General features: G+C 33.5%; 2 protein-coding genes across 2 annotated transcripts; one reads left to right on the forward strand and one right to left on the reverse strand.

Moving 5' to 3' along the window:
* Window positions 1–6,540: 6,540 nt before the first annotated feature.
* On the forward strand, window positions 6,541–19,516 carry sb:cb288 (uncharacterized). Its single transcript, XM_056463372.1, has 5 exons — window positions 6,541–6,689; window positions 10,769–10,817; window positions 10,898–10,966; window positions 14,993–15,077; window positions 18,214–19,516. The coding sequence occupies exons 1-5, from the start codon at window positions 6,624–6,626 to the stop codon at window positions 18,266–18,268; spliced, it is 324 nt and encodes a 107-aa protein (XP_056319347.1). The 5' UTR covers window positions 6,541–6,623; the 3' UTR covers window positions 18,269–19,516.
* Window positions 19,517–20,998: 1,482 nt separating this feature from the next.
* On the reverse strand, window positions 20,999–58,643 carry npc1l1 (NPC1-like 1). Its single transcript, XM_056463371.1, is given in 20 exon segments — window positions 20,999–22,216; window positions 24,054–24,216; window positions 26,553–26,666; window positions 27,456–27,687; window positions 29,239–29,389; window positions 31,022–31,080; window positions 31,204–31,336; window positions 31,443–31,570; window positions 33,247–33,437; window positions 33,570–33,659; window positions 35,242–35,507; window positions 41,219–41,333; window positions 42,544–42,726; window positions 44,148–44,276; window positions 48,244–48,416; window positions 48,498–48,598; window positions 50,917–51,181; window positions 54,005–54,404; window positions 54,406–55,323; window positions 58,442–58,643. Coding segments are annotated over 20 exon segments (4,239 nt in total). The 5' UTR covers window positions 58,505–58,643; the 3' UTR covers window positions 20,999–21,851.
* Window positions 58,644–72,089: the final 13,446 nt, after the last annotated feature.

Genomic DNA, 72,089 nt, shown 5'->3' on the forward strand with positions numbered 1-72,089 from the left:
TGATAACTGATCTCTGGCTAATTTTAGTACCTGCACGACCTGGCACTCGGTTTTACCCAATAATATCCGGTGCACTCCCTGGAGCGAGGCGATCGAAAGAGGCGAGGCAAGAGAAAGAACGAGCAAGAGGAAAGAGCGGCAATGAAGGAACACATATGGTAAAACTTTACAATAACAGTACATGAATAATAATAATATATACTAAGTGAATTAAACGTTACTTCATTATGAACTAATGAGAAGTTGTCATGAGCTAACTTGAACTACAACATGAGTCTCATGATGGCTAGCTTAATTACTTAGTTCGTGTTTGTTAATTAACACTTAGGTTTTAGCTAAATGTAATTAACATGAACTCATGACCTGTTAATGTATCTTTAAGTCATCACTTTACTTGAAGGGGCACATTATCATTAGCTCATTCTTAACTGCTCATGAAAGTTCATCATAAAGTAGTGTTTAGCTAGTTTACATGTTAATGCGTCATTATTCATAGTCTGTTTTTGTAGTGTTACCCATGTAGGCCAAATGCATTAAATAGTTTACATGAAGAGTATAGGACGGCTAGAAGGTCGCTGGTTCCTGGTTGGGCTAAAGGGCCTTTCTGTGTGATTTTTTTTTGAGTGTGGGTGCTCCGCTTTCTCCAACAGTCCAACGACATGCCGTGTGTGTGTGTGTGTGTGTGTGTGTGTGTGTGTGCGTGTGTTTGTGTGTGTGCGTGTGTGTTGGAGAGAGTGTATTTGCAATCGCTGGTAAAACATATGCCAGAGTAATTAGGGGTCCATTCGCTGTGGCGACCCTGCTCAGGGTCTAAAACCGAAGGAAAGTGGGTGAGAATAGAGCATCCCTCAAAGACACCATGTCAGGCTATGCAGGGTTTCAAACAAAAATACATAATACATATTCGATTGTCAGAAATATGCACTCAATTCGGCCACACTTTTTATTAAATGCAGATAGAGTTCAACTATCGTCAACTGTCAATCAATCAACTACAATTTGGTAATATTTGTAAAATTTCATAATAATAATAACAATAATATTACAAATAATAATTATAATAGGGGATGGGGTGTCCAGACTTTGTAATTCAGTCATATTTAAATTTCATATCAGCGCTTCACCACCATGTCATTTATTTAATCAACATAACCTACAAATTTTGTGTTATCTGAGCAATATTAGTGAATGAAGTTTATTTGACAAAAGAAAAAGTGTGATAACGCAGTGACCTAATTGTAAAACATATTAGTGACCTCTTGTGGCGTCCAAGCTGAAATGCATTTTTTGTATATACGTATTTTTTTAATAAACCTCCCACTACAAGAATAGATTCGAGAACTATATTTAGAGAAATTACAACAAAGTAATTATGTTTGGTAAACATGTTTTAGTTAAAACAAATGTATAAATGAATCCCTTTATTAGTTAACAATATCCAGCTGTATGAGATCCAAAAGTTTACATTCTTAATCACCTGTTTCTAAATGGTCTGTTTCTAAAAGTGAGGGGGTTGCTATGCCCCTGACAATATCTTTACATGGCACACATCAAAAATATACACAAAAACATGCCAACTACACGTTTCATAACATCGGATGTCATAAATACTTTACATTTTGTTTTTTGAATGTAACTAATGTTTGTGAATAACAGCCGAAAGATGTAAACATTAGTTGCTAACATAATAAATGTCAGAGAAACACTATTCATCCTAAAATTGCTGCCAAACAACACTACGAAAGCAATGCATTAAATAAAACAAATTTTATACACGCTGTGAATGTTAACTACATTTAGAAAAGGAAAAACCTTACGTTCAATAGAACAAATGTTCTTGATGACTCTCCTAAATGAGATGAAAAGAAAAACATATCTAAAACATAAAGTGAGACTGTTACAAACGGTCATTTGTGATGTCCAATCTGTGTGTGCAGTAGCTAATGGGAAATTTTTGAATATCTTTTTTTTTAACAATATCATTCATTCATTTTCCTTTGGTTTAGTCCCTTATATATCAGGGGTCACCACAGCGGAATGAACCGTCAACTATTCTGGCATATGTTTTATACAGCGAATGCCCTTCCAGCCACAACCCATACTGGGAAACACCCATACACTCTTGCATTTACACACACACACTCCTACATTTTTAATTTATAAAAAGCACAAATGTTTTTTAGGTATTCATGTACACATTCACACATTCTGTTTAGTCTTTCAAGTTGTATGAGGAAACCTTTGTTATATATATTAATGTGAGATTTATTTACAAATATTTGCTCATGCAAACTTATTAACAAAATAAAGATGAATAAATTTTGTACTTGTGTTGAAGTGTATTTTTTTTTGGTGGTTATCATTTCTAAATTTCAATCAAAATTGTAATTTACAATTTATCAGTTAAACAAAACGGCATACTACTTTTATATTTTAATTAAATCAGTTAAAAGTTTTACAATTTATTTATTTTAAAAATACATAAAAAGGTATTTAAATAAAAAAATTCAAATTCAAAAATATTTTTTACCGTACACAATTTACTAAATTCTGCCTTGCGCAATCTTTTCAAAATGTTTAAGTATTTTTTCACCAGTTGCATATTAAAATTAATCAACATATTTATTCTGACCCTACTTATTAAAACTCATTATATCAAAGAATAAGGAATTGTTACAGTGACCAAGAGAGCTTAACGTGCTGCAGTTTAAGAAAATGTGCAATTACAAAAACGTCAGCAAATTAATTAAAGATCTTCATCCATTTGACAGCACACGTGCTGCAAATCCACACAACGCAAACACATTAAAAACATGCTGCATTTTCTCACAAGGTAAACAAATTAATAAAACGAGCTGCATTTTCTCACAACACTTGCAAAAACAATGGAACACAATGGAAATGTTTTAAGTAGACCCAAAAATGTGACGGACACTGCTGTGCCGTGACTATTGCTCAGTGAAGTTGTAGGTGATCTTTGAAAGGTGTTTTTTTTTATTTTTACATCCTGATTCCTTTGTCTTCAGTATTTCCCTACTGAAAAAACAGCTTAAACCAGCCTAGGCTGGTTGGCTGGTTTTAGCTGGTTGACCAGCCTGGTTTTAGAGGGGTTTTGGCCATTTCCAGGCTGGTTTTTCAGGCTGGAAAATGACCAGCTAAAACCAGCTTGACCAGCTTAGCCAGGCTGGGAGCCCAGCCAAAACCAGCTATGTCCAGCTTAAACCAGGCTGGTCAAGTTGGTTTTAGCTGGATTTAGCTGGTCATTTTCCAGACTGACCAGGCTGGAAATGGCTGGAAACCAGTCTGGAAATGGCCAAAACTCCTCTAAAACCAGGCTGGTCAACCAGCTAAAACCAGCCAACCAGCCAGGTAAAAAATAGGTCTAGAAGCGTCCATACTCTAACCGCTGATATCGCCCACAACACATTGTGCGTTGAACGTGAATTTGATTATAACTACTAACGCTGGTGAAAAATGTAAATAAACTACAAACATGGTGGACGCGCAAGACCAAGAGAGGCTTCAGTAAAGATGTTTGTTTTCCGTGTTTCATTTCATCTGCAACATGAATGTGAACTTATATAAAGACGTGTTTGGACATTAATGTCTGAATGCAAAATTATTAATCAAAGACCTGAGATTTCTAACACGATGTATTAACGGGGAAGCAGTGTGTCCCAAAGCTTGCATACTCTTCTGTTACACACTCAAAATTACATACATTTCCTTCACAAAAAGTACATACTTTTAGGGCGTAGTATAAGTATGCTTATTGGGACGCAGCAAACAACCTAAATAGCCAAGTCCGTCACATTTTAGGGTCCCCTTAAAACATTTCCAATGTGTTCCGAGTTATTTGAAAGTGTTGAGAAATTTTTTGAGTTGTGAGAAAATTGCAGTGTGTTTTATGAATTGGTTTACGTTGTGAGAAAATGCAGCAAGTTTTAATAACTTGTCGGAAAATGCAGCACTTTTTTTTTTTTTAAATGTGTTTGCGTTGTGAGGATTTGCAGGATCTTGGCGTTTTTTTGTAGTTGCATGTATTTTCTTAAATTGCAGCATGTTTAGCTCTCTTGGCCACCGAACAATTGTGCTAAATTGTATTATTCATTTTTAAATTCCTTTATCTTATTGCTCACAACATATAATAGTATAGTGCTTTGAAAGATTTCGACAAATTATAACAATTAAAAATGACAACAAATTATTATCTTGTGGCTGCATGCTTTAAACAAGCTTTAAATTCTATCATTAGAAGATTTGCTGGTGTATTTTGAGCCATATACAGGACATATCTTCATCTCTTTATAGCATGCCTGTTATGTGGTCACAGAAAGCTTGTATTCATAACGGATGTGGCTCTAACCTGAAAGTAAAAAAAGATCTTCATGAATCATGAGACATTTGAATTGTTTAGTGCTTGTGCATTTGGGTAAAGTGAAGCTAATTAACACTTATGTCATTTTATTTCCCTCATTTATTTTATCATCTTTTCCTTTAGCCTGCTGCTGACAATTGTTGCGATTCTCCAGTAGTTCTGTTCAAGTTTCACTGGTCAAATTTTAAATATTCACCTCAGAAAAATGACTCTGGCTCAAACCATTTCCAACCCAATATGCTAACGTTGCTAACCCTTCTTTCAATTGTACGATGCATTGTTTAACATCTGAAGAGCTGGGGAAATAAGCTTGTATGTTTACATGCTTAAGTACAGGGAAGTACTAGTAAGTACACTGTTCTACAATTAGAAATGCAAACTGCAATCTTAACTGGCAGAACCGGTAATTTTGGCTTTACATATTGCAGCTGTTTGTGCAGGATTACGTCACCGAGATGTGTGTTATCTAAAGAACAAAACTTTTATATTTATTAAGTGTAAATGGAATAATATACACTCACCGGACACTTTATTAGGTACACCCTACTAGTACCGGGTTGGACCCCCCTTTGCCTTCAGAACTGCCTTAATCCTTTGTGGCATAGATTAGAAGGTACTGGAAATATTTCTCAGAGATTTTGGTCCATATTGACATGATAGCCTCACGCAGTTCCTGCAGATTTGTCAGCTGCATGATGCGAATCTCCCAGTCCACTACATCCCAAAGGTACTCTATTGGATTGAGATCTGGTAACTGTGGAGGCCATTTGAATCCAGTGAACTCATTGTCATGTTCAAGTAACCAGTTTGAGATGATTCATGCTTTATGACATGGCGCGTTATCCTGCTGGAAGTAGCCATTAGATGCTAGCAGCTAGCATCAAAAGTCATGGTCAGCAACAATACTCAGGCTGTGGTGTTGACACGATGCTCAATTGGTACTAATGGGCCCAAAGTGTGCCAAGAAAATATCCCCTGGCCCACACCATTACACAACCACCATTAGCTTGAACTGTTGATACAAGGCAGAATGGATCAATACTTTCGTGTTGTTCATGCCAAATTCTGACCCCACCATCCGAATGTCACAGCAGAAATCCAGACTCATCAGACTAGACAACGTTTTTTCAATTTTATACTGTCCAATTTTGGTGAGCCTCTGCGAATTATAGCCTCAGTTTCCTGTTCTTAGCTGACAGGAGTGGCACCTAGTGTGGTCTTCTGCTGCTGTAGTACATCTGCCTCAAGGTTGGACGTGTTGTGCGTTCAGAGATGCTCTTCTGCATACCTCTTTTGTAACGAGTGGTTATTTGTGATTATGCTTAAATGTATTGAGTTGCTGCCATGTCATTGGCTGATTAGAAATTTGCATTAACGAGCAGTTGGACAGTTGTACCTAATAAAGTGGTAATAAAAAATTATTAATTAAAAAGTCTTAAATTATTTATTAGTAAGTAATATTAATATTGTATTAATAATATATTTAAACTCACACATGGTAAGATATGGGCGACACAGTGGCGCCGTAGGTAGTGCTGTCACCTCACTGCAAGAAGGTTGCTGGTTCGAGCCTCGGCTGGGTCAGTTGGCGTTTCTGTGTGGAGTTTGCATGTTCTCCCTGCGTTCATGTGGGTTTCCTCAGGGTGCTTCGGTTTCCCCTACAGTCCAAAGACATGCGGTACAGGTGAATTGGGTAGGCTAAATTGTCAGTAGTGTATGTGTGTGAATGAATGAGTGTGTGTGTGGATGTTTCCCAGAGATGGGTTGCGGCTGGAAAGGCATCCGCTGCGTAAAAACGTGCTGGATAAATTGGCAGTTCATTCCGCTGTGGCGACCCCGGATTGATAAAGGGACTAAGCCAAAAAGAAAATGAATGAATGAACGGTAAGATATAGCCTACATAAAGAAACACTGAAATAACAATAAACTGTTTGTTTGCATGTTTCAAAACTTTTTCCCCTTTGTTATGAAATATGAACAGGGAACATATACATCTAACAGCAGTTTTTGAAAAATAAATACAGAAACAAATGAATAAATAAGTAAGAAATAACACATAACTCATAAACTCTGAGGTGAATGACAGTCGTTGTCCCGCCCACTATTTATTCTTGCTCCGCCCACTTGAGGTGAAAAAAAGGGGTTTGTCTGGAAGTCTCATTCGCTCTGTTCACAATGGGCGACTCATGATAATCACGGAACAACGCACACACACAAACAAACAAACAAACAAACACGAGGAAACATGTGGACGGAGATGAGAAACAGCAGCAGCTCTTCTGAAGAACCACAGGACCAGAACCTCACACAGGTACAAGCAAAGTTAAGCGAAGCAGTGCAATGGAAGAATAAGCTGTTCTGCAGTGCAGTTATACTAACCGCCTTTAATAACCCACCGCTCTTTAAATATCTTTTTAATTAGGGAAATACATTTTAATGCAGTATGTTTATGTTCAGATATTACACTTTAAAGGGAATGAAAATAAAAAAAAAATTTGCCACAAAAGTGAATTTTTGGAAGCTACAAACTAGCCTGCAGATAAATGCTAATTTTAATTAGAAAAAAAATTCAGATGACACTTTAAATGTCTAAACGAGGTCAGTTCATCACTGTGTTTTTAGTCATTTTATAATGAAAAGATACAAGACTCAGGACTGCATTTATAATCACAGATAAACCGTAAAACTTCTTGGGAAATGGTAAATCCCTCTTGCTCCCCTCTCTCTCTCTCATTTCCTGTCTTCCAGCTTGTTTTGGAAACTTTCAGTCATGGCATAGTTTCTTATCTTTGTTAACCAACAGTGTTTGGACATGCCCCCTCTCTTTCTGATTCCTTTAAAGGGATAGTTCACCCGAAAATGGGCATTTACTCACCTTTCAGTTGTTCCAAGCTCGCATGGGTTTGTTAAAAATGAGTTGCAGTTGTTGGTGTTTACTTCAGAGATGGCACTTATCACACTGTATTAGCCATTTAATCATTGAGTGGTTCTAATAAATGATCTGTCATTGATTATTTTTTAATACTACTAGCCTTTTATTAACAGTTAAAACAACTACAACGACATTTACTCTTGGCTTAGGATGTCATGTTCTGTCATGCTGGTGAAAATGTGCCACTGTAGATTGAGGTAAAGTTGGTTTTATAATCGCACATTCATTCAATTTTAAATAGTGTGACACTGAATATAACTATATTGTTTACAGCTACTTCGAATATTCAGTCTGAAATCACATGTATGACTTCAAAATAAGGCTAGGCTGATAAATGATATTATATCGAATTGCAATGAAATTTATGTCAATAACAATGGTAAGTTCTGGACTTTTTTTTTACTCTATATTGAATATAGAGTAATTATCTGCCACATGAAAGTAGGTTATGCTATTTAACGGACCCTCTAATTTGTGGCTTTAGTCATTGTTGGTGTACTCTTTTAAATCTGGAAGAATTAACAACTGATTTTGAAATGTACATCGTTATTGTTCAAACTGGAAAATAATTATTTCAGATTGCATTTTTGCCATATCGCCCAGCCCTACTTCAAAACGACATTTAATTGCCTGTGAACAATGGTGTACTTTGATAGTCATTGGCTGATAATATGATTTCCCTATTTAGAATTTGCAAACTAAGCTTTTCTGAAATTATATTATTAATGAGAATGTCTGAACACGCATATATAAAATCATCTTTAACCCAGTCCACTGTAGCAGGACCAACTTCCACTTATTAAGGTTAACATCAGTTAATTCATTAGTTAATCATTTAATCCGTTAGTTCATTCTAAATGAAGACTGATCATGGGAATTTGATATCCGCGCTAGGGCTGTGTGAAATTGGGGAAAATATCTAATTGCATTTTTTTGACAGATATTGCGATTTGTGATTTCATTTGCGTTTTTTTTTTTTTTTTTTTTTTTACATTTTTTTTAACATTTTTTTTTTATTTATTTTTTTTTACATTTTTTTAAATTTATTTATTTATTATTATTATTTTATTTATTTATTATTATTTTTTATTTATTTATTTATTTTTATTTATTTTTTTGTTAAGCTTCAGCTCAATAATTTGTATAGTAGCTTCTTACTGCTAACATGCAGTGAGTGGTAGTTAAAAAAAGGAACTGAAAAGACATTACTTCAACATTTATTCAAATTAGTTTTAAAATATTTAGAAATTAAACTCATTTTTCTCTAGAGCAAACAGTGAGCACACATAAAATTGCCTTACCTTTCTGTAAACAAGTTCAACTCAAATTAATGTAGCTTATTATACAAACAAACAAATAACTATAAAAATACAGAACACTAACAGTGGCTGATAAGAGGCAGATTGAAAAGTGTTCTAACTCAATTGGCTATTAAGACTTTCACACACAGATGGCAGTCACGCATTTGCTCTGGGTGGGGGAAATTAAATAATACATATCTATTTCATATCGCAGCCTCTTGCGATTTGCTAATCGCAACGTTTCAAATCACGATGGCGATTCGATTTTGATAGATTGCACAGCTCTAGTCCGCGGTTCACACACATACCTGTAGGTGGCAGCATAAAGTTTGCAGCCGTTCTTCAAAATAAAGCCATGTTTCTAAAAACAACATACTTTTTATGTAACATCAGTCTCCAGGATTTAGTTTTTTTAGAATATTTATAACTGACTAAGATCTAGACTAAATCTTTAATGACGTTTTATCAGTGTTGTCGTTATTTGTATGTTTATGTTTGTAGAATGCTTGTTTATTAACCCTCTACCGCATGGTGTTGCCATATGGCAGCATGATATTTGTGTTCATTTCCCTGCCACTGGTTATTTCCATGCCACTGTTTCTTTAAGACCTACATTAATTTTTAATTCTAATTATAATTAATTTGAGAAGACCTTAGTGTAGCCAATTATGTGCTTTGGTTAAGTCACATGACATGCAGTGTTTTTCTGTGACGTGATTTCTGACAGACGGGCATTTATTGTGAGTAGTTGCTGAATGCAAATGTAAACGCCAATAAAAACAAAGAATCACATTATGTCAGATCCACAAAAAAATCTGAAACATCACCTCCTGTAAGTTATGATGACATTTTCACAACTCCAAAAAAGTTTTTATCAAATTAGTTTTTTGTAAATCGATCAAATGTGTGTGTTGCCAAATGTAAACACTGTTCAATAATGGAACGTGCAATATTGTAATGGGTTAGGCAGCTAGCAAGGTCAGCTGTGAACTTTTAAATTGTAACAATATCAACATGAATGCTAGTAATATAATGTTGATTAGTCATATGATAATGGCATTTGCATTATGGATAAAATCTAGTTTTAATGGCAATACTACTTTTGAATAGATATAAATACAGGGAACAGTGTATTAGCGAGCACCACCATGTTCTATGGTAAGTGAAAGAAGAAAAGGACAGAACTGGCTCCTGCAGATGAAAGTGAGGAGGAGGTGGATTTTAGTGATCATGAGAATGATGCAGATTGGACATTTGATAAGAGCAGTGATGGAGACAGTTTAAGTAAGTTAGCTCTGAGGCAGATAAGACAGGAAAGTTCTAAATTAGAAAGTTCGATATACTGTTGGACGTTGCTGACATACAAATCATAAAGAACCTTAAAAAAAGAAAAAATTCCAAAATTTTCTTACAGCACTTAAAGTTAAGCCGTTCTAAGAAAAGAAAAACAGTCAAATATTTATTTATAGATCTATCATAATGCGTGCAGTAGATGGTTAAAGGGATAGTTCACGCAAAAACCTTTACTCATCCTCAAGTGGTTCCAAACCTTTATAAGATTCTTTTAATTTGTTTGAGAAAATCGGTAACCACTGATTTACATTAAAATAATATATTACAGGTCTTTTAGCTTTCTTAAAACTATCTTTCATGTTCAACAGAAGAAGAAAGAAGATAAGCAGGTTTGGAGCAAATGACGGACGAGTAAATGATGAAAGAATTTTCAGTTTTGATTGAACTATCCCTTTAAGTGTCTGTCTGTCTATCTATCTGTCTATCTATCTATCTATCTATCTATCTATCTATCTATCTATCTATCTATCTATCTATCTATCTATCTATCTATCTATCTATCTATCTATCTATCTATCTATCTATCTATCTATCTATCTATCTATCTATCTATCTATCTATCTATCTATCTATCTATCTATCTATCTATCTATCTATCTATCTATCTATCTATCTATCTATCTATCTATCTAAAATCTAAAATTTAAATTTAAATTAACAAACAACATATGTAACATCACCTTTATTTTTAATTTAACCCCTCTCTACTAATTAGTCTGTATTATGTTATTTACAGTAACAGTCAAGTTTTGCAATTGAATCAAGTCCATTGTCTTCTCATTGAGTGACTGTTTTTCTTTTCAGATAGTTTCTCCAGTCTCTTCATGGCTCCCTTCCAACTCCTATAGAAATGGTAATACATTAAGCAGGCTTGATGATGTCGTGTTAGTGGTGTTTATTTATATACATTTTCTAAAATCGTTGTCTTTAAAGGCTCAGTGACTGACAGTAAACCTCCTCTTGCTGAGACTCCAGTGAGCAAACAGAGTGGAATCATACCAGGTACTATTTTCTCACAGTCACCGTAAAGTGAAACACCATCATTTTAAAATATTACTTTTTTATTAACAGTTCAACACATTTGAATCTGTTTTGAATCATTTTTATTCTTTGATGTTTTTATTTTTCTTATACTTGTCTCTTTAATTCCTGTTTATGTAAAGCACTTGGAATTACTATTGTGTACGAAATGTGCTATATAAATAAAATGGTCTTGCCATTAATATTTTTAATGAATACTTTTGAGCATTAAAGAGATCAAAAAGACATTCATAAAGTTACAGAAATTTTATTTTCAAATTAATGTTTTAAATAATTGTTCTTTTAAACTTTCTTATGAAGAATCCTAAAAATATAATAAATAAATGGATACATTAAATAAATAAATAAATAAATAAATAAATAAATATATTCAAATAATTCATAAAAAAAACGTAGTTCCAGCACCTAAGCGAACTATTTTTGGATTTCAGATTATTATTATTATAATAATAATAATTATTATTATTATTATTATTATTATTGTTGTTATAATTATTATTGTTGTTGTTGTTGTTGTTGTTGTTATTATTATTATTATTATTATTATTATTATTATTATATAGTTTTTAGGGTTTGATTTTGGTCAGCCAAAGGTTTCCTTGCAGAAAACAGAATGCTATTTTTTTTGTTTGTCTCACGTTATTATAAAATTTCTTTAATGTACACCTAGAGCCCTGTCCACCAGGTGCAATAAGGCACAAGAAGTGTATGGCGTGATTTGTTGCTATTTTCAGACCAGCGCAATCCTTTTCACGTTTTGATGCTTTTTTCTGTTTATTCATAAAAATTTGCATTTGTATAATGTTGTTATTATTATTAGTAGTAGTTTTTTTATATGCATATATATTTAAATTTGTTTTAATAAAAACAAGTTTAGATTTGTCTACCTGTCGGGTTTTGAACAAGTATGCATCATGGGCCATTGTAATAGTAAGTGTGTGTTTGGATACAAGTTATATCCAAGAACTCTTTGGATATAAGTTTTTTAACCACACTTCGTTATTATTGTTCATTTATTCATTTGCTGGAAATTAGAACTGAATTTAGAAATAGTTTTGAAACAAATCTTTGCACTAAACAAATTAAATTAAATATGTAGGATAATGGATGTCTTCAGTGGACAACACCGTTTCCTTACTCCACCAAAGTAAAGGAGTAAAGTAAAGTGTAAAAGTAAAGTAAAGAATAAGTAAAGCTGCTGAATTGAGGAGGCTCGCAGTTGGTCTGTTTAGCGGTTTTCTTGCTAGTGAAGTGTTAAGTTTTTCCACTCACAAAGTATGCCATTGTAAAGAGCAAATGTGCCATGTCGCGAAGCAGCTGACTCTTAAAGGGAATGGGAGATGAGACTCTATTTGATTTAATGCATTTTATGCTCAAAACACAACCATAAGTCATTAAGAGAACAAGCATTACCCTGTTAGACCATGCGCCAGGGCTGTAATTTTCCATCCTTAGACAGCAAAAGTGGATTCGACCACTGCCTTAATGCTTTTGCCCCAGGCGCTTTAGACTTTGCGCCTATATCGTTAAAATAGAGCCCCTAATGTTTGTATAAAATTCCTTAAACCTAACCATTATAAAACATTTAGAATGATAGTTATTATTATTATTAATAATAAAACATTAATGTTTTACAGTCTTGTATGTTCTGGAATCATTATTTTAGTGTTAACCTTAAGGAGTAATAAACCTAAAAATCACATTCTGTGTAAGTTAGCATTTAGTAACTTAAACAATAACCTTATTTTAAAACTAACATTTTAGTAACCAATAAATCATATTTTAATAATCATTTTAGTTGTTTATTTTTGGTTGTAAAACAACTAAGACATGAACAAAAATGTTTCCAGAATGTTATTATTTGTTTCTCAAAAATTTAAAATAAATAATACAAATATTAATCATTTAAACTAACAAAACCTTAAGCTTGGACAACATTTTGTGTTTGCTGGATCAACAACATTTTCAACAATAATACAAACTGTTTATTGAGTATAAATTCAGCATATTGGAAAGATTTTGTTTAAAGAATCATTTAACACTGTCGATGTTTAGTATACTTTTTACAATATATTTAATTTCAAAACATTCATTCATTTCCTTTTCGGTTTAGTCCTGTTATTAATCAGGGTCAGCCACAGCAGAATGAACGTCCAATTTTTCCAGCACATGTTTTATGCAGCGGATGCCATTCCAGCCGCATCCCAGCACTGGGAAACACCCACAAACTCTTGCACACACTCTACGGCCAATTAAGCCTACCAAATTCACCTATAACACATGTCTCTGGACCGTGGGGGAAACCGGAGCACCCGGAGGAAACCCACGCGAACACGGGGAGAACATGCAAACTCCACAGAGATGCCAACTGACCCAGCTGGGGCTTGAACCAGCGACCTTCTTGCTGTGAGCCGATTGTCCTTCCCACTGCGCCACCGTGCTGCCCTAACTTGAAAACATTTACTGAGTATTATTATTTAACTTTTTTAAAGTATTTTGATCAACTGCAGCACTGATGATGATGATAATAAGACCCTTCTTTTAAAACCATCATATCATAGACAGCTCTACTCTTTCTGGTGGATTACCATTGTTTGCTAATTGAAGAACAAGTTTACTTTAGTTTAACAATCTCTTCCTTGTCAGTCAGACATTCATCAGGCTGACCAGTCTTTTCAGTCGCTCTACCTGGAGGTTAAATCTTTGTTTTTGTGTGACGGTCATGTGGCTTATGCCTTCAAAACATGTCCTGTCAAAACAAACGCTTCAGGAAGACGATTTATCTGCAACCTCTCGGCTCTCAGTGCTCTTTCTGCACTGGGTGATGTTTGTGTTTTTCCTGTGTGCGTTCTGAAAGGAGCAGAATTCAAGTGTGAAATGAATCATTTGATGTCACCACTTGTATCTTCCTTTGCCTGGTAGAGATGACGAGGTTGTTTTTGTCTAGAAATCTCACACTTAGAAACTACTGTGTTTATAGACGCAGCAAACATTGAAACAGTAAAGAAGTCCAAAATATTATTTAATAGAACAGTTCATATACAAAGAAAAGACTCCAGCATATTTAGATCAAGAATTATTTCATGATGTTAATTTAAAGGTCACCAAATAAATCTTTATACTTTGTTTCTATTCTTCTAACCACCAGGTTTTATTCAATTGTCCAATGAAATCTCACGGCAATTCTTAACTTTTTGATTTAGTGGCTAATTTGTATTTGTACGAACTCATGTGTAAATTTTAGTATGATTTGCTCATCCCCCCCAATGAGGGGTGAGGTTTGGGGACACGCCTCGTTTTAAAAATCACATGTCTTTATATATATGAAATCGTTTGAATTAGTACAAATAAGACACTTTTCTGACAGTAAATAAAAGTTATGTTTCCTTGTGATTTGTTTTTTTAGGCCTTAAAAAGTCTTAAATATATATAAAATACATTAAAAAAAATTCATATTTTACGTTCAAAGACGAACAAAGGTCTCAAGGGTATGTAGTTTAGCTCTACATAAATACTTGTTGCACCATTAGAGTTAAATAATTACGTAGTCTGATGTAGTAGTATGTTTCAAGCCATGCTTTTTATTAATTTCAAAGAAATACATGACATATCTGAACATCAGGGTGTTGTATGTGAATATGCAGCGTTAAAGCTTATTTTCCTCTCCTTCAGGCTCAGACTGGTTTCAATGTCATGTCTGGAATTCTACTTCTGTTCCCTCATTACAGCGCATGAATGTGTTTGTCAAAACATGCTAATTCTCAGGCTTCTCTCCCCCACCTCTGACCTTTCACAGACCTCAGATTAGTACATCTGATGTTTACTAACAGACCAAAAGTGTCCACTTTGGAGTTTTCACCGGAAAAACCAGTACATCTCTGAGAGAAATGGCAACTTGAGCTCTTCTCTGTGTGGATGAAACTATTATGAGACTTGATGGATGTTTTCAGACAGCAGTGTGACCGGGGCGTGTGTGTGTGTTTGCAGGTGCGATCGCTGCTGCAGTGTTCATAGCCTTTCTGTTAGCGCTCTACACTGTTCTGTGGAAATGCATGATTTCACAACCCAAACGGTATGAACCAAACAAACATTTTAATAAGTGATGCAATGCTGTGTTTTTGTGGTCTCTCTCTGTGTGTGTACAGGTTTATGTGATTTACAGGGACACCAAGTTTTATAATAACATGAACATGACTTGGCTGTGCTCTATTAAGGTGGTTTACAGTGATGCACCTCATGTCCCTGAAAATCAAAATGCTTAAAAGTCATACTTAACTTAAAGATTTGCCACAGGTTTTCAGTGAGGTTTGGGTTAGCGCCATATAATAAGTCGTTTATAATACATAACATCTATGCAGTGTCGCTGTAAACCATGTATTCAAGCAGGGGTGGATTTTGGGGGCGCTAAGCAATTCCAGCAATGGGGTCCCATACTTCATTTTTGATTGACTTATTTTGCTGTTTTTATTCTTACATCACTCAATCTTCTTTTCTACATTTTGTCCTAATGCAAAATAATTATAACAACATGTAAAGCATCTTGTAAAAATATATTTAAATGATTTGTTTTCTTAAAATGGATTCACAACTAAAACTGATATATGAACTATTTAGTTTTTAAAACAGAATCTTATTTTACTGCTGGACTGCTCCATGATTGAGGGTGGGGGACACATTTGCGCATTTGTGATTTAACGAACATTAAGACCCTCATCATATACATTTTTTTTTAGAAAATGCTGTTATATAATTTGTACTTCTATAGGTATTTATTTGGGGGCCCTCAGATTTCCTTGGGCCATAAGCAGCCGCTTACCTTGCTTATTGGTTATTTCTGACCCTGTATACAAGTATATACAGTCGAAATCAGAATTATTTGCCCCCCTGTTTATTTTTTTCCCCCAATTTCTGTTTAACGGAGAGAACATTTTTTCAACACATTTCTAAACATAATAGTTTTAATAACTCATTTCTAATAACTGATTTATTTTATCTTTGCCATGATGACAGTAAATAATATTTGACTAGATATTTTTCAAGACACTTCTAAACAGCTTAAAGTGACATTTAAAGGCTTAACTAGGTTAATTAGGTTAACTAGGCAGGTTAGGGTAATTAGCCAAGTTATTGTATAACGATGGTTTGTTCTGTAGACTATCGAAAAAATATAGCTTAAAGGGGCTTAAGACTTTCTCCAGAAGAAAAAATATTATCAGATATACTGTGAAAATTTCCTTGCTCTGTTAAACATCATTTGGGAAATATTTAAAAAAGAAAAAAAATTCAAAGGGGGGCTAATTCTGATTTCAACAATATGTGTCTGTGTGTATGTAAAAGTGACATTTAAAGAAATACTCCACTTTTTTTCCGAAAATTGGCTCATTTTACAACTCGGCAAAAATGAAACGGTTGAGTTTTATCTTATCTATTCAGCCTATTTACAGGTATAGTGAGAGCACTTTTAGTTTAGCTTCGCATAAACCATTGAATCCAATTAGACCACTAGCATCTCGCTCAAAGATAATTTCTCTATTTAAAGGTTAACTCTTCTGTGTTTTTATGGTGTACTATAGTTTCTTGCCATATCAGTCTAAAAAACAGCAACTTTTCATTATTTTTTATCTGAGAAACAACAGAAGAGTCCAGAGACCAGTTTTAAATGGTAATTTAAGGTTTTGTTTTTGTTGAATCATTCGTTCATACGGTAAATTAACTTTTTTTTGTTTTATTTATCATAAAAACATATAATGATATTATAATTATCAAATATATTGTAAATTATGTATTAAAAAAACTCCTGAAAGCAATAAGCCAACAAACCTTTCATGTATGCAAGCTTGGGGCTGTTTTTTTCTTAATAGAGGACCACAATAAATTAAGTATTGTGACAACAAATTAATATTACATATTCATCAAAAATTTCTCTTAAAGTGCAAGATGAACACCATTCTGAGGTATTTTTAAATTCATGAGCACTTTTAAAAAAATGTTATTAAGATTTTTCAAATGGTACAAACAACAAAGACACTCAGACAGACAAACAAACCAACCCCAAGCGTGCAAATAAAAAAATTACAAATGTATGTTTAAAAAATAATAATAAAAGAAGTCAGAACTCCCTTAAAAATATTCAGAGTTTATGTAGAAAGGATTGGAGAGGTTCCCAAAGTCTCCTGAATTTGTCCTGTTTGTGGTTGAGGCCATAGGTTTATTTTTCCAAAGGAAGAAAGACTGACAACTCACAAATCCTTATGGAAATTGTTGGAATTTGAGAAGTAGACCATTTTAATATGCAAGCGTTGTAAACAGAGGTTTGAACTCGGAGTCAAAAGGTCTTCAGGAATGTCATTCAACAACAACAACAAAAAAAAAAGTTTTCCAATTAACGCCTCTTAGAATGAAGCCCTCTCCAAAATGGTTGGATGTGAACACAGGACCAAAATACATGGATAAATTGTACCCTTACACTTAAAACAGAGGTCAGAACAAGCTGGGAACATTTTATGCAGACGAACAGGTGTAAAATTAAATTCTGTGAAAAAAAACTTAAAATTTTGTTCATGTATGGAAATTGAGGTACATTTTGGAAAAGCACCATTACAGATCTTGGACCAATCTTCAGGATTAAACAGAACTCCTAGGTCAATTTAAAAACTTTATTCAGAGTTTTATAGCCATCACGAAAGATATACAATGTCTGTGTAGATGTATGGTGCGTACACCCCTATTAGAACCCAAACAATGATTTCAAATGATGTGCATATGCATTTATTAAACAAATGAATGGTCTAATATCATACAAATATGATATTCATTCATTCACAAGACTTTTCTTTACCAAACAAATCTTTCACTAGGAGCAAGTGCACCATGTGTTTTTGTTTGAAAAATCATGTATGTTCAGTTGAAGACAAATTCATTAGCCATGTTAACAAATTATTTCTATGCCTTTTTTGTCTTTGTCATTATTTTCACTAATTATTTTGCAAGGCTAGGTTAACAAGACAAGCTAAGTTAATTAGACAAGCCATTGGACAACAGGGAGTATTGTCCAGGGAGTATTGTAAATAATATTTACCCATTTATTTATTTATTTATTTATTCATTCATTCATTCCAGCAAATACTGTGGAAAAAAGTCATTGCATAATCATGATGCATATAAACCATAGTGTTTACCTTTTGCTTTGTCTCCCTGTCTCTTGTTAGGAGGAAAAAAAGAGTGAGTTTGAAGGCTCACGAGCAGAGGTCTCTTACATGCTGACGCCCACCTGTCCAGAGGTACTGATCTTAGGTCAGATCCGTATCCGCAGCAGCTTCAATGACTGTTTAGCTGATCACTACGCATTATCCAGTATCCCATTTGGAAAATAGTTTTGATTCGGTCATTCAACTGAATATCTCTGTGAGTGTGTGACCAGATTAAGGGGATAGTTCACACACACAAAAAAAAAAACATTTACTCACTCTCATTTTGTTTCAAATATCAGTTTCTTTCTTGAAAATACAAGGGAAGGTATTTTGAAGAATGTTGGAAAACAGCAGCCATTGACTTCCACAGTATTTTCACCCATCCTTACAATGTCATTGGTGATTTCACACGCACATTCCTCAAAATATCTTCTTTTTTTTCAACAGAAAATAGGGGAAAAACATTTGATACAACTTGAGGGTTTGTAAAAGTAAATGACTTTTCAAAATGAACTGTACCATCCATTAAACGTGTTCTTGAAGTATGAGTAGTTTTACTTGGATAGTATTATAAGAGTGACCAACAGATAAATGCCCACTAGATGGCACTAGATGTCTTCACTTTTCACTTGACGAAACTAGGAAATCCGCCAAGAGTCCTTCATTATTTAGGCAATATATATTCTTATATCTTTGTAAACTTGCGTGTTTAGGACGTTTATTTGATTTTATTGTCGATAGATATGCTAATTAACACACAAAAGATAACACTTTTTATAAAACTAGACGTTTGTTTTTCTCCAAACGTCCCCTTTGGCCAGGTGAACTCTGCACCAGTGAATGAGTGCATGTGTGTGGGTGTGAGAGAGTGATCGAGTGTGTGAGAGATATTTGCCTTATACAGCAGTATTGGTTAGAGAACAGCACATTTCTGGGTTAAAGTCTTTGGGTACGTGTGTGTGTGTGTGTGTGTGTGTGAATGTAAGAAAAGGGAGTTACAGATTGCTCATTTTTATTGTAGATAATATGCTCCGTTTGCACAAGCTGTTCACGCTTATAGATATTTTGCTTATGTAATGATTTGTAATTAGTGGTTTTCACTGTGAATATCTTGACTTTTATTTTGGATTAGAATGTGTCGATATAACTCAGATTTAGTTGTGTGGTTGTTTAAAACTTGATATACAGATTAAAGACGAGTTTGTACAATTGTTTTAAACGAATATAGATCGCTTCAGGACGAAAATGTTGCTATCGTAGGCTGTGTAAATTCAAACCTGCCCTGTGTTAATCTTCAGAATAAAAATGGAGATATTTTTAATGAATTGTGAAAGATTACTGTCCCTCCACATACAAAAACACATTACAGCACTACAGTAATACAATTAATATTGATAATAATGAGTACAATTAATTATTATTAAAATTGTGGCTGCTGTGCTGACTGTAGCTACATTGAATTTGTATGAAGTGAAACTATCAGTGAAAAAAGAACATTTATTTATAACATTTAATCCACAGCCCCAAGTTGCTTTAATGACAGGTTTAAATATTTGAACAATAATTTACAGCACTCACCGGTCACTTTAGCAGGTACATCTGTCTAACTGCTTGTTAACGCGAAATTTCTAATCAGTCAATCACATTGCAGCAACTCAATGCATTTAGGCATGTATACATGGTCAAGACGATCTGCTGCAGTTCAAACAGAGCACACAATGTAGAAGAAAGGTGATTTAAGCGAGTCTGAATGTGGCATGGTTGTTGGTGCCAGACAGGCTGGTCTGAGTATTTCAGAAGCTGCTGATCTACTGGGATGTTCACGCACAACCATCTCTAGGGTTTACAGAGAATGGCCAGAAAAAGAGAAAATATCCAGTAAGCGGCAGTTGCCTTGTTGGTGCCAGAGGTAAGAGGAAAATGGCCAGACTGGTTCAAGCTGATAGAAAGGCAACAGTAACACACAAATAACGACTCGTTACAACTGAGATATGCAGAAGAGCATCTCTGAACACACAACACATCCAACCTTGAGGCAGATGTGCTACAGCAGCAGAAGATCACTCTGAGTGCCACTCCTGTCAGCTAAGAACAGGAAACTGAGGCTCACCAAAATTGGACAATAGAAGATTGGGAAAACTCTGCCTGGTCTGATGAGTCTCGATTTCTGCTGCGACATTTGGATGGTAGGGTCAGAATGTGCCGTCAACAACATGAAAGCATGGATTCATCCTGCCTTGTATCAATGGTTCAGATTGGTGGTGGTGGTGTAGTGGTATGGGAAATATTTTCTTGGTACACTTTAGGGCCATTAGTACCAATTGAGCATCGTGTCAACACCACAGCCTACCTGAGTATTGTTGCTGACTATGTTCATTCCTTTATACCCACAGTGTACCCGTCTTCTGATGGCCAGTTCCAGCAGGATAAAGCGCCATGTCATGAAGCGCGAATCATCTCAGACTGTTTTTTGAACATGACAATGATTTCACTGTACTCAAATGGCCTCCACATACATCAGACCTCAATCCATTAGAGCACCTTTGGGATGTGGTGGAATGGGTAATTCGCATCATGTATGTGCAGCCGACAAATCTGCAGCAACTGCGTGATGCTATCATGTCAATATGGACCAAAATCTCTGAGGATTATTTCTAATACCTTGTTGAATCTATGCCATGAAGGATTAAGGCTGTTTTAAAGACAATAGTGGGTCCAACCTGGTACTAGTAAGGTGTACCTAATAAAGTGGCCGGTGAGTGTATTCATGAGAAAGGCAGCGCAACAGTTCACTGGTTTTTCTTTATAATTATTTTTTTATTTCATCCATAAAATTGCCCTTAACAAAAATAAAACACTATTTCCATTGAATGTATAACAGTGTGAATTCATTACAGTTATTCCACAATAAATATCCTTAAAACATTTATTTTTACATATAAAAAGTGTTTCCTTGATTGCCTCTGAAAGTGTTTTCCCAACAATCATTGGAAGAGAAATTGTAAAAGTGCTGGATGGCTCCTTCAACAGTAAATGGTAAACTTTAAACACAAAAGCTGAAATGTAATGAACATTCAATGCGGTTTGTTTTACACAACATAGAAATACACACAGTGCATTTAATACATAGCAATGCTAATGATAATACTCTCTCTATACTGGAGTGTTTTAGTTGCAGTTTCCTGTTTCCAAGGCTGTAAGTGTTTCCGTCATGAACAAGACCATTTCAATCATGTGAAACCTTAACGACAGAATTAAATAACAAATATTACACCATAAAAAAAAAAGTCAAACCATTCTGTGCTACTGTACTGATTTCCTTCATTGTGAAATGGTGGAGTCAGCTTGTATCTCTTATCACTTTGACTCAGGTTTGACCTGGGCAAGATAATCACCGGTACGAATGATGGTGAAAGATCGACAAGCTCAATATCTCTCATCTTCAGAACAGCAGTAACGCAACGCTATCAGAGAAGTCCATGTGAAACGCATAGAGCTGACAGAGCAGGATCACATTCTGCTTACGGCGTTTCATCGATGACGTGATTAGCTGTTTTATTTCCCTTAGAGACTCGCATGCATTTACAGTAGTGGCAATCATGACTGCCAATTCAGTGTAATGATTGAGGTAAATGAACTGGAAGAAAGTTTTAAGGCTATAACATGGAGATATCCCATTCGGTGGGCATTTGGGTGGTTTCAGGCATAATCACTGCCTTTATTGGGACTGACGGCTCTTCAGGAGGACTCGAAGGCTCTACAGGGAAACTTGAAGGCTCTACAGGGATTTGGCCGTTGGACTTTTCATGGTTTTCAGGCAAACTTGCAGGCTCTTCGTGGATTTCACCGTTGGACTTTTGATGGTTTTCAGGCAAACTTGCAGGCTGTACGTGGATTTCGCCGTTGGACTTTTCATAGTTTTCGAAGCAAACATTGTCATATGTAGCTTTACTGTTCAGCTCCATCTCTTTTTCTTGTTCTTCTTGAATCTGCAGCAGAAGTGCATTGTTCACTCCAGGACCTGAGAAACACACACACACAGTCCTTTTTATTAGTTAAAGTCCCCTTGAAATCAAAATAAAGCTTTTTAAAAATTATTATCAGTATGTTAAGCTCTGTGTCCACCAAAGTGTTTGTCTTGAGCTGAGAAATTATTTTCGGTTGTCAATGGTAGCTCAAAGCTTTTTGAGTGACTTCAGCATATCTAGATGCTGAGCAGGGTTTTAAAGTCAACGCTGAGCGCTTGGTGTTCTTTCAGAGTGGGAAAGGGGAGGGACTATACCACTTAACTTTCAACACTACCATAACTTGCAACGGCAACTGACTGTAAGAAATGCTGAAGTGCAAAAACGCTCACAGCTGAGCGTTTTCTTGAACACTTCAGTGGACACACAGCCTTAAAAGCTGTTCACACTGAATGCGTTTATCCTCTCCAGCATGACGCTTTTCCATTGTTTTTCAATTTAAACACACTGGACTAATGTGTGACCATTACGCTCGTGTCTCATGTCTTTCGAAGCACCACCTATGTGAGTGCCGCATTTTTTAGATGCCATGTCAAATTAAAAGATCTTCAACTTTTTACACAAAGAGCAGCTCATCACTGTCTGTTCCACAGCAGTGGACCAATCAGAAGAGCTTGGAGGTGGAGCAACTATACAGTAGATACTCGGTATATGACAACTGATTTATGTACCATTATGTCATGGCATGCAAACGAACGCAGAACATGATCTCTTATCCATATAAATATACGTGTATCCATATAAATGGCCCACCCTCTATATATATATATATATATATATATATATATATATATATATATAATAACATAAAAACAGTCTGGACAAGGAGGGACAAAAAAAAGAGCAGACAAAACTCAACTGTGTTGTCACCTCTCGTTGGCTCACATCACACGCACACACACATACATATATATATATATATACATATATATATATACATATATATATATATATATATATATATATATATATATATATATATATATATACAGGGTGGGCCATTTATATGGATACACCTTAATAAAATTATTGGGAATTTCACAAGAAAAAACAATGGTGTGCTTGGTTTTAACGCAACTTTATTCTTTCATGAGTTATTTACAAGCCCCCTCACATTTACTAATATGTGCCACAGACAGAACGTTATTATCACCAACCATTCTCATTTTATTATGGTGTATCCATATAAATGGCCCACCCTGTGTATATGTATATGTATATATATATATATATATATATATATGTGTGTGTGTGTGTGTGTGTGTGTATGTGTATATATATATATATATATATATATATATATATATGTGTGTGTATATATGTTTGTGTATTGATTTGATAGTGAAAAAAATAACTACAATTTCTCTTTTGATTATATACTTCAAGGGTTAGTTCACCCAAAAAATGAAAATTCTGCAATGCAACCAGAGACTGTCATTTATATTCGGAATACAAATGTAGCTACTTCAGATGAAATTGGAGAGCTCTCTCATCCTTCATAAACAACGATAGTTCTGAGACATTCGAATTCATAAATGTCTTTAGTAAATGCGCACCCTGATCTGCTGCGGAAAACTTTTTTTTGTTTTCAAAAGTGTTCTTGGAGCTTCGTATGATTACAGTTGAACCACTGCAAGTCACATGGAATCATTTGAAAATGTTTTTGGTGCTACACTATGATCTTTAAATAGTATTTTAATATGCCATCAAATGATTATTGTCGTACATATGCTTGAAAATACTTTTTTAAATATAAAAGAAGGGAGTCGGCATCACGTTCATACACTAAAGGTCATAAAGTAAAGTGAGTGACGGTTTAGTTTAGCATCTTACCAAAGTAACTGAGCAGCACAGGCAGAAAAATGAGGCCGTGGGCCATGCCGAGAAGAGTGATGACCAGATTGAGTCTGAAGAAGAAGATCTGGATGAGCTGAGCTTTAGCAAATGCCAAAACAACAATTCCAGGCAGATTGGTCATCGCAACACCTGCAAACACCTGAGAAAGACAAGGGATTTAAGGGATTTTTTTTAAACTACAGTAGTAGTTTTTAATGTACAGAAGAAAAGAATCTGGTTTTTGCTGAAATTGTGGTTCTTGGTGATTCATTAAATGCAAGTAAAAGTGTCACTCGAAAATAACTCAAAAATAGCCACAAAAAATTGTACATTCTAAAGAAATTTATCATTCATATTTTTGTTTTCCACAATGTATAACCATGTATTAGTGATGCGCGGATTGCGGATATATCCGTGGGCGCTGCGGAAAATCCGCGGGTCGGGCGAGTTGGGTAATAAAAAAAAAATACATTATGATTAATTGCGGGTGGGACACGGGTGGATGTAGCGGGACATGGCAGTGGACCTGTGAAAAAACAGAGAGTGGGCTTTGCAGAATGGGAAGATGAGACGCCCAAAATAATAGATGAAGTGTAAGAGTACTGTTCAAACTTTAAGTTAGAGGAGTCATCAGAGGAAAATCTGCTATCTTTCTGGGAGAAACAAGATCGCTTATTTTAACGACTGCAGCGCCTTGCGAGGAAAATCTTGTGCATTCCTACAATAAGCGATGCGAGTGAACGCTCATTTAGAGCAGCTGGCCGTGTTTTGGAGGCAAGGTGTTATCGCCCGAATTTAGGCACAGTAGCTGCTATTCTGTTTTTGCAGAGTGCGAAGAAAAAGGCCAAGTAAACATAACATAGCTGCAGATTAAGCTGAAAGTGGCACCGTTTTTGTTATCTTGTTCCTGTATCTGTAAAAGCTCAAATGTCTTATTTTTACTTTCTGTATCTATTTGAAAATGAAGAAAATGTTGTCTAAAGACAAACTTTTGTATTTATAAATAAATGTTCATTTAAAAACGTTTACGATTAACATAGTATTTTACTATCAGAGATGTGCAGATTAGTTCACCGAATCTGCTGTAAATATCCACAGTGACATCATCATGCCTAAAACAAAGAATTAAATTATTAAAGTGACGATTGGGTGTGAGTTGGGTGCGGATACTTATATCAGATAAAACTATATGTGTGGGTATATATATATATATATATATATATATATATATATATATATATATATATATATATATATATATATATATATATATATATATATATATATATATATATATATATATACATATATATATATATACACACACATACATATATATATATATATATATATATATATATATATATATATATATATATATATATATATATATATATATATATATATATATACACACATACATATATATATATATATATATATACACATACATATATATATATATATATATATATATATATATATATATATATATATATATATGTATATGTGTGTATATATATATATATATATATATATATATATATATATATGTATGTGTATATATATATATATATATATATATATATATATATATATATACACATACATATACACATACATATATATATATATATATATATATATATATATATATATATATATATATACACACATATACATATATATATATATATATATATATATATATATATATATATACACATACATACATATATACACATACATACATATATACATATACATACATATATACATATACATACATATATATACATATATATACATATATATACACACACACACATATATATATATATATATATATATATATATATATATATATATATATATATATATATATATATATATATATATATATATATATATATATATATATATATATATATACTTGTGGATGTTAAAAAAATGGTTTCATGACCCTTTAAAAACAATTTGAACAACAAAAATAAGTGTTTTTGTTATTCTTAAGTAGGACTCTTTTTATGTTACTTTTGAATTCTTGATATTGTCTTTGAAAATGTGTCAAGGCAAAAGAACTTAAACTGTGACGTAAACTGTTTTTAGACATGCTTAAACTGAAAAAGGTAGCAGAAAAAGGTCCCTTGTGATTCATAACATGCAAGTAAAATGACACTTGGATAGTAAAAAAAAACATATGTAGGCATAACAAAGTGAATATCTGTGTCTCATTAAGCTAAATTATTGGTCTGTGCAATTACAGTGTGTTTTTACAATTATTATTCATTCATTAGTGTTGGCCTCTCAAAGGGCCGGCAGCTATTGACATTCATTCTTTAAATCATTTTGGTTTCAGATGTTAAAAATCTTCTTCAATTTTACAAAACAAATAAACCAAAAACAAAAATCACCTACATTTTTTAAAATTACATTTTTTAGGAGACACTAATGCCATTAAATATACAAAAGGTCTAGAATATTTGTAGTACTCACCGCACTGCCCATGTTAGCTGTGGCTTCCTTTGCTCTCTCCACCTTTGTAGGGCGAACGCTTAGAGCAAACGAGCGTGTTGTATGAGACACAAACTCCACTGATATACCAACAGCCTGCAAAACAAACAGTGTCTTAAAAATAGAGCTTCACTCATGCTTTTACGAAACACATTTAAGCATTTGATGGAATTTCATAATCAAATTGTCACAATGTGGTTTAAAAGTGCTGCATGCTATTTCTATTTAGATGGAGTCAGAGTTTATGATTCATGTGGCTGTTTTCTGAAAAAAATAAGTTATACATACACATCTTATAACCGAAAAACATGCAATTTGGTGAAAAGTTTTTTGTTTTTTAGCATACTTCAGTAGAAATGAGTAGTTTTATAATGTTGTCTTTGTAATATGGTGATTTCTAATCAATTTCTAATCAATTTGTGTTATTTATAATTAATATGTGAAAAGGTATCAGTGTAAATTTATATTAAAGGTAGTTTGTTGATCTTAAAGGGATAGTTCACCCAAAACTAAAACTGCTGTCATCGTTTACTCACCCTTAACTCACAGAAGAAGATATTTTGAAAAATGCTAAAAACGGTTAACTGTTAACTTCCATAGTATCTATTTTCCTGATATGGATGTCGATAGTTACAGGTTTTCAACATTTTTCAAAAAACCTTCTTTAGTGTTCAGAAAAAGGTGAGTAAATACTGAGTAAGTTACATTTTTAAAAGTATTTTTAGATTCATTTAAAGCTTCAGTCCATATCTTAAGTGCCTATTTTATCTTTAAACATGATTTTTGGTTGAATTATTGCATGGTATTTGGAATGAACTGCAAATATATGTCCTTAAATGTAAATTTTTTTATTTAACTGTGGATGTGTTTCTCAGACACACTCACCGTCACCAGGTTAATAAGTGACACGGCGTTGAAGTCGATGCCCCATAAGGTCATGACACCAACCGTGTCCACAGTGATCATCACTATAGTGAGTAGGTTCAGAAAGCCGGATCTCAGGTCCATGCCGAGCAGAATACAACACACCACAAATGTGGGCAGCAAACACACGGCGATGTTGAACAAACCCTCATTCACAATGTTCAGGTACTGCTCGTAATACACATACGTCACACTGCAAAATAAAACACAGCATGTGTTTTACTTCTATACACATGCTGTAAAAAAAATCTTCCTGCTTTACATTGTTTAGCTGAATCAAATGAACTTTATACAAGTCTAGTCATCTCAACTTATATTAGTCAAACTGACTAAAATAGTATGTTAGCTTTGTACAGCTAAATTTAATAGATTAATTTATAATATCAAGCTAAAGTAACTTAAGTATTTGTTGGCATGCTTTTTGTTTTGAATTCACTGAGAAATGCATAAAAATATTCATTTTTTTATTTATTCATATATATACACAGTATATATATATATATATATATATATATATATATATATATATATATATATATATATATATATATATATATATATACACACACACACATATATATATATATATATATATATATATATATATATACAGTACACACACACACACACACACACACACATATATATATATATATATATATATATATATATATATACAGTACACACACACACACACACACACACATATATATATATATATATATATATATATATATATACATACATATATATATATATATATATATATATATATATATATATATATATATATATATATATATATATATATATATATATATATATATATATAAAATACAGTAAATAATATTTGACTAGGTATTTTTCAAGACACTTCTATACAGCTTAAAGTGACATTTAAAGGCTTAACAAGGTTAATTCGATTAACTAGGCAGGATAGGGTAATTAGGCAAGTTATTGTATAGCGATGGTTTGTTCTGTAGACAATTCAAAACAAATATAGCTTAAAGGGGCTAATAATATTGACCTTAAAATGATTTCAAAAAAATTCAAAACTGCTTTTATTCTAGCCGAAATAAAACAATTAAGACTTTCTCCAGAAGAAAAAATATTATCAGACATACTGTGAAAATTTCCTTACTCTGTTAAACACCATTTGAGAAATATTTCAAAAAGAAAAACAAAAAATTCTAAAGGGGGCTAATAATTCTGATTTCAACTATATATATTAGTGTAATATGGAATAATACACTACAGACCAAGTTTAAATGTGCTTTAGTGTGTTATTCAAAAAGAACATTTACTTTATGATGATTTACTTTAATTATGATTTATTTTAACCCTACTTAAGTGTGTTTAGATACAGTCTGAAAATGTAGGCTGCTTTCCTTAATAGTATTATGATATTATTTGCAAGTACAGTTCATTAAAACAAATTCTAAGATTCTTAGTGCATTGTGAGTGCACATTCAGTTTAAGTGCACTACTTTTTCCACATCAGCAGAACTCAAAGTGAACAACAAGTGCCACTTTTAAAACAAGTGTCCTATTAAAAGAAGCATATTAAGTAGCTCAAGGATCCGTTATGCACTTTTGTCATTTATGAAGTAGCTCAAGGACATGCTATCATTCAGTATTATTACATGCGCTGATTGTCGCTTCTTATCTTATCTCAGAGAAGAAACAGCAAGGGTGCGGATGGTAAATCCAGAGAGATAAGTGAGGATTAGAAGAGGACACCTACGTGTAAGGGAAGACCTCAAAGTCTGGAGAGGTGTCGTTGATTTCCCTCATGGCCATGGTGATGTTATGGGCCAGTTCTCTGGCTTTCTGCAGCGCTCCTGTGTACTCCTGCGAATTCACCAGAGGAGTGTGATAGGCCATGAACCGAGAGGCTGGAAAACACACACACACACAAACATCATTAACTGTGAACTGACTATGATGTGTCTGTAATGAGCTGTTTGTAGGCCTCAAAAGACTGCAAAATCAGCAATCATAAAATGCTGAAAGAGCAATACAAGTTGAACAAATATTCTAGCTAGGGATTTAGTTGTGACACAAATATACTTTATAAAGGGCTCTTTCTAAATGGCAACAAAAAAAATTCCGAATCAAATCATATTTTGGAGTGAGATATTGAGTAAACATCACATCAATCTGTGTAAATAAATAAGAATTAGTTAAAGCAGCTTGAAGTATTTTGCAGTATCAAAGAGAATTAGCATTTTAGCAATTTGCTAGTAGCATTTATTAACAGCCATGTCAAATACTGTGAACAATTCACTAAATAAGGACTATTAATACAAGCTTGTGAGTTCATGGACTTGATGAATCAAGACAACTTTTAACATTGTAGCTTAGCATATTTAACAAACCTAGGGAGACTTGGCCTACCCTTTTAATGACTTTACACTATAGTTTAAGAGTAAAATAGAGTGCAAAAAACTGAAAAGTTCACATAGTCAGGTCTTGAACTACAATGAGGGGAGTATGTGCAAATGTTGTGAACTGTTTACTAGGACTCGAACTACAACAAATATGTCAATTTACATGTTTTTAATATAAATTATAATGTAGCCATTATAGCTTAGCAACAAATTAGTTTAAGAGAATGAATGATTAGTAGTTTTTAATTTAATAGTTAAACTGGCTATTTTTACATTGTGTTTGCAAATATTTAACTAAAAAAGGAATAGAACTACAATATGTTCAAGTGCTTGATGAACCGAGACAACTGCTGTAACTGCATTAGCATTTTAGCAACTGACAGTTTCAACATTTAAGAGTAAAATACAGTCTGTAGCTTTCACATTTCATTTAAACAAATTAGCCATACCTCAAACAACTGTTGTAGTCACTTTAGCTTAGCATCTTATGCAAGTTTAGTGAAGTAGCATTTTAGCAACCGACTGTTTTTAGGAGTAAAATTGAGTGTGTAGCTTTGTCGTATATATCCAGACAAATGATACCTCAAATAACTGCTGTAGTCACTTTAGCTTAGCATCCTATGCAAGTTATGCGAATTAGCATTTTAGCAACCTGGTTTTAAAATGGTTTCCAGGCTGTTTCAGACATTTTAGCTACTGACTAAGACTTAAGATGGACATAGCTGGTTTTGCCTGGTCTCCCAGCCTGGCTAGGCCCGTCAAGCTGGTTTTAGCTGGTCATCTCCCAGCCTGACCAGCTAAGACAAGGTTGGAAATGTCTGAAACCAACCTGGAAATGGCAAAAATCCATCTAAAACCAGGCTGGTCAACCAGCTAAAACCAGCCTACCAGCTTAGGTTGGGTTAAACAGGTTTTTTCAAAAGCATGGGTTTTTATTTATGTGTAAAACTGGCTATTTGTACACAAAGAAGGTGCAAACATTTCACTAAATAAGGAATAGGACCACCACAAGAATGTGAGTTCAACTGCAGTAGGCATGAGTATTTTAGCAACCGCCAGTTTAGCATCTGTAGCTTTGCAACATATTCCTATTTATCACATATAACAGTTCAAACAAACTAAATTCATGTATCTCACCTATTATTTCCCCAGTTTCATTGTCTCTAATCACAGCTTTATCATAGGCTCCCAAACCACTGGAAATAAAAGACAATTTATTTAGTAAGTGACCAGTGCATTTTTATGAAGGTGTTTGTCTACACTGGATGGAAAGCTTCAGTGTTCAGTTAGTTCAGACTTGATTTATTTGCTTTTCTTACCCTTTTGGACACTGTAGGTCAGGTCTGTTGCTAAGAAAATCTGGCAGGAATCTGTTGAATTCTGAAACATTAGGCCGCAGGACCCCATTTTCAGGTTTGCTCATACACTTCTTGAGACAGGTAATGAGACCGGCTGTCAAAGGACATTAAGTTTTAGATCTCCAAAAGAAAACATTGCATTGTACCATTTACATAAACGACAACACCTGAGGTGGTAACTGCTCAATATTTTCACTTACTCTCATTGGCAGGACAAAATTCATCTTTGTTTGGACCAAGTGTGTAGAGGCGACAGCATCTGGATCCAGGGTTCAGCCAGTCAATATAGTCATCCACCCAAGAGGATGCTGGGATAGCTAGATAAGATCTAGAGAAATCAGCAACATTTAGAACAAAATCCTGCAAGTAAATCATTGATACTAATAGACTGTGTTGTCAAAAATATTGATACTGAAATGTTCAAAATGTTATAATTTTGTTGTTGGTTGGCATTGATAGTATCGATATCCGTGTTGTCCTTTTTAACCCTTTAAATCTCCCTATAAAAATAATGTAGGTAATTTCCCTCAGAGTTACTGGAGTTTTAAGTGATAAGAAAAAAAAATTCAAAAACATCAACTTGTCTTGGGTACTTTTGTGCTAAAAGTTTATGTAATGCAGTATTGAAAATTCTGTAGTTTATCCTCAAGATGTTTCAGTGAGCAGTTAAAATTAGGATAGCACTTTTGTTTTAATCAGGAAAGAGGATAAGGTTGGAGAAGACTCATGATGATGGATGATGCCTCATCAAATTTGCACACTTTTAATATTGTGGATTTTTTTATTTGTACTAAAATAATATAGCATTTTTTTCTTCGTGGTATTGAAAATGGTATCAAACATCAATATTTTTCAAAGTATAGTATCGAGGTTAGAAATTCCAGTATTGTGACAACACTAATAGTGAGTAAATTTTTACTAATGTTTAGATTTGAAATAAATGCTTTTCTTGTGAACTTTCTATTCAGTTTATTGCAAATTATTTCTCTGTTTTAGTATAGGAAATATAAATTAAAATCAAGTTCAGACGGAGATAATAATAATCAAATTAGCATGTAAAAAAGGAAAATGTGAAATCTTATTTAATCAATTCCAGCGTTATGGATGTGACATTTGCAGAAAACATAAATTCACAGAGAAAGTATATGTTAACACTATGTTGAAATATCTGTTTACATTTTCGAAAACAACTATAACACAGTTATTAGATCAGAAAAATATCAATCTGTAAACATTTTTTATACTTTAAATGAGGAAGATAAACATGCGTTATAAATGTATGAGTTTACAGTATACAACATACTTGTAGAAATTCTGTGAATTAAACTGCACAACCCAAAAGAAATAACGCTAATCAAAAGGATAAGAGTTTGCTCACTGTAGAACAAAAACGATTGATTTTATTCTATTGAACATTTTTGAAATATATGAGGAAAAAGCTTCATTATAGAAGTGACACCTCTCCGTTATGGATGTGACAGATGTGAAACTTCCACTTGTGTGACTTATATAAATGAAATAGAATTGTTTGAAAACATTGACAGAGACATTTTAATTATGTTTGCAGTACAGTAAAATACAAGGCTACACAAAAAAACCTAGAAAGGGTTTCGCTATTCTGGTGAAAACCTATTTTTTTCATGGCAAGCTTGACATCTGCATGGAATTGCTCATTTATAAAATTTAGATTTATTATTTACAGAATTATTTATAAAATTTTCAGCAGCCATTACTCCAGCCTTCAGTGTCACATGATCCTTTAGAAATCATCTTAGTTGGCATTAAACATTAAACTACAGTAGCTAATAAAATAAAACATTGTATAATTCTTAAACAATTATGCTGGTATCCTGTCAGGACCTTGTCACACTAAACTTTCAAGATCAATGTCAAGATCAATGTCTGACATGATTAATTAAATAAATTATTTATTTTAAAGGCATAACGCTGTTATTTTGAAAATAATCAAATGCTACCAAAATCTGAATTAAAGGCAGTGCTCACCGCTCAGGATATTCAGTAGCATAGCGGATCTTCTGGGTCATAGAGAACTGGTCACATCCCACACTGGAACACACTGCATTAATGCCCTCCTCGCTGTTGAAGTTGAAGCCTCTGGTTGTGATGAAATACGTGGGCACACCAACCTCAAAATACTTAAACAGGTATGCAAAGTAGTCCAGCATGTAGGAGTCCTGGTTATATTTACACACAGAGGAAAACACAGAGGAAATACTGTGACTTATTAATGAATGACTGAATGTTTGTTTTTGTTTTGTTGTCTAGTGGCTAGTGTGGAGAACTGTTCAATAAACTACTGTACTTACAGTTGGCATGGCCAGTTCCTGATTCAAGCCCACTTTAACATGGAACATGAGGAACACAGAACCAAAGAACATCACCAGGAACAACACCATCTAAGAGAAGACGCAATGATGTGTTTTACACAATAAAAATCTTTATAAGGCAAAAGAGAAGTACACAATTTATTAATTGGTGTAGTTTTTAGCCACACAATAGTTATTGATTTTTATTTATTTTTTAATGATGTGTAATTTCAAATGATTCCATACTAATTTCATGTTTTTCATGTTACATCTCTGAAACCTTAATACAAATGTCTTGAATTGACCTATTCACTGTAGACTTTTAGGATTGATAACGCACTATTTATTTCATTCATTCATTCGTTTGTGTTTCGGCTTAGTCCCTTTATTAATTCGGGGTCGCCACAGCGTAATGAACCGCCAACTTATCCTGCATATGTTGTACACAGAGGATGCTCTTCCAGCTGCAACTCATCTCTAGGAAACATCCATACACACTCATACACCATGGACAATTTAGCCTACCCAATTCACCTGTACCACATGTCTTTGGACTGTGGGGGAAACCGGAGCACCCAGAGGAAACCCACGCAAACATGGGGAGAACACGCAAACTCCACACAGAAACGACAACTGACCCAGCCGAGGCTCGAACCAGCGACCTTCTAGCTGTGAGGCGACAGCACTACCTACTGCGTCACCGCATCGCCCTCTATTTATTTAAAATATGTTAATTTGATACATTTCATGTAACTTATGTTGAATGAAATCAAAAGCTTTTTATGCATATTTGTTATAACTTACTGAATTTATTTAAATGTAGTTAATTTAAATGTTAGATTCCTTAATTTAAATATTAATTAAATCAAATTACATTTAGCCTCTAAAGTTCTGTTACTTCAAGTTATTTCACATTAATTTAAATTAGCATCAAATTAATTTAATTATGCATTTATACATAATAAAAAACATTTAATTTAATTATTTAATTTTAAAGTTAATTTTAAAAAGTACATTAAAAAAAGTAATTTTGTTTAATTTTACTTCATTTAACTTCAGTGATTTGTAACAGTTTGAGTAAAACAGACACATTTTAACACAATTAAAAAAGGTGTTTGAGTCTTATTTTAGATCTGTATATTTTTTACATCTATTTATTCGTAATCTTAAAAATCTTTACTAATGATTTTAACAGTTGTTAAAAGTGAGTATCTCTCTCTCTCTCTCTCTCTCTCTCTCTCTCTATATGTGCAAATTTGTGTTCACTTTTTTATATCCATCTATTATTCATTCATTCATTTTCTTTTCGGCTTAGTCCCTTTATTAATCTGGGGTTTGTCACAGCAGAATATATATATAAGGTGACATTTAAAGGTTTAACTAGGTTAATAAAAACAATAATAATAATAAAAATATATAGCTTAAAGGGGCTAATGATTTTGACCTTAAAATGTTTTTAAAAAAATTAAAAACTGTTTTTATTCTAGCTGAAATAAAACAAATAAGACTTTCTCCATAAGAAAAAATATTATCAGACATACTGTGAAAATTTCCTTGCTCTGTTAAATGTAATTTGGGAAATATTTAGAAAAGAAAATTCAAAGAGGGGCTAATAATTCTGAATTCTGTACATAGTGTAGATGTATCCCATAAAGGCAGTGTGTGAACGCACCACTACTACTCTGCTGAAAGAGTTGAGGAGGAACGGAGCGTAGTATTTCCTCATGAGCGGCAACAGGATGCCCTCGTTGGGTTTTTGCGGTCGTGGAGTGTCCACAGTCACGCAGCAGGCAATCTCACAGCGGTTTGAGTCCTGACGGCGAGCGTCCAGAGAAAGCAGAGCCACAAAGGCAGTCATCTGAAGAACAAAGTCCATCAGCACAGCCAATGCAGCGTACAGAGCGAAAGACTTCACCGCTGGCATCGTGCTCAATGCTCCTACACACACAAACACACACACACAATGAGAAGACATCAGTCAGATGAGTGTGTTTCTTCATGCTGTAGATGGAAATAACCTGAACCTATTGACTGCATTACTATGATTCAGAGCAGAAGCAGAACAGATGCTTCTCTAAAAATATCTGAATAATAAATACATACACTTGGAGTTACATTGTGTTGTTTAAGGGTTCTCTTTATTTTTTTGAGCAGTATATTGTTAATATACAGTTGAAGTCAGAATTATTAGCCTCCCTGTTTATTTTTTTCCCCAATTTCTGTTTAACGGAGAGAAGATTTTTTCAACACATTTCTAAACATAATAAATTTAATAACTCATTTCTAATAACTGATTTATTTGATCTTTGCCATGATGACAGTAAATAATATTTGACTAGATATTTTTCAAGATACTTCTATACAGCTTAAAGTGACATTTAAAGGTTTAACTAGGTTAATTAGGTTAACTAGGCAGGTTAGGGTAATTAGGCAAGTTATTATATAATGATGGTTTGTTCTGTAGACTATCAAAAATATAGCTTAAAGGGGCTGATAATATTGACTTTAAAACTGCTTTTATTCTAGCCTAAATAAAACAAATAAGACTTTCTCCAGAACAGAAAATATTATCAGACATACTGTGAAAATTTCCTTGCTCTGTTAAACATCATTTGGGAAATATTTAAAAACAAAAAAAATTCAAAGGGGCTAATAATTCTGACTTCAACTGTAAAATTGCATAATAAATCATTTTTTTTCAACTAAAGACTCTATTTGCCAATTGCACACGCTTAAGAAAAGGTCAAATGTTTTAGAAATGTCAATATAATGTTTGAACTATAGTGTAATTCATTTGAAACGTTTTTTTTTTCTGTTTAACAGAACTATTGTTTAAAATTGAAGTCTTCTTTTTTAAAAACAAACTAAAAGGTATATTGTTTGACTATGTGTTGAGGTGTTTGTGATTTTTTTGTATTTAGTCAAGTAATAAAAGTATGTATTGCGTAACTAAATGACAAAGTAATTACAAAATGAATTTAAATACAATTTGAATGATCCAATTAGTATTTCATTACTTTCTGTGAAGTAACTTACCCAGCACTGCTTAATATAAGTTTATTTTACTTGAAATTACTTGGATACATAATATCAAGTAATAAAAATGTCCCTCTTTTCCAGTTGCATTACCACTTTTCTATTTGCTTTTGCTGTTAGGTGTAGAAACTTTCTGTTTTATGATTAATCTTATACTCAAATTGACACATTTATAATAATAAACATATTTTTTACCATCATGGGGTATTGTACAACGCACTGAGGTCTCTGGTTCAATTATCTCATTATCTAATTTTTGTTATCATATCCCTTTAACTACCCCACCAAGAAAAAAAAATTGGATGGCATTTCTTAACTCCTAATGCCGCTAGTTAACACATTCAATGCATTTTTTTCAACACATCCCATAATATCTAAAATATCAACCTCTACCAAATGGTTGATATGTTGGTTCATGGTAAAAGTACTGGAATTATTACATATGCTATAACAAATCAGAAAATATGAAGGTGTGAGACCAATTTATTAAACAAAAAATATTCAAAATAAATCATTTTTTGAATACTAAATCATCTTTATTTTATGAATATGCCATAAAATATTTCAGATTCTCATTTAACATCTTTTCTTGTTGTTGTTTTTTTACAATAAAACTCAAATCAAGTATAGTAGTGCAACATGATTATCTTTGTTTGATTTTTTTTGTAAACCAACAATGCTGTGTGTAAACCTTTATTTAAAACAGTCATCCTTTAAATGACTTTAAAAGTCATTATTTAAAACAGTCAAAATATGGTCAACCCTTTGGTAGAGCAAGCAGTTAAAGGGATATTGTAAAAAGAAATATGCAGAGTCACATGCTTATAGTAAATGTATATAGGTAGAGTATACACTTCAATATAAAACAAAATTCAGTGCTTTGTTATTTGAGTAAAACATACAAAAAAGCAACATTTTAAATGTGAAATGTCAGCTGACTAAGTAAAAATGACTTAAATGAAAACAATATTACATTTACATAACTTCTTTACACAAATTACTTATTGTATATACTATATTCAAACTAATCCTTACATGAAATTAACTTCAAAAGTAAAAAACTTGTAAAAACAAGTCAATTTTACATGTTGTTTCCTCCAGTGTACATTTTTGCCTGTAATTGACATGAATCATATCTGTTTTAATAAAGGGTGGCACTTTTCTGAGGCATCATGACATGTGAAAGGGAGTAAAGTTCAAGTAATCAAAACTGAAGTTTGCTGCGACCGATACTAGTATATCTGTAATACTTGCTACTTTTATATATGCTTCTGGAAACCCTTTACTCAAAGAGGATGATCATAAGATTGAAACGACACCTTCATAATCATGGCGTGATATGTCATTTAGTGTCATTAGCTCAGTTATGTCATTTTAAATGCAAAGATGACATTGCTTGAGGTGTCTTTGTTATGACAACTGGATATAAACAAATACATCATAAACTATCAGTGTCTTTTCAAGACAGCTTGACATTACCGAGACAATCTAACTTGTCATAAATCTATCATAAACATGATATAACAGATTAATTTTAGAATTTAAGGAACTACTTAACTTTATATGTTATTATTAACGGTCATGTGGTTGGTTTTAGCTGTCATGACACCAATTTATTTTAATTATATAAATATAATAAAATTTCAATCTCAAATGATTGTGGATTGCATGGATTTTAGGCGAGATATGGGTTTAAATGTGAATTGTTCTGATTTTATATGTGAACATGCTTGTCCACATTTGTGCAGCTATAGATAGCTTACATCTGTATTATGTAAATATGAAAATGTTGAGATTAAATATTATTGCTTATTCTATCCCTTCATATTTACGCTTGATATTTCACTCAATTTGAGCATTCCAAGACAAAGTCAAAGAGCAGTAACTGGTGCAATGGTGTTCAGCCCTGGTTTCTCTTTTAGCAAGCTGAACTTTAGGAAGTAACCCATTATTTTCTAGAATAAATGACTAAAGATATTTGTCCACATGATAAAGGAGGTATACACTCAAAAAGTTATGTTTGCTGTTTGTTCAAACTACATATTGAAAATGAGCTGAAACAACATAATTCTTGAGTATTTTGGGAGAAAACTTAAACATTTTATGTTCGATCAACTTATATTTGTAAAAACTTAACTCCATGTTGGCCCAACACGAATTGATCATGTGGAACCCAGCATTTTTTACAGAGTAAATGGCTAAAAATATTAACTCATTTTAAGTCCAAAAGAAGTTACACACCAAAAATTATTTGTTGAATCAACATGATTGAATCGTAGCACCCATTGTGCATCTAAACAAATCAAGTAAACTTGAACTGCATTGAATGTGTTATATGAACACAATACAAACTTGTAAATTAAACATGGTTTTAATAGCTCTGTGTAACTTCTTTACAGAGAATTGTATTAAAATGTTTGTGTTGTGTTTATCTGATTGAATTTATTCTGACTGACTCAATGTCAGTAAAGCACTTGAACTCAACAAGTTTCTTCCTTGTTACATCAACAAGTTTTAGCCTTGTCCATGTATGGTTATTCAAATCTATTGTGTTACTCCAATTAGTTTTGTCTTAGTTGCAGAGGTGGGTACACTGAAAAAAATTATGTCTGCAAAACCGTTGCAAACGATTTATTTGTGTTGAATTTAAACAAACAAATTAAATTTCATAATATGTAACTTGATTTGTTTGTTTAAATTCAACCCAAAATAATTGTTTACAACCACTTAACGTAAAAAAATTTAGTAAATCCAAGGAATCATCTTTGAATAATTTTTTTCAGTGTAGTAAAGAATTACATTTACTTAGTTGAGTAAAATTGTTGGGTAACGTGTATTTTTTTAGTGCATTTAAATATGCATACTTTTACTCTTCCTCAAGTAAATTATATTTATAAAAGAATATATTTACTAACTACTCATTATATATAAAATGAAAAGTAACTAGTAACTATTTACTTGAGTAATTTTTTCATCAGATACTTTTTTTACTCTAACTCAAGTAACTTTTAGGATTGTTACTTTTCCTTTTACTTGAGTTAAAATTTCCGCAAGTACTTGTACTTTTACTTGAGTGTAGATTTTGCTCTACCCACCTCTGCTTAGTTGGCAGCATTGAAGTTCTTAACTTGCAGCCAGCGTGCTGTGATTTCACCAAATTACTAATAAAGCTATTTATATTGCCTCACAAACTCACAATGTGTCTCAAAGTATCTTTTTGGCAGTTAAGTTCAACCATGGCATTAGACAAAAAACTAACATTTATACAATACGCAAATAAACATAAAATTATAACAACAGCATTCGTAAATAACTTTTTAAAGCTGTAAAATAATAACACAGAAGAAAACAATGGTATTTAATAAAATACCAATTACAAAAAAAAAGCTGTACTGAGCATCAGTGAGTGTTCCACTCCGAGCTTACTTGCTCTGGCACCCTATTTAAAGGAACAGTGTCATAACCGCTGACTAGGAGAGCTTCTGTCCAGTTACAACTGCGCATCTTCTTTATTCAATCACTACATCAGTCTTGTTAAAGCTCAGTGTTCACGCTCCAGTAGCTTGTTTGAAGTGAACAGTGCAAAAATTAAGTCGTCAACATGCAAAAGGAGCTCCAAGAGCATTTTTGTTTTTGTCTCCAAGTTACTTGTGCCAAGAATAAGTTGTCTATATATATGTGGCACACCACAACTGCAGAATTCCAAAAGTTCAGTCTGTTAAGCTAAGCATGTGAAGTGACTTCTTCTTATGCAGTTTTATTGGTGGGTATGCGAACCAGCTTATAGATGCATATCGCCATACTGTGATAAAGGTGCACAGTAACTCACCAGAGAGAGTCGTTCATATAAAGAGCTTAAATATCATTGAATCAACAAGTTCTCATCTAATTCATTTAATTATTTCTTCATTTTGTTTCAAACAGCTAGAATGAATCATTTAACAGAACTAAACTTGTTCCAGTCTTTTCCTTAATACATATTTGTATTTTGCTAATAGAGCAATTGGCTTATTGACTTTTTTGAGTGTCTTTTGTCTTTGCATTACTATTTACAGCAATAGGTGCTATTTACACAACATTTCTTAGAGGTCGATTCTATTTACACCAGCAACAAATAGGGAAATATGGTATCTACACTAATTAGAGGTCGTTTACACCAAGTGAAAAAAGCTTGGTGTATACCAAGCTTTAGTATAATACATAAACAGGGTGAAGCTGATTGGTTGGGATTTGTCACATGATGCGTGATGAACTTGTGGATTTCTGAAAAGTGGAGATGTTATAAACTTTCTTCGATTTACAGTAGGCATGTCTGAAAAAACATTCGCAATTCTCTCTGCATGCATAACACAATTGTGCTGCAACATCACTCTATATTTGTGTCTGCTTGCTATATGCCTCCATTTGAAATACTGAACTTAAGCGTGGAAAAGACATGATATGTAAGGACAATAAAGCCTACCCTAAACCTATCCTAGAGTTTAAAAACCCACTCAATTTAAACTTTTTGATGTTATATTTGTTTAATTTAAAATAACTGCGATCTGCTGTGTGATGAAACGAGAACGCGTTTTATGGGGTGGCAGAGTTTAATATGAGTAGGTGATTCTTACCTAGGAAGAAACAAACAGATTCAGACAAACTGCAGAGCAGCATGCTAGGAGCCACGTTTCCGAGAACTCTGCCGATCTGTTGCTCCAGCTGCTCTCCTGGTCTGCGCACATCTCTCTGATCAAGAAGAAACACAGGACAGACACAAAGAAAGCATGGTTTATGAAGACGTCATTGGTAATGAGACATAATGTAATTTTAAAAAAATTCTAGAAATATTTTTTATTTAGATAATTTAGACCTACAGTGCAGTTAATGAAACGTTTCCATAAAAGCACAAAGAAAAAATAATTATGAGGACTTTTTTAAAAATTACTATCTATTTATTTTATTCTGAACATTTTAAACAAGTTTTCATTTTAAATAATAATAGTTAAACTGAATAAAATGAATGATTTTAATAAGCATGACGTGCTTTTCCATCTAGAACTGATTTTAACTATTAAAACAAATGCAGAAAAATATTAAATATAAATAAATAAAATTCAGAAAAATCTAAACTGGCATAATTTTATTTTGAATCAGATTTTTAGGGCCCTATTTGAGGTTGGTAAGATTTTTTTTCATACTCAACAAGACAGAATAAGTTTAATATAATATAATATAATATAATATAATATAATATAATATAATATAATATAATATAATATAATATAATATAATATAATATAATATAATATAATATAATATAATTAAAACGATATAATACAATATAATATAATTAAAATGATATAATATAATATAATATAATATAATATAATATAATATAATTAAAACGATATAATACAATATAATATAATTAAAATTATATAATATAATATAATATAATTAAAATGATATAATATAATATAATATAATATAATATAATATAATTAAAATGATATAATATAATATAATATAATATAATATAATATAATATAATATAATATAATATAATATAATATAATTAAAATGATATAATATAATATAATATAATATAATATAATATAATATAATATAATATAATATAATATAATATAATTAAAATGATATAATATAATATAATATAATATAATATAATATAATATAATATAATATAATATAATATAATATAATATAATATAAACACATAACAAAATATAGAAACATTATTGTCATAAATTTTTTTTTTCTATTTTAACTTATTTTTGAATGTGATTAATTATATGCCTCGATGCAAACCTACAGTAACAATGCCCCATAGCGTTATACATTCACTATAAACCATGCCTTCTTGTGGCTTATTGCATAATTTGATACTACTGTAATAAATAACCTTCTGAATAAAAAGAGCAATAACTCAACATACCTGATACTCCAGAACAAAAATGAAGATGTTATCAGCTCCCACAGCCAGTACAAGGAAGGGCACCACTTGCAGAATGACCAGTGAGGACGCCACACCAATCCAGGCATAGAAACCCATTGAGGCTATGACAGAGCAGCCGACCACCAGAATTCCACCCAGGCCCACCAGGAACTTGGAGTCTACCTGCAAAAATATAACCATGTTGTGTTAAAGCAGCATTAGTAAACATGTATTTGTCCAACAAGACCAGTGGTATACAATTCATTGAAAACAAGTCAGGAACACAAAGAATTCCTGATTCACTGATTGGCTACAGGACAAACCATTGTTGTCCAATAACTTAATTAACCTAACTTCCCTAGTTAACATAAATAACCTAGTTAAGCCTTTTGTCACAATCACCAGTGATCTAATCCTGGCAGATCGCTGGTAAACACACAGACCGCATAGAACTACAAATCCACCATTATATGGACTACAAAATCCCATCATGCACTGCACAAACACACCGGTTCCTAACCCTGGCCGAGTCTTCTGTAATGTGAAGGGTAACTGGACAAAAGGAGTGCTGATCCAATCGCAGGTTTATTAAACAGAATGGTCAGGCAAGCAACAGTCAACATGGGCAAACATATGTTTACAGAAGACAACATAAAACAAACAAAACAAAGCAAGGCTCAAACACTGGAGTCAAGGCAAGGCATAGAAAACACGTTGTTATGTTCACAATCAGTATAACATTACGACGTTTGGTTCCGCACTCCCTTTGTCCTGCGTCCCTTAACATTACAGAAGACTCGGCCAGGATTAGGAACCGGTGTGTTTGTGCAGTGCATGACTGGATCTTGTAGTCCATATAATGGCAGATTTGTAGTTCTATACGGTCTGTGTGTTTGCCAGCGATCTGCCAGGATTAGAAATACTGCTATCTTTCAAAATAACTAGTAAACATTATGTACTGTTTTCATAGCAAAGACACTCTAAATTAGTAATTTTATTTACTATGTTTAAATATGTGTTGAAACATATATTGTAGAAATAAAAAATAAATAATAGTAATTGAAAATAATTGAAAAATGTATAAAAGTTTCATCTGTATTAATATTAACTTTAAATAAATCTATTCTGATACAAATAAAACCTAAAAAATTAAGTAATACTTACAGTCAAGCCCAATTATTCATACCTAAATTCTAACTTCAAATTTTTGTTCAAATGTAAATAAAAGCTAAGAATTGGCTTTTCACAATAATGCCTTTTGTACATTGTCTTATTATATTTTGGGAGAAGCCGTTGTCATTTCTGAACCAAAAAATAAAAATAAAAAAACTTGCTGGTTGAATAAAAGTAACTTTAAGTCAGAATTTGCCAGGGGTGTGAATAATTTCAGGCTTGATTAATACTACAATGCATAAATATAGAATAAATAATGAAATAAATCTATAATTATTTTATATACAGAATGATTTCAAGAATGCGCTTCAATCAAGACACACTGGAGTTTTCATTGGGCCTTTATGTTGAGAGAACGAATACTTCTTCTATTATTCTCTTATCGGAAATGAGGAAATTCCCAGTAAGCCATTAACCACGCCGTTACTCACCAGGATACGCTTGCAGGATGAATATTCCCCAAGAGCCACGGCGATGTAGAGGAAGATGACAGCATAGCTTATCATGAATATGGGGATATCCTCCGCTGTTGTTCTGTTAATCTCATCCTCCAAAGACCTCTGGAAATCACCACACAGTTTCATTATGAAACAGATAACCATCTCTGATTGACCATCTGCTTTTTAAGACTGACTTTACTCATCGGTTTCTGGTAAAAGTTAATAGTACTAATATACGTTAACAATCAATGTGCGAATTATACATTGAACAATAGGTTGTATGATAAATAAGCACGCTTCCGTTTTACTTATTTTTCATTTACTTTTAGGCTATATTTTTATACAAACAACTGTTTTTCATAAAAGGTGATCACTTACAGTACACTGGATTTGCGGTTTCAGACCACTGACTGAATATTTTACTGTATTGCCTTGGGTCCGATCATGTGTTCACAATGGTATGAAGCATTATAGGGTTGATCAAATGTATATATTATCTTTTATTTTTGTTATATATAATATTAATTAAGATACAGGTCAAACAGTGTTTCATCATTTATAAATCATTAAATATTGGTAGCAAGTCTAGAGACTGTAGTGAACACCATGATCTTGTAAAGGATTCATTTTAATGTGTGAAATGACTAAACAGTGGCCATAAATACTAAGAACGTTTTCGCAAATCAAATGAGCAGAGCCTTGGACCCAGAAAAAGTTTTCATAAGTCACAGCTTAAAGGAATATTTCATCCAAAATTCATGAAAAATTCACTCAATGTGGTTTCAGACCATTTTTTTAAATAAATGTTTTAACCATTGGCAACCAGTAGCCATTGACATCCATAGTAGGGAAAAAATCACATTCTATGGAAGTCAATGGCCACCACTTTCCAACATTTTCTGAAATACAGTACCTTCTCTTGTGTTAAACAGAAGACAGACACTCAAACAGGTTTGGAAGACAGTGTTGAGCAGGGGCGTAGCGAACATTTTAAAAGTGGGGGGACAGCTGTATGAGATCGTATGTTCATTAAACTATTAATCACCTGTTTCTAAATAGTCTGTCTCTAAAAGTGAGGGGGACGGATCCCACCGTCACCCCGGTTGCTACATCCCTGGTGTTGAGGATTAGGGTGAACCATATTTTTTTGTTGTGCTGGTTGAAAGTCTCTTTACATTCCAATAGTAATGATGAAAGTAAATGATCTAAATGTATTTACATGTATTTTATATTGTGGGTAAGGAATAAGACTAAGAAATATTGAAAAATATTTTTGGTGAATGACATGATCTTGTGATGACATAAGGAAGTATGGCTTTGGATGGCAGGGGAGGGATGTAAATTTTAAAGCTAAAAAGAGGTATACGAATAGTTCATGCAAAAATGGAAATTACCCCATAATTTACTCAACCTCAAGCCTCTATCTTTTTTCTGTTAGACACACATAGTAGTAGTTTTAACTCTTCTCCTTGCTTCTGATGTGCAATTTTCTTCCGATGTGTTTTTGAAAGAAATATACTAAAGAGCCCATATTATGGGTTTTTGAAAATGCCCTTCCATGTAGTGTGTAACATAGCTCTAAGTGAAGTGAAATATCCAGCTAATGCTTAAATCTGTAAGTGTACAGTGTTTAAAACTATTGATTCATCTATAAAGGAGTCGACTCATAGTGCTTCAAACGAGTCGTCTTGATAACGAGTCATTAGGTGTTTCGTGATGACGCAGCTACGAAACATAAGTAGTTGTGCGCAAACCCGGGAGATTTGAAACCTGCGGCCCGCCCACTAACACAGAAAAAAAGCCCCACACACACAAACACACACACACACACACACACACGCACACACACACACACACACACACACACACACACACACACACAGACACCGGTGGAATGAAGTCAGGCTGTGCAGATGGATACTATTGACAGCCTACTCAAAGATGGAAGCTCAGCATTATAACCCAGAGTCCTTCTGGAAACTATATGCTTAAAAAGAAGACTTTATCGGTTTGTAAAAGGAAGGATCAGTAAAGACTGTCAGAACATGGATCAGTGCATCATGGATCAGTTTCTTCCCCCATTTCACAAGTGTAAGTACGCGCGATTAAAGTTGTTGCCTCGTTTACTCTACCTTGCAAATGATGCATTTAGTTGTGTTTTGTTACTTGTAACCGCGTGTACTGTATCTGGTTAACTCTTTATTTTCTCATATCGCGTGTAAAGCCACGTTGAAAACGTGACGTGTTTCGCTTTGTTCACGGATCGTCAGCTGTTCCTACACACATGCAACGGTCAAGTTTCAAAATATTTCAGCTCAGGTTCAAGGGAGCTGTCTAAATTGCACCCAGCAAGCTGAACTGGCGCTCTAGTCTAGGCGAACGGTGAGGGTTGTGTGTGTGTGTGTGTGTTGCGTGTGTGTGTTGCGTGTGTTGCGCAGGGCCGGTTCAGCAAGCTGAACTGCCGCTCTAGGTTAAGGACGATCACCTCGCCCTCAACCCGAAAGTGAAAACAAAAGTGACCCGTTAGCAAAGTGAGGACAGGGGGTGTCGCAGATATAACTCAGGACGCGGGTGGTGAGGGAGGTGTCGCAGGCGTCCCCCTCTCTATTGGTGTTATGTCTTCCAAGAAGGAGTAGGAGGTGTTTGTGTGTGCGTCTGTGTGAAAAGAGCAGGTAGACTGTGATGGGCTCCTCGCCAGTTCTTGGAGTTTTTGCTCAATAAAATAGTTTGTCGTCTGTTTTTTTAAGTCCATCGTCTGTATTTACATTCACCCACTGGCAGCCAAAATCCACACCTTACACTATAAAGCGTGTATGCACTGTGACTACTTTTAAATTGTTGATTAGCTGCTGGGCATTTCACTCTGTCTCGCGCTGAAGGCTGTCAGTTTCGACCAATCACAACAGGCTGTCATCGGTCCAATCAGCGCAGATTAGCTTCGCGCTAAGGACGGGTTTGGGTACAAATGAATCGCTGAACGATTCATATGAGAGTCGTTGGGATAATTAGGTAAAAATAAATGCAGATTATAAGACCATGAAAGTGTTTTTTGACCTTGCATGCATATTAAACTGTTGTTGGAGACCCTTACAACCTAAATATGACCCTATTTCATGTATAATATGGGCTCTTTAAATGATTTGAGGGTGGGTAAATGATGAGGTCATTTTTTTTTTTAGACTATTCTAGAGTTAAGGCAGCACGGTGGTGCAGTGGGTAACACAATCGCCTCACAGCAAGAATGTCACTTTCTGTGTGGAGTTTGCATGTTCTCCCCGTGTTCGCGTAGGTTTCCTCCGGTGGCTCCGGTTTCCCCCAGAAGTCCAAAAACATGTGGTACAGGTGAATTGGGTTGGCTAAATTGTCTGTAGTGTGTGTATGTGTGAAAGAGTGTGTATGGATGTTTCCCAGTGATGGGTTGCAGCTGGAAGGGCATTTGCTGTGCAGAACATATGTTGGATAAGTTGGCGGTTCATTCCGCTGTTGCGACCCCAGATTAATAAGGGACTAAGCCGAAAAGAAAATGAATGAATGAGTTTTCTAGTTAAAGATCCATTTGGATGATGAATCATATTAACGACTTTGAGGCGACTCTTTTTCTTTCTTTTTTTGAGGATCAATAACTTAAACACTGTGCGTTTTCAGATTTAAACTTCAGGTGGAAGTTTTCATCCACTTAGAGCTGTCTTAAGTCGGGCATACAGGTGCAAAACGCACAGAAACAATTGAAAGAGTGTGATATTCTGTTCATATATTAGTAAGATACAGATCTAATCAGTGGGGACAAAACAACAACTTGCTTTACACTCTTTCCATTAGGTGGCGTAAATACACCACATACTGGTTTGCTAATCACCATTAAACAAAATGTTATGTGTTGATGTCATACACACAGTGTGAGCAGTCAAGCTATTGCTGAAAAATTAGATAGTGTGTGTACATGAATCAAGAGCTTTGGCTTAACATTGCTAGCGATTTTCATCAGTGTATGCCCGGCCTTACCGTGTTACCGCATGGTCATTTTCAAAAAGCCATAATAGGGGCACTTTACATTACATCATAAAATCAACCTGCGACATAGTCTCACCTCAGCCATGTAAGCAAATGTGAAGTTTGTAGTTGAGTTTTTCTGATACTCCTGGACGATTTTAAGAAACCTGTTTTCCCACTCTTCAACCACCTTAAATTTAATGTCGGTTCGTGCATAGTTGTTCAGGGAAAAAGTGAGGATCAGGGCCTCAGCAGTGGTGTAATCTTCATCTGAAAATATAAAAGCCAAAGTCAGTTCCGTGAGGGTTTAAAAGCAATGGACAGATGCAAACGGATAGTTTTGTTTCTTACTATCATATCCTCCGACAGCCAGGAAGGGGAACACAGGGCCTCCGTAGTCGGACATACAACTCATGCCGAGAGCTGTGATGTCTTTAAATGATAACGGGGAGCTGTGGCAAGCAGAATATAGTTATGAAATTAGGTTTTTATACGACAGTTTAGTAAACAAGGGTATTGTATGAATGGAACAAGCAATATGGCTGAGTGAATAATTCAATGATTCTCTCCTAAAAAGCATGCTACAGTATATAGGAGCCAGTGAGAAGTTAAATCTGAATATGCATAGCAGACAAATCCAGTATGTAACAATTAAAACACAGTACCTACACACAGACAGTAATAGAAAAAAAAGAGACCACTTCGAAATTCTTATTCATATTCTGTTCTATGCATTTGAAATTGAGTTTTGTACATGTGTGCCCTGGAAAAAGAAGTTTAATTCAGGTTAATTCAGTTCAATCAAATTACTTATATATTACTTTTCACAATAATTATCGTTTCAAAGTAGCTTCGCAAAAGATGCACGGCATCCCGTTAGTCAAAATCATAAAAGTTAAAGGTTCAAGAAACCCTTGAGTAGAGCATCAGTTAAGACAATGTTAGCATCTGTCAGCTTTAATTGTGGGGAAAACTGGATAATTTTGAGCTTTTGTCAGCTAATTTCATCTTCCGGGTTTAAAATAATTTTTAAGGATCAAAACCGGTAACGTAGTGCCGATCTGCCTGTCCAGTGATGACGTGTTGGTTTCTCATTATTATTCATAGTTGAGTTTTCTTATCCTATGAGAAGACACTGTTTCTTAATTATTCATGAGAGCATGTGCTTTCCGAAGGTAAGGCAGACCTGCCAAGCTGTGAGACTGTGTCCGTGCATGGCACGCAGTATTTAGCCAATCATGAAGGGTCGTATGTGTTTGTTTCCATGATCCACGAGGTTTGTTGCATGCTTTCCCCTGTGATGCTGTCAGGGCCGATCCAGCAAAAGCTGTTGGTTTGCAGCAAGCATTTTTGTTGGGAGAGCTGTAGGAGAATTGGAGAACATCGGACTTTGTCTTTTATCAGTTGAGTTCGTTACCATTCAGACACATAGCCTATATCCATGCTGCTGTGTTCGCCTATGTTTAAAAGCCTCCAGATTACTGGCAGGTCTAATGGTTGAAATAGATAGGGCAAGAGGCCTCCTACACTGCTGTCCAGTGTGTCTGCATTCAGACCTGGGGATTCAGGAGGAGAGAAGTCCTCCTCGTTTATAGTGTTGATATAAAGATAATTATCTTTATAATGGTATAACAACTTGTGGTTATGTGTAGGCCTATGTGAAATTATGAATAACATATAAGGGCATTAAATTGCTTAATGTTTGATTCCTTGCAGTTTAACTGCGATAAAATCGATAAAATCATTGGTCTCCTCACGGTTTGTGTCTCATTTTGTGAGCTGACTGACAGTTGTTCACTCCCCTCTTTTTACTCTGCTCTGCCGGCCACACCCACTCCTCCCGCTGCTCGCAGCGCTCCATGCCCATCATGAAGCATTTTTTTTTTTTAATTCTGAGGTAGACTTCAACTAAAGGGGGTTCATGTCCCTTAAAGGAGTTGTGTATAAGGTGGGCAGTATATAAACAAGTTATACAGTATAAAGTGTCCTTTTAAAAAGATGAGGTCTACAGTGTGTGTATAATATGTGTTAAATGAAGTGTACTTGTTTATTAAGTGTTTGTTGTCCTCAAAGTTTAATATACAGTTCAGTGGCTCTTAATTTCTTTTAATCAGTTCATCATTTGTAAACAGATGTTCATTGCTCATTTTAGAAAGCATTAGCCCCATTTGTGATTTAGATCTATATTAATTTAATCAAAAATAAAAAATGAATTTAAAAATTTGATCAAATGGAAAGACCACTTGCGAATGAGAATCAAACTGAGATGGGACATCTGGATCGATACCCAACCTTAAAGTATTAAGCTTTTGTAGTACAAGTCTAGCGTATCATTAATAGTAGACCAGCCAAATAACATATTAAAACCCAAATCAAACCAGTTGTTATTTTGTCCTTGAGTGAATTTTTAACCTATTTATGAGCAAGTGATTCAAATGAATGGCTCACTCAAAAAGCTTCAGTACTGAATACAAAATACTGGCATAACAATTAATCTCTTTGAGGCAATTAATTCAGACTTTTGTGTGCGTTTTAGTTGGGCACAATTTACAGTATGATAAAAACACGAAGCAACACTCAAACACCAAATATGTATACCCTCCTCCTCCCAATAAATAAATAAATATTTTTTGCCCTCTATATATTCTATAGAAAGTCTACATGCAAACATGAAAAGGTGATACAAACAAAAATATGTTCAAAAAAATAAACAAAAGTTGAAAAATGCTCATAATTGAATGCAGTAACTACAGACATGAATCTGACTTACTTAACACAGTAGATGAAATGGTCGCGCCAATCCACTTCCTTAGTCACACCAAGCTCTGTCATGTTCACTTTGGCATTCAGGTTGTCAATACTATTTTGGAAGTACTGCGGCAGACTGTTGACAGCGCAGTCGGTTAAAGAGGGGTTGTCTGGATTGAGCGGTGCATAGCAAACATCCTTAAGGCTGGCGGTACGGTTTAGTTCATCTGACCAGAACTCGATTGCCTGGATGCTCTGCTGAAGTTCCAACAGCTCTATGATCAAATCTGCAAGGTGGATACATGCATAATATATTTAAAATGACTGAAATCTGACATTTAGGTAGACAGAAAACATGCATGATTATTATTAGTCAGTGGTTCTGTTAGATTTCTAACGTAAAATGAATGAAGCAACACATAACAGTTTACATGTTCTTGATAATGAGAGCATTGTGAAACGGCAGAACTTATGTTACTTAATTAAAGAAGCTGGACTGGCCATTGCATTCATGAACCCAGACAATCACAATCCGCTATTGGCTATAATGCTTAAAAATGTCAATTTTGTTTTGTTCCTTTATTATTATGCAAAATAAATGCTTCAGATTGTTTGGTATCATTTCAGAATGCGGGTTACTGAACATGTCATGGAAAGAGGATGACAAACTCCAGATGACTCTTGTGTGTGACTGTGTTTTTATGCATCCTGTTTGTCATTCAGTCTGACATTATTACAACTGTAGATCTTACAGTTTGACAAGGGGATCATGTTTATACGTCTGACATGCTACTAATGTAAAGAATTATTAAAAATAGACATTAGACATTCCTAGCTGAAAGCCTTTCTTCGAATTGACTTCAAGTTTGCATTCAGATTTGCCTCTACTCCATCTAGAACCAAGTTCCTACACTACATAATCCATTATTCTTAGCTATAGAAAACAATTTGGTTAATCGATGCATCGTGATTCTTTCTCAAGCAATTTTAAATTAATTCTCAAAAGTTCACAATCGATTCTTTATTCAAATTAGATCGCAACCAGTGTTGGAGAAAGTTACTTTGAAAGTAATGCATTACAATATTGAGTTACTCTCCCAAAAAGTAACTAGTTGCATTATTTAGTTACTTTTTATGGTAAGTAATCCATTACGTTACTTTTGAGTTACTTTTGCGCTACTTTTTATTACGTATCTGAGGCTTGATCTCCTTCAGAATTTTTTTTTTTCTTTTTTAAATAGAGGAGTTCTGCAATTAACAACGCACTGTATAACCTACATCTTCATTTACCTTTAAAAAAACACATAGAAAATAATATTTTAGGATAATTTTATCTGAGAACTCGTTCTCTAGTTCTACATGCCGTATATACAGATTGTTGAAAGTTTAAAGCAATCCGTTTGTTACTTTTGTACTATTTGTCTTAAGTAAAATTACTGTTCATTAAGACTATAATCCCCTTTTCCTTTTCGTCAATGCGTTCAAAATAATGAACACACTCTCTTATTGGTTGTTTGATTCATCGTGACTACTTTAGTTTTAATTCAGCAGTTTAATTTTTAAAAAGCTAAACTCGCATTACATTTTCAAAAAAGTAACTCAAATATTATTACTTATTTTTTAATAATAATGCGTAACCTTACTCGATACCTAACTCGCGTTACTTGTAATGCATTACCGCCAACACTGATCGGAATGGTGTGTGCTCCCTTTTTGGAATGAGAACTGTTTGTTCTTTATGATTGCTCTTTTCAATATGGCGTTTCAACGTTATATTCAGAGCTTGTTCATGCTGAATATAACATAGTTAATAAAATCAACAAAGCTTCCCAAAGATGGCACCACTGTAATTTCAATCATAAACAAAACCATAGAAACACCTATTCTGATTAAGTTGGAAAGATGTACTGTATTTTAAGAAACAGGGTCTTCTTATAGGATAAGAAAACTCAACTATGAATAATAATGAAAAACCAACACGTCATCACTGGACAGGCAGATCGGCGCTACGTTACCGATTTTGATCCTGCCTTAAAAATTATTTTAAACCCGGTAGATGAAATTAGCTGACAAAAGCTCAAAATTATCCAGTTTTCCCCACAATTAAAGCTGACAGATGCTAACGTTGTCTTAACTGATGCTCTACTCAAGGGTTTCTCGAACCTTTAACTTTTCTGAAGCTGAAGAAATTGGAAAAAAAGTCAAGAATTGTTTTGGAACTGAATCATGACTCCCAGAATCATAATCGGATCGTGAAGTCCCTAAAGATTCCCACCCTCACTAAGCTGAATGTCATATATCATAAAATGGAAAAAATAATCTGTTGCAGTTTCCATTTCAATATGACTTGCAACAGTAGTAGGGAGGGTCATTGTTCTGTAGAGATTATTCCATCCCAAACCAAACACACGTATATTCTTTTTTCAAGATTACTTGACAACTACAGACAATCACAGTATTCTGATTGGGGATGAAAGACAGTAGCCCTCCAGGACAAGACTTTTCCACCAATGGGTGCTTCTCAATCAGCTCCTTAGCTCATGACTTAGGTCATGTACATGAAACTGGTAAGGACAGTAACGAATTTGGTTCACCAGATAATGGGACACTAAGTTTGACATGATAACAAAATTAAATTCATGGAATTTATGAATACCAACAAATAACGTATAAATATTAAATGTTTGCTGTCGTCTCTAACTATGTTTATTTATGTTTAAATATCAATAACGGTTTCTTTCTTTTGTTGCTATGTTGGTTATTTGGTTCCCATGAATCACGTTTCGCATTTCAGAACGTTTATTAAGAGAGCATAGTGAGCATCTATGCTCCCTGATTTTGATGCATTGTGGGAATTTTAAGGGAGCAAATGTGTAATATTTTGGCAATGAGACATCCCTTAAAATGGCTGACTACCTGTCAGTGCATTGACTACTCAACGAGTGAGACTGAGATGATTGAGACACACCGAATGATCAACAGAAACACTTTCAGAACTTTTCATGATTAGTCTGTTGCAGCAATCTTTTGTGAATCACAATTATTATTATTTGTATCAATAGTGTTGCTGTAGCACTGATAATTTCAACCCCCAAGTAAATAATAATCACCTTTAGAGATGATGCCACTGAAGTTCTGTTTGCCAAAGAGTAAGGAGTCATAGAAGTGGCTGGGCCGGCCTGGAGCTGTCAAGATCAGCTGATTGGTGCGGTAAAATGGATCAAAATGAGCATCGTGGAAGGCCTTCTCCCGCATGGCCCGACTTTCAGGTGCCGACCAGAGCTGAACAGGATCTGTGGTCAGTTCTATGTCCTTTATTCCCACCGCAAACACCAGCACAATCACAAGGCAGACTGGAAGCACTATGTAGGGATACCGTGCCATTAAGGTCCCCCAGGACCGGAAAAGAGACCCTAGGAAGTCCTGAGTGGCAAGACTGGCTTTGTCAGAGCACGAAACATCTTTAGGGCTGATTTTAAATTTGATCTCATTTGCGTTTTGATCCTTGGTGCTCTTTCCCCTTCCGACCTTTCCTCGACTTCATGTAGTAAGTGGTGCACTCGGTAATCACATAACACAGAAAGAGAAAAAGGAAGCAAGAGAAGACTGTGAGGCAGATAACAAGCACCCCATCAAGGTTGCCAATCATGAATGGTTTTGGCAAAGGCGGTGGTTCTGGCACCACCGGACAGGATTGAACGCAGTCCTGACAGGAACAGGCCTCACCACCGGTAGGTGTGACTTCATTACATTTTAATGCTTGTCCTGCAAATGCAAATGCTCCTGCTGGGACTTCAGAGGTCTCATCGTCCTGCAAAAGCTTGAAGTCAATATCCAGTGGAGCCAATCCATTGCTGGAGTCGCCCTGGAAATCATACCAGCGCTGTGGCGTACAGAGTGCTGCACCATATCGGCCGCACATCGTGGCAATGGCAAACCCTCCGGTAGATGGAATTCGTACATTTTTGCAGGAGTCAAAGGAGGCATCGGAGAAGTTCGTGGATATATATGCTGCGTAACCCACCACGGCTTCTTTCACAATGCCTGTGGGTTGCGTGATGTTGGCCGTTTTGGTGACCTTTAATATCTGGCTTTGGTCAGGACTACAAGTCGTTGCGCAGTGGAGATACGCAAAGTTGTCGGCACAGGACGGGCAGCGGATCAGAACGGCTTTGGAGAGCGACAGGCTGTTTTGCAAAGCTGTGAGTTGCCTGATGGAGCAGCAGGCAAATGTTTGGCCATCGCCATTGGCCAGCATTGGACATACAGATTTCAGAAGCTCATAGTGGTCTCCCGTCACATTCACTGCTCTTCTGTAGTCCTTACAGGGAACTCTCGGGGGGATAAGAGCCCCCTCTACCGCAGGGTTTAGACCACAGTCCTCATACATTGCGCAGAAGCCTGGTTCATGCTGAGCACCTGTGAGAACCTGCAATAGATTAGAGATAACACAATCTGTAGTTTAGTCAAGTGTCTTATACCGTATCGCTGAATCTTTATCAGTCAATATGAACAATAAACCGGACAGCAGTCAGACCACACTGGTTTGAGATTGGTAATAATGTCTTATTATTATGACAGATGTTCCTCTCGCTCACAAATTGTACACATTTCTAATGCTAAAAATATTGTTTTAAGTTTCATAAACATTTATTGTATTGAAAAACACAAGTTATACAAGTTTTTTTCTCTGTATTTATATAGAATTGCACAGATGTTATAACATGCCGTATTTTAAATGTAATTTATTTGGTGGCATGGTGGCTAAGTGGTTAGCACTGTTGTCTCACACCAAGAAGGTCGTTGGTTCATTTCGGTGTGGAGTTTGCATGTTCTCCCCATGTTCGCGTGGGTTTCCTTCGGGTACTCCGTATTCCCCCACAGTCCAAAGACATGCGCTATAGGTGAATTGGGTAAACAAAATTGGTCGTAGTGTATGTGTGCGAATGTAAGCGTATGGGTGTTTCCCAGGACCGGGTTGCAGGTGGAAGGGCATCTGCTGCATAAAACATATGCTGGAATAGTTGGCGGTTCATTCCACTGTGGCGACCCCTGATAAATAAGGGACTAAGCCCAAGGAAAATAAATGAATGAATAAAAGTAATTTATTTCTTTGATAGCACAATATTCCAGTGACCATTACTCTAATCTTCACTGTCAAATGATCCTTCAGAAATCACTGATCTACTGCTGAAGAAACATTTCTTGTTATTACCATGAATTGAATTAGTTAAAATATATGGAAAAGGTTCAATATGTTTGTGGAAATGACGGCTCATAACCTTCATAAGATTGCTTGATGTATTAAAAAAAACACTAATTGAGATATATTTTCGAATAAACAATTTGTTTAAATTATTTGTAGACTTTTTTTGATAAGTTTAATGCATTTCTTGCTTGATAAAAGTATCAATTACTGCCCCCGAACAGATATGTACAAACTAAATTAAACATTTTCTCAACAACTCGAAAAAAATGATTTGAAACTGAACTAATTTACTTTCCAGGTCGCACATTCCACAGTGAGAAACATGTGAACAAATGAGGGGATTTGTGTTTCATGTTTAGAAAATTAGATCCACAAATAAACCGGTACCACTTTAGAATAATGCTGCATTAGTTAATGTATTTAGTAACATTAGCTCTGAATGAATAATCTTGTAAAGCATTTATTGATAATTGTTCAACATTTACTAATGAATTATTCAAATCCAAACCTGTGCTTGTTAACATTAGTAATGCACTGTGAGTTAACTAACGTTAATTAACCTAAATAATATTACTATCATTAACAAAGATGATAAAATACCAGAATAAATGTATCACTAATTGTTTGTTCATGTTAGTAAACTAACAATAACTAATAGACCATTATTTTAAAGTGTTACTAATAAATCTAAAGTAACTCACACAAAAATGACAAATACACAAACTAACATACATTAAAATAGGGCTGCACGATATTGGAAAAATCTGACATTGCAATACTATGTTACTCTGTGATATACTTTACAGTTGAAGTAAGAATTATTAGCAGATTTTTTTTTCTTTTTTTAAATATTCCCCAAATGATGATTAAGAGCTGAGCAAAGAAATTTTCACAGTATGTCTGATAATATTTTTTCTTCTGGAAAAAGTCTTAAATGTTTTATTTCAGCTCGAATAAAAGCAGTTTAAAATTTTTAAAAAGCATTTAAGGTCAATATTATTAACCCCTTTAAGCTATATTTTTTCGATAGTCTACAGAACAAACCATCGTTATACAATAACTTGCCTAATTACCCTAACCTGCCTAGTTAACTAACCTAGTTAAGCCTTTAAATGTGACTTAGAGCTGTACAGAAGTGTCTTGAAAAATATCTAGTAATATATTATTTATTGTCATCATGGCAAAGATCAAATAAATCAGTTATTAGAAATGAGTTATTAAAACTATTATGTTTAGAAATGTGTTGAAAAAATCTGCTCTCCGTTAAACAGAAATTGGGGTAAAAATAAACAGGGAGACTAATAAATTCAGGGGGCTAATAATTCTGACTTCAACTGTTGACTTGAATTTCTCTATTTGGAAAGAATTGATCATTTTGGACGGATTGGGATGATTCTGTAGGTGAGTGCATATGCATATAATCTAATAAACAATATAAAAATACAATAAAGAAAAAGATATAATTGAAATAAACCGTGTTTTGTCCTTTTCTGAGTCTGAGAGTATTCAGGTAAAGTAATTGAATAATTAAAAACATATACATTCAAATTTTGATCGTTAATAAAGTTACAAATGGAACAGTTTCTTGTGCCTGGATGCTTTTAAAAATCAGTATACAGTCACTGTGCTCAAAAACACATGCTAATGATGAATTATAATACAAAATTAACATTGCAGATCCTGCGATGTGGCTAATGGGAATGATTACATTGAGATATCGATGCTGAAATGATACATTGTGCATCCCTACATTAATAAATGTATTTTGTGTCATGCAAAGATATTTTATTCTTTTGCTAATGACTTTTGCAAGTGTCACAATTAAAAAAATCCAGAAAAAAATTGAATAAACCTACAGATGGCAATAAAATAGTGTATGCCAACTTTAAATATCAACTTTTATTTAATTTAATTAAATTTTTTTAAGTGATTCAGAGTTTAATAACAGTCACAAACCACTAGAAAAGACCATACGAAAGAGTAAAATGTATTCATGTATAAATGTTTTAGACTATTAATTATTCGCCACAAGCTGACAGAAGTTGTATTAAGGTTCAAAATCCACACATAGTTCGACATCTCATTACTGTGAAATGTTTCATTAACTTTTGAATCAATTTCCTATTTGTGAAAGCGAAACAAGCATTCTGACAGTTTTTTTTCAGTTCCTAACTCGCATATAAAACTTAAAAAAACAACTGAACAATGACCAAAACTCTTCCCTTTCTATTTCAACACAAAACAGCCTCATTTCCCTCACTTTATAGCATGATTCTCAAGGTCACTTAAAGAATTTACCTCCAAAAAAGAAATAAAATAAAGTCAAGTGAATCCTTACCATGCAAGCAGCAAGTGTAAACAAAGTAACGGACCGCGCGGAGTTCTTCCTTCGGAAAAGCATTTTTGTCGTTCTTCAGTGCGTGTGGAGTGATATTATTCCCAGAGGACAGACAGACGTGGGGAGCTTCAGGTGGATCCCTGCTCTTCCTCTGCCTGTGTTCGCGCTGTAGAGAAACACAGAAGGAAATGAAAGACTTTCTTTCTCATTGGACAAACATTGGTGATACTGATGATGGCCAAACTCTTATCTGGCCTGATGTTTCTGCCACCAACCAGAATGGACAAAAGCCAATCCAGCTCACAGATCATAACCAGATGGGCAGACTAAACCAAAGGTGTGTTATTGAAGCGAAAGGACAAAAACACACCCACCAAAACTTGATGACTCTCATTAATAAATTGCGTGCAAAAAATATGGTCTGCAAAACAACTTTCTTTTCCTTTTTTTTGTGTGTGAAGAGTGTGACCTTATGCAATGAATATTAATTCATAATTGTTGTACATATTTTGTACCTTCGGTTACAGTTGCTATATGTAATATGTTTTTATTTATCATATTTAGTGATTTAAATCTTGAGTTTTTTCTTGTTTTTTAAAGATAATCAATGAAAATGTTTGGAGGAGATTTGATCGGAGCTTAAAAACAGTTCACACAGGTAAGATTTATGACACCGATATGATGAAGCTTGTGGATCTTGTTATTTGGCAATAAAATCAAGCAAAAAAAATTGTTGCTTGTGAAAAATCAAAATATAAATTAAAACAATTTGGGGTCAAAAAGATTTTTGATTGATGAAAAAAGGGTCAAAATGATTTCTGTCATATATATTGTGAAATGTTATTATAATTGAAAAACCTATTTATTTGACTCTTCAGTATAAAAATGATTCTTCAGAAATAATTATAATATACTGGTTTAATGCTGAAGAAATATAATTGCTAACATAACTATTCTTTGATTAATATAATGATCAAAATAACTATTCTAATCAAAACAGAAATACTTTAGACTCTCACTTTTTAGCATTCGTTTACGTGATCTGTTTTACACTAAAATGTATAATATTTGTTTATTTTATGACTTCAATCATTTGAACAGTAGTGTATTTCACACCGTATGATTTTTTTTTCTCTCTCAATGTGTTAGACATCTCATACTATTAAAGCCCCTTCTCGCCTCTGAATACAAAAAAAGGTTATTGCGACTTTTGATCTCAGAATTGCGTGATACAAACTCATAATTCTGACTTTTTTAAAAATTATTTTAAGTCAGGTCTTTTATTAACTCAGAATTCTGAGATAAAAAGTCTCAATCATTTTTTAAATATTTTTTATTCAGGGGTGGGAACGGGCTTCTGAAGATTCAGTATATAGCATGATAGGGTTATAAAAACTCAGAATTCTGACCTTTTCTAAAGTCATTTTAAGTCAGGTCATTTATTAACTTATAATTCTATAATTAAAAAAAGATATAAAGATATAAAAGTCAGAATTCTGAGTTCAAAAGTCTCAGTAACCTTTTAATTTTTGTACATTTTTTATTCAGGGGTGGGAACGGGCTTCTGGAGATTCAGTATACAGCATGATAGGGTTATAAAAAAATATCAAAGGGCAGCAAATGCAAAATCTGCTTACACGACTATTACACTGTATGAAAAATAAAAAGGACAACATCTCTAAATGTATGTATCTATACATTTCATGTCTCTTGATTTCATTCATTAATAGCACTCATTCGGAAGACGTACAAAGAAACTACTTTAATATGTAAACTATTTTAACAATAGTCCCATTATTTATTTAGTACTGTAACTGTAAGTATTATTTGATAATCACTGGTGTGGCTTTACCTCAATTCTCAGTGACATACACATTTAATAAATAAATATATTCACATTTAAGAAGTGCAGTCTACTGTACAAACTCCTGTCAGTCATTTTCACAACATAGATGTAATAGATTTAAGAAAAAAACAATCAATAGACATCAGCAATAATGAGAGAAGGCAAAAATACAGTAGGCATTGCAATTGCTGTCTGCAAAATTGTTTCCAATAAGAATGTGCCACAAAGATTGTAATTAATTTATTTATTTTAGGATATTATCCAAGCCCCTTGAACTGATACCAGATAGGACAAAGGTTTACACGGTTGTCCTTCAGGATTGTCAGGTAAAGTTATCAGATAAGGTACAGATTGTGGATAAGATTAAACATGCGACTTGATAAACTGATACTGAACATGCAAAAATTCAACTTGTCAATGCATTTGGAAACAATTAAAGCCATAGCTCAACCAAAACAATTGTGCAAATGCATTTGCTGTTTAAAGTGGCGCTGGGCTGAAATTAGTCAAAAACACTTGCGTCGGAGCTGGTCTCGCATTACACAGAGTGTATGATGACCTACGCTCTTATTAACCATCTAACGGAACGTCATACAATTTTGTAAATATCTAATCAATTAATCAAACCTGTACACTGAATCAAAGCACATTATGGACAAACTGTCCTCCCTCTTTTATGACCATATAAGCTTTTTATTTGTTTATTTATTGTTGTTTTTTAGGAAAATCTTAATATGGATTAGTGACTGTTAATGCTCACTTAAAACAGTTGGGTTAATAATAACCCAACAGGTAACCCAATGATGGGTCTTTTTTTGCACCGACCTGCTGTTGGGTTATTTTTAACCCTATCCATTGGGTTGCTTAGGTTAACCCAACAAATTTGGTTACAAAAATATCTCATTTGTTGGGTTATTTAGCCAGAAAAATTGGCTTAACCACTATATAATAATAAACTGTTATTATTATAATTATAATTATTATTTGTAGTAGTAGTAGTCATCTTTATATGAAAATAAAAAACAGCTTTTAATACATTGGCAATGCTTTATTTAAATTCACTCCTCCCACAATAACAAATGCCTGAGAGCAGTTTCATTTATCCCCAAGCAGCAGGACAAGACAGCTCTGTCTCTGTTTTTCCTTCTCTTCCAGGTACTGAACGAAATACAAGTATACTTGGATTAAATTATGTCTAAAATTTATTGTCATAAATAATCCACCTAGAAGTCGCAAATCAACAAATTCTTGTTTTGCATCCCTGGTATGAGGGCCAAATCATCTTACTGCACAATCTGTGTGGCAGTGGAGAAAATATAGGTGGCAGATTTGTTAAAGTAACATCTCCAGTCGCATCTTCAAGGCTGTCTTTATATCAAACAGATTTTCTAAATTTTTAACCCAACTGGTTGAGTTGTTAATAAATAAATAACCCAATAAAGGTTAAAAATAACCCAACAAAGCACCAACTATTTTGAACTCAACCATTGGGTTAAATAAATAACCCAACATTTTGTAGTTAACCACAGAAATAACAACAACAATAACAAAATATATATTATTTTTACCTTTTTAAAATTATTTTTATTTTGTTCAAATGTTTTATGGTGTAAGAATGGCATGATTTAATTTACATTAACACCCCAAACCACTTAATATTCATACACTCTAAAAAAACGTTGAGTTATTTATTTAATGCAATGGTTGATTTAAACATATTTGGTCCTTTATTAGGTTATTTATTAATACCTCAACCAGTTGAGTTAAACATTTGGTGTTTTGGCTGGTTATTTTCAACCTCATTGGGTTATTATTTAATAACTCAACCAGTTGGGTTAAAAATTTGAATTTCAACAGTCAACTGATTTAACTAACACAAAACATCTGTATTAATTTTCCATACTAAATGCAGCACAGTGGCGTAGTGGGTAGCACAATCGCCTCACAGCAAGAAGGTCAATGGATCGAGCCTAGGCTGAGTCAGCATTTCTGTGTGGAGTTTGCATGTTCTTGCATGTTCGTTGCAAGTTGGCAGTTCATTCCACTGTGGTGACCCCAGATTAATAAAGGGAATGAGCTAAAAAGAAAATGAATGAATGAATAATAATAATAATGACAAGTGTAATTATATAATTTAACATCCTTTCCTGCTTACAAGGTGTAAACAGTCTTAACAAAAAAGTTGCATAACTTTCATTATGTTTCTATTACTTATTATCATTTAATATTAAATTTCTATTACTATTTAAGTTCTATTACTTACTTTAGTTCTATTACTTAGTATCATTTCTATTACTTATTACTATTTAATTATGTTATGTAAGGTAGTTGGTATAAGACTGACACAACGACAGGCATAATGTGATTTTGCCTCAGCGTTTATGGTAGAATTAATAAATCTTCAAGAAAGAAAAAACATATTGGAAATGCGAGCCGTGGAACAAAAGACTTTAAGTAACCTCGACGAGAGCTACCTTTCCCTTTATTTTTTAACCTACTTTTACCTTTTCTTTATCAATGGATATTGTGCCTCTTTGGCAGCAGACAACATTTGAATAACCCAAATAGTTTGATAGATAAGGTATCAAGTTTTTTTTTTTTTCGTCTCAATAAGTACATTCTGAAGTGTTTAAACATTCCCATTTATAGGAACACAGCCAATAAGCATTTGGCTAATGGCAACAAATGTCTCATGTGGCAGATTATATATAAACATTTTTTAAATCTGAGGAATGTGGTAGGAATATATATGAATGAATATAGACATACACTCACCAGCCACTTTATTAGGTACACCTGTCTGCTCGTTAACGCAAATTTCTAATCAGCCAATCACATGGCTACAATTTGCAAAGGACACCAAAATTGGACAATAGAAGATTGGAAAAACATTGCCTGGTCTGATGAGTCTCAATTTCTGCTGGGACATTTGGATGTTAGGGTCAGAATTTGGCATCAACACCATAAAAGCATAAAACCATCCTGCCTTGTATCAACGGTTCAGGCTGCTGGTGGTGGTGTAATGGTGTGGAGGATATTTTCTTGGCACACTTTTGGCCCACTAATACCAATTAAGCATTGTGTCAATGCCACAGCCTATCTGAGTATTGTTGCTGACCACGTCCATCCCGTTATGACCCCAGTGTACCCATCTTCTGTTGGCTACTTCTAGCAGGAAAACACACAAGTCATAAAGCGTGAATCATCTCAGACTGTGTTCTTGAACACAACAATGAGTTCACTTATGGCCTCCACAGTCACTGGATCTCAATCCAATAGAGCACCTTTGGGATGTGGTGGAGATTCGCATCATGGATGTGCAGCCGACAAATCTGCAGCATCTGCATGAGCTATCATGTCAATATGGACCAAAATCTCTGGGGAATATTTTCAGTACCTTGTTGAATCTATGCCATGAAAGATTAAGGCTGAAAGACGTCCAACCCAGTACTAGTAAAGTGTACCTAATAAAGTGGACGGTGAGTGCATAGTCTAAAATTATTCATACCCCAAAAATTTCTTAAGCAACAGTTCTTTTTTCTCTCTTTTTATATTTATTAATATTTATTTATTATTATTATTTTTAAATTAGAATATGCAAAAGTTACACATGTGTGTTTGCGTGTTTATAGTTATTTTGACGCATAGCTGCTGCAAGTGGTTTGATAAATAAGGAGAATTAAGAGTGGGAATCCTTGTCTAGTTTCCCAGTGTAGAGTGAAGCTGCGTGATGTTAGTCCATTAGTAATGACAGTAGCTGAGGGTGATGTGTAGAGATTTTTAATCCAATTAATAAATGCAACAAATTATGCAACAGTTCTAAGGAAACTAATCAAAATAAATGACAAATGTCTTCCAAAAACACTTCTTGAACCAGAACATTGCCAGACTTGTGGTTTCCATTCCACTGTGATAGTAGGATGATTAGACACAACCACATACATTTTTGATATAAAAATATTTCAAGTATTTTGAAAGCTTTCCAATGTTCTGTCTGTGTTAATAACACCCCAAGCAAATAGTCTGGAAAGAAAACGCTCTAGTAAACTTAATGTCACAAGTTCTTAATCCCTAAAAACTTTCTAAAAGTTATTTTAGTGATTAAATCTGCTTAATAATAATAATAATAATAATAAATTTAATAATAATAATAACTGCAGTGAAAGAAAGAAATAGAAATGTTTTTTTTCTTTTTTTAATTGAGTAAAAATATGAAAACATTTACTTTAAGAAACAAATATTTGCATGTAATTTAGGTTATTGTAGGAATGAAAATTATCATATGCATTTGTTTATATTCTTACACTATTTTACCCCTATAACCTTATTGAGGCATCAATTAAAGTTAAGGCATAATTTATTTTCCAGAGGGAAATCAGTCTCAGGTTGTAAGGTACATTCACCACATCTCTCTCGCTCTCTCTCTCTCTCTCTCTCTCTCCCACTCACACACACACACACACACACACACACACACACACACACACACACGCACACGCACACGCACACACACACACACACACACACACACACACACACTTAAATTTAATATTAATAGTTACTTAATTGCAGAGGGAATTCTGCATCTTGGAATTCTCAAACTCACAGTTCAAAGTGTCATGTCCTACAGAATTGTTTTGCCTCCCTCAACACAGACGTTCTTATTTAAAGCCTGTAATAAACTGTAGAAAATGCTTCACAATCGATTTTGTGTTGGGACAACATAAAGGAACTAATTTAACTTATTAGTTTTTACAAATTTAAGTGGATTGAACATAAAACAATTAAGTTGCCCAAACACCCCTGAGCTCCAGCAGTCACAAAACCCCCGAGAGCAGAGCACGTCGGACAGTTTATCAAGGATGTACCGCTGGATTGCGTCTCACTATAGTTGTTAAACATGATATATAATTAATCTTGTCTCTATCTCTTCTGTCTTTTGAATCTATCAGGTAACATGTCAACGCATCAGTACACAGCTTCAATCTTTTGCTTTCAGCTTGTACTTAGTAATTTTTGAGTAAACCTCAGATACTTTTGGTTGGTTTCTGTTGGTTGTGCAACTTTTTATACCAACCAAGTTTGTGGACGCCATTTTAATGACACGGATCACTCTGTCTATTCATGCCAGATTCCCGCAGAAAAAGTGATTGACAGGTGATAATTTGTGTATAACTTATCTTTATTTATTTATGATTTGGTTATGGGTAAAACAAAGACCATGTGGGTCAGGTGGTTGAACCAGTAGGCTACAAATAATTAATTCGTTATGAATTATTTAATTATTCATAAATAATTCATTCATCACCGCCTACAACGATGATGCCATCGTCCATCACGATGTTTCACATTACACATTGTACGATGCCAAATTGGTCGACATCGCCCTAGTTTGAACAAACAGCAAACTTAATTTTCAGAGTGTACAGGGGTTCTGTCCTATCCATAATTTTCAAGGCAGTATGACTTAAAGGACCAAGTCTTGATTACAGCTGTGCTGAGATTTCCATACTACATGTCTAGCCCATATCTAACCACATTTTTTAGCAGATTTTTATAAAACAATGGTGTCAGCATAAAATTTGAGCCTTCACAAGAAGTACAATCTTTGTTACAATCAATTCATGTTAGTTGCGAAACATCTGAAATTGACTAAATATGTTGCATTCTATTTTCAGATGTACAGTATCTTGTATCTTCGTGTACTAAGACATTTAATCCAATAGTTGTGAATGATTACCTGCTCTGTCCTTGAGAATCCAATTAATTAAGATTAGTGTTATCAGTGTGAGCAATATGACTGATAATATAGACACTCAGGACACAGTGCCCGTTGCCTTAGGAACAGGAAACATAAGCTGATCTGCGATAATTCTGAGAATCTCTACATAGGTGTTGTATAAATGTATAAACTCACTGAACTTACAGCCACTGATGATTAAGCATATATATCGTATATATATAAGCATATATATACCTTAGAATTGTAAGGTTCTATCTGACATTTTTGTCAAAATTGAGTTATTCATATATTGTTATTAAATGACAACTTATTTACCTTATGTGATTTGTTTTTTATAAGTTGTTCACATTTTAGGATTTTTTTGTTTAAAAAACAAACAAAAACAAAAAGTCAAACTCTAGCTTGGGTCTATAAGAGTCTTTCTGTGAGCCAATCAGCGTTTCAAATGCAAGCACAAAGACCAATCAGAATCAGCTTTCTTTAACATTCGGCCAGACTGCTCCATAGACTAAATAATGCCGCATCACACAAAACTGAGAAGAACCCTGAAACTGAAAAGATGTGTGTAAATATGATGATTTAGACGCATTTTTGACATTGAGATGAAATGCTAAACTTTACACTGTTGAAAAATGTAATATATTAAATGTGAAATATTTTTATTTGTGTATATAAATTTAGTCAGTGAAACATTTGTCAGTGTTTGTTAAACTTTGTTAAACAACTCATTTGCTCATTGTCTGTTTTCTTTTAAAATCTTTAAATTTGATATTAAACCTTGAAGGGTAAATACTTACTTTAATTAATGGGGCATGTAATTCAATAAATATAATTCAGTAATTCATATAAAGCATATATTCAATAAAGATGACTATATTAAATACATAAAATTAACAGCTGCTCTGGATAAAATATTTAGCACAACATTACATGCTTAATTTGAACAAGAAGAAATATTCATCCTAAAAAACTAAATAAATGTTATTGAAAGCAAAAATTTGACTTTCTCAAAGATCAACATATTGTTACAACACCAATTTTTTTATTTTTTTAAATTAAATTAATAAGCAGACTGATTGAATTTGTTGAAAAGTACAGCTTCGATTGATGATCTGCTAGATAGAACCATATCATTTCAAGTGGAAAAATGACTTTTATAATTAGAAGCTTCTATCTGCATTTGCCCTGTTTATTTTACCCCAATGTTCAAATTAAAGAGAATTTTGATAATTTACATTTACAGTACATTTACGGTCTCTGTCATGTTAATGTATGAAAGATAACTGTTACACACATATTGTTTACTATGGAATGCAAAAACTTTGAAGCTCAATATCTCAAAATCCTTCCGTACCCAATTCCAAGGTGACGATATAGAGACCAAATTATTATTTTTAGTTTAAACTTTCACTGACCCCTTCCTAAAACTCAAACCACAAGAATGATAATTTCATTTACAACCAAAAAAAAATAATAAAAATAATAATAATAATAATAATATATATATATATATATATATATATATATATATATATATATATATATATATATATATATATATATATATATATATGATTTATCTAAATAATATTAAAAAATTCACTTAAAAATATACACATTTGAATTAACTTATTGCAAACTCTAAGCTGAAACAGTGCGATTCTTAATTTTTTCGTGTTTTTCCAGTGTAAAATAGTGTAATGTAATTAAGGCACAACTTTTCATAAATTTCAATGATGCAATTTCAACTTAATTTAGGCAACAGGAACTCAAAAGCAAAGTAAATTTTGATCCAATGAGGTAAAATCACTTATATTTGAATTGTATTGTGATTTACTTGAATACAGTTTACTCTTATTGAGCATCATTTGGCTCAATAAGAGTAAACTGTATTCAAGTAAATTCACAAATTTTACTTAATCATTTAATTTAATCAACCAGAATGTTCTGATTACTATTGCAGTTCAATCTGGAAAACTGGTGGAACACATCTAAATCTACAAAATAAATATAATAATAATAATAATAATAATATAAAAGGGAAAGGTTTTTTGTTGTTTGTTTAAACTACTTATTTAAAATGAGCTGAAACATCCTAATACTTTACATTTTTATCAGATAACTTAATTGTTTTATGTTGAATGAATCCACTTAAATTTGTAAAAACAATTAAGTTAAATTAATCAGCTTGTGTTGGGACAACATGAAGGAAATGTCTGGACCCCAGTATTTCAGTGTACAGAGTACACATCGACTACCAAGTTAGTTATGCCAACATGAATCAGTTTTTATTTATTGTACTTATTGTGTGATTATTTATGATTCTTTTAACCTTCGTCCTTATGTAAAGCATTGTGAAGCAACACTTACTATTGTGTATGAAATGTCCTAATAAATAAACTTGCCTTGACCAATTTTTTGTTGGTTAGAAAGAATTGGTTCAACTCGTTATTTGGGGAAAATAACTTTTTTTTTTTTTTTTAGTTTTTGTCTCATCTTCATCTTTCTTTGCTTTTACAGTGTAGTCTGTGTCAAAGCAGCTTAACATAGATGAAGAAATCACTGTGGAACATAGCAGCAATTCAGGCAAACAAGAGACTAGTATAAAATATCTGTGTAGTTCTAGTTTGAAAGTGAAATCTAGATTGTTTTAATCAAAAAATCATAAAAAAAAAAATACATGGATGGTATAAGTCTTGCAAATGCTGAGTAACCAAAGGGTTTTCCCAAGCTAATATGAGTTTGAGAAAGCAAAAGTGAATTATTATCATTTAAATCAAGTCCTCCAGGTTAAACAAACTCTGAGAGGGGATTTCCAGGTGCGCTATTCTGTTCTTTTTTTCAAACCTTTTGATGGAGAGAATCCCTTTAACTCTCAAAAGCGTGATAGATCATGTCACCAGAGAGCAGAGTTCCTCTGTAAGGCCTGGAAACTAAAGATGAGCCACAATAAATGTATAATTTTAGGTGTGGCGACACAGTGATTATGGAAGGGTGTGTGAGAATGTGTTTTCTTAAGTGTCTCACTGTTTGCTCTTGGGTCTGGGAGTCTCGCATTGTGTTTTTACTGTAAAAGCTGTAAATCTCTCGTAAACTGTTGGTAACAAAATTACTGCTTCACTGTGCAGCTTATCTTTTATGATGTACTATAATGATTTTATTAGTGTTTTTTTGAGCTCCAACTTTATAAGTGTCTTTAAATACAACAAAACGATTGAGACTTTAGTTTACACATTTAGTTTAGATTTTTCCATTTGTGTTTGTTTAAATTTTGGTTAAAGTGTCAACAATGTAATTAATTACAAATGTATTTACAGAAATAATTTACAGTTGTAATTAAATTTAGGTAGATTTAATTATAAGTAAAATTCATATGGGTATGTGTTAGATGCCTTTTTAGAACAATAAGTGTATTGTGAGAGCTATATTAGTGCTACACAATAAATGTCAAATGATGAATCACGAATAATCGAGTCCAAAATAAAAGTGTGTATTTACATAATGTGAGTGTACTCTCATTTTTCAAATAAATGTACGACAGAAAAGTGTCCATACAGTCATTTGAACACAAGATTTGGGATTTATTAATATGGACATGAGCCGTAGGTAAAATCCAATATCATGTCAGCTTGTGAACGCAAGATGACTTGTGTTTTCTTTCATTATTTGCCTACAGTTATGTTTAGAAATGTGCTTAATAAATCTTAAACAGAAATTGAGAAAAAAAATATAAAAGAATTTAAATTTACCACGGGGGCTAATAATTAAATCTTTAACTGTTTGTCATAAATTGTTGGGGCAAGGCTTCTAAACATGAATATTTAAGGTCGTGAAAGTCAAATTGCGATCTTTTCAATTGCTACATTTAGCAAAATATGTGATTACATATAATGGGATTGTCTGCAAATGTTTCATAAATCAAACTTGAACTTTGTCGTAAGATATTTTTTCTGCTCAGTTCTGCACTTGTTTCTACATTGGATTAATCAGTGAGGTGCACTATGTATAAATATTGTTTATACATATAAATAAAAAATAGATAAAATATATATATATTTTATAAATATAAATAAACATTCTCTTACATAAATACTTGTGTGTGTGTATATGTATATATATGTGTGTGTGTGTGTGTGTGTGTGTGTGTGTGTGTGTGTGTGTGTGTGTGTGTGTGTGTGTGTGTGTGTGTATATATATATATATATATATATATATATATATATATATATATATATATATATATATGTATATATATATATATATATATATATATATATATGTATATATATATATATATATATATATATATGTATATATATATATATATATATATATATATATATATATATATATATGTATATATATATATATATATATATATATATATATATATGTATATATATATATATATATATATATATATATATATATATGTATATATATATATATATATATATATATATATATATATATATATATATATATATATATATATATATATATATATATATATATATATATATATACACACTAGGGGTGTAACGGATAACAGAGACGACCGCGAAGTGAAGACCACGTGGGCGGGGGATTGGGTTGGGTGATTGAAAACTTTCATTTATTTTGAGGGGGCACTTCTGAGTGTAATTACAAAAGGCCATGTGCTTGTGCTTGAGCCCTACCTGTGCATGTGCCTGTTTATTAATCCTTTGAAGCGATGCATTTATGTTTTTGGTAAAGATTAAAATCATCGTTTAATGGAACTTTGACGCTGGTGAATGTTGTAGCAATTACATTGTGTAACCAATGGGTGGCAACAAACCACTATCTAAATATTGTCACTGAATATGTTTTCAAAAATGATCCACCTATAATGAAACATGAAGGTTTATTTGTGAATTGTTGAATCATTCATTGAAATACATCCCGCCAGACAACTGCTGTCTGTTTACCGTCTTTTTGTAGCATGTAGATGAATATATATATATATATATATATATATATATATATATATATATATATATATATATATATATATATATATATATATATATATATATATATATATATATAGGGGCTGCTGCGCGAACATGGCGCGATGCAGCATGGCTGTTCAGACTATATGATAGCAGTAAATAACTATATGATAGCAGTACATAACTGAACAACTATTTGAACTGTACAACTGTATGTAAATTATAAATTAACATTTATTTTATACCTTTTTTTATTTACAAAGTGTGCAGCTTTTGTCACAGTTTTACAGAAAATAAATCATCCATTCATTTTACTTCAGCTAAGTGACTTATTCATCAGGGGTCGCCAAAGCAGAACGAACCGCCACAGAAAAATTACAAACAATGCAATTTGGAAACATTGCAAATTATGAAAGATGAAAAATTGTTAAAATGCACATTTATAAATCTAATACTTGTTTACTAAAATGAAATAGGCCTATAAACTACTTCTCATAGCAATGACTGTATATTTTTAAATATTAAATGTTAAAAAAAGTTTTATCTAACAATTAAAGCCAGCTTTTAGCGAACTTGCAGTATTGTCAAAACAGAACATTCAGTTCTTATATATAAAAAGGCCTGAATACGTGCAAAACCATTAGAATATTTTGCTAGTATCTTACTATTGACAGCAGATCTCTCAATGAGAGAGATAGGGGGATTTGCACTTGCAATATCTTTACTGCTCTATTCATGTAACCTAACAAATGTAATGCTTAGACCATCATTGCTCCTCTTGCGATCTGTTCTCTTGCTCATTCACTCCTGTCGCCATGATTTCCAGGTATTTTAATTAATTTTGGGGCATCACGGAGCAGGTATGAATTTGTGGGAGAGGTCAAAAGGTTGGATGAGACACTGTATAGAGGAGACAGCTCTGTTCGCGTCACAGCATGGGATGTGCGCGATGTATCTGAAGAGTGGGGAGGGATGCGGGTGTATTTGAGGACCGGGCGGGAAACTATCACTAGTTTGCGGGAATCTGGGAATCTCTATGCATTGAGACTTGGGATCAGACTATCAGACTTGGGATGTTTGCATATG

This window comes from Danio aesculapii, chromosome 8 (assembly GCF_903798145.1).
Source record: "Danio aesculapii chromosome 8, fDanAes4.1, whole genome shotgun sequence".
In the NCBI taxonomy this organism is placed as follows: Eukaryota; Metazoa; Chordata; class Actinopteri; order Cypriniformes; family Danionidae; genus Danio; species Danio aesculapii.

What these genes read in the sequence shown, in the direction of transcription:
- sb:cb288 (XM_056463372.1), top strand. Translation starts at nt 6,624, where the DNA reads ATGTGGACGGAGATGAGAAACAGCAGCAGCTCTTCTGAAGAACCACAG. An exon ending in TTCCAACTCCTATAGAAATG is followed by an intron (nt 10,818 to 10,897) that starts GTAATACATTAA and finishes TTGTCTTTAAAG; the next exon opens with GCTCAGTGACTGACAGTAAA. An exon ending in ATGATTTCACAACCCAAACG is followed by an intron (nt 15,078 to 18,213) that starts GTATGAACCAAA and finishes GTCTCTTGTTAG; the next exon opens with GAGGAAAAAAAGAGTGAGTT.